The 50968-nt window shown below is 36.0% G+C and overlaps 6 protein-coding genes and 1 long non-coding RNA gene across 10 annotated transcripts; 4 read left to right on the top strand and 3 right to left on the bottom strand.

Moving 5' to 3' along the window:
- The first annotated feature begins 306 nt into the window (after window positions 1-306).
- LOC133878533 (uncharacterized) lies at window positions 307-2944 on the top strand. The gene has a single exon (XM_062317093.1). The coding sequence runs from the start codon at window positions 642-644 to the stop codon at window positions 2322-2324; it is 1683 nt and encodes a 560-aa protein (XP_062173077.1). The 5' UTR covers window positions 307-641; the 3' UTR covers window positions 2325-2944.
- A 596-nt stretch (window positions 2945-3540) lies between these two features.
- Window positions 3541-9162, bottom strand: LOC133878534 (probable cytokinin riboside 5'-monophosphate phosphoribohydrolase LOGL1). The gene is made up of 7 exons (XM_062317094.1): window positions 9008-9162; window positions 8783-8880; window positions 8587-8617; window positions 8388-8487; window positions 8193-8263; window positions 4808-4951; window positions 3541-3870 (listed from the first exon to the last, which is right to left on the bottom strand). The coding sequence occupies exons 1-7, from the start codon at window positions 9101-9103 to the stop codon at window positions 3793-3795; spliced, it is 618 nt and encodes a 205-aa protein (XP_062173078.1). The 5' UTR covers window positions 9104-9162; the 3' UTR covers window positions 3541-3792.
- A 5855-nt stretch (window positions 9163-15017) lies between these two features.
- LOC133878497 (pheophytinase, chloroplastic) lies at window positions 15018-24967 on the bottom strand. The gene is made up of 8 exons (XM_062317054.1): window positions 24458-24967; window positions 22625-22717; window positions 19653-19861; window positions 18202-18346; window positions 18043-18115; window positions 16301-16447; window positions 15956-16081; window positions 15018-15424 (listed from the first exon to the last, which is right to left on the bottom strand). Exons 1-8 carry the CDS (start codon window positions 24730-24732, stop codon window positions 15335-15337), a joined length of 1158 nt encoding a protein of 385 aa, XP_062173038.1. The 5' UTR covers window positions 24733-24967; the 3' UTR covers window positions 15018-15334.
- Window positions 24968-28443: 3476 nt separating this feature from the next.
- Window positions 28444-38258, top strand: LOC133877306 (uncharacterized). 4 transcript variants are annotated; one of them, XR_009901730.1, is made up of 6 exons: window positions 28444-28665; window positions 30654-30784; window positions 31515-31722; window positions 32578-32705; window positions 36374-36914; window positions 37570-38258. It is a non-coding gene; the product is annotated as an uncharacterized LOC133877306 (long non-coding RNA). The 4 variants fall into 4 exon arrangements; XR_009901731.1 differs by having other exon boundaries at window positions 28445-28665; window positions 31527-31722; XR_009901729.1 differs by lacking the exon at window positions 31515-31722 and having other exon boundaries at window positions 28467-28665.
- On the bottom strand, window positions 36039-37925 carry LOC133877305 (transcription repressor MYB5-like). The gene is made up of 2 exons (XM_062315559.1): window positions 37579-37925; window positions 36039-36984 (listed from the first exon to the last, which is right to left on the bottom strand). The coding sequence occupies exons 1-2, from the start codon at window positions 37923-37925 to the stop codon at window positions 36309-36311; spliced, it is 1023 nt and encodes a 340-aa protein (XP_062171543.1). The 3' UTR covers window positions 36039-36308.
- Window positions 38259-41823: 3565 nt separating the features above from the next.
- Window positions 41824-43879, top strand: LOC133877625 (uncharacterized). Its single transcript, XM_062316014.1, has 2 exons — window positions 41824-43434; window positions 43523-43879. The coding sequence occupies exons 1-2, from the start codon at window positions 41824-41826 to the stop codon at window positions 43877-43879; spliced, it is 1968 nt and encodes a 655-aa protein (XP_062171998.1).
- Window positions 43880-43894: 15 nt separating this feature from the next.
- LOC133877623 (uncharacterized) lies at window positions 43895-44997 on the top strand. Its single transcript, XM_062316009.1, has 2 exons — window positions 43895-44323; window positions 44590-44997. The coding sequence occupies exons 1-2, from the start codon at window positions 43895-43897 to the stop codon at window positions 44995-44997; spliced, it is 837 nt and encodes a 278-aa protein (XP_062171993.1).
- The last annotated feature ends 5971 nt before the right edge of the window (window positions 44998-50968 follow it).

Here is a 50968-nt window from a genome sequence, read left to right as displayed (position 1 = left end):
TTTATCAACTTTTAAATTTTTATTTTATTTTTAATAATAACTGATTCAAGAATTGGCGAACATTATCACATCAATATAGCAAAATAATGTGTAATATGTAACATTACTTTATTTATAAAATATGTGAATTTTGTCTTTGCTCTTTTAGCAATTTCATTATGATATTTAATCGGCAGTTTGGGTTTAAAAAAAAAAAAAAAAAAATTTGAAATAAGAAAAGCAATTATATATCACGCTGACATGGCAACTTGCTCATGATAAGAGTAACGGGGTACCCAACTCACTGATGTAGACAATCCAACACCCCCCTTTCATTTGGCTTCTAAACAAAGGAACAAAAGCTTGAAACATGCTCTGAACAAACGGCTCTATGTAATTAGCACCAAGGAAGAAAGATCAGTAAACACAAAGTCATCACAGCTCTGCTGAGACCCACCAGAGATAGATCTCCCATTTTCAACTGTAAGTAAAAGCGCTGTCCCCCATTCTCTCTTTCCACTTCAATTTCATCACTTTCTTTAGTTTCTTTCACAAACCCACTTGTGTTTCTTGCACTGATTTCAAGATCCGATCGGTCACTGTAACAAAAACTAAGGGGGTTTGGGGTTTTCTTGAAAGATCAAGACTTTCAAGACAAACCCATGAAAGAGGCGGATCCAAGCGCTGAGCCCATTGGGCAGAACCTGATAAAACTGATAAGCAATCTGTGTTTCTCAGTGTTTGTGTTCTCAGTTCTCATATTTGCAGTAATTGCCATAACCTACCAACCCCCAGATCCATGGCTGGAGTCTGCTCCAGCCCTGACCAAGCTATTCACCCAGTCTGAAAACGCCACCTTCAAAAATGACAATTCCATCCTCAAAACTGGGGAAGATTTGCTTTCGGCACCTGCTCGGGCGGTGTCGCCCGCAAACAACCCAATCACCGAGGCGGTGATCGAGCAAACCGAAGAGAAAATCGCCAGTTCGACCCCGAAATCGGAATTGGGTTGCGACGAACTGGGGCAGGCGGTGAATTGTTCGGACCCTCGGGTTGTGATTGCGGTTGAGAAGTTCAATTTGAGGGTTTTTAAATCCATTGTGTTCTTGGAATTTCAGACCCCAGTTAAGGGGTCAAAATCAAATGAGTGTGATGTGGCATGGAGGTTTAGGAATAAGAAAGAGAAATCTTGGAGGAAGTATAGGGATTTTAGGAGGTTTAAGATTGGAATTGGGGAGAATTGTACGTATAAAGTGGTGCAGGCGGGTGCGTGGCATTCGGGTATTAATGCACGGCGGCCTAGAAGTAGAATCAGTAATGCCACGAGGAAGGGCAGTGGGAATAATGCTAAGGTTGCCCCACCTGTCCGGGATGAGGAGATCAATGACACAATCCCAAGTTTAGGGTCAGTGATGAATTTCAACAAGGGGAGGTACTTGTACTATTCGCGCGGAGGGGATTATTGTAAGGGAATGAATCATTACCTTTGGAGTTTCTTGTGTGGTTTAGGGGAAGCTATGTTTTTGAATAGGACCTTCGTGATGGATTTGAGTATCTGCTTGGCGGCGCCTTATAATCCGAGTAATAAAGATGAGGAGGGAAAGGATTTTCGGTATTATTTTGACTTTGAGCATCTTAAGGAGGTGGCATCGATTGTGGAGGAAGGTGAGTTTTTGACAGGTTGGAAGAAATGGAATCGGAGCCATAAGAGGAAATTGCCAATTAAGAAGGTTGTGAGCCATAAGGTGACGCCGATTGAACTCAAGAAAGATAAGAACCCAATTATATGGAGGCAGTTTGATGCTCCGGAGCCAGAGAATTACTGGTATAGGGTATGTGAAGGGCAAGCTGCTAAGTACATCCAGAGACCGTGGCACGCTCTTTGGAAATCAAAGAGATTGATGAATATTGTTTCCGAGATCAGCGGGAGAATGGACTGGGATTTTGATACAGTTCATGTGGTTAGAGGGGAGAAAGCACAGAATAATGAGCTTTGGCCTCATTTGGATTCTGATACAACCCCTGATGCGCTCCTTGCAAAGCTGAAAGGGATGATTCAACCTTGGAGGAATCTGTACATAGCCACCAATGAACCGTTTTACAATTACTTTGATAAATTGAGATCTCAGTACAAGGTGCATTTGCTTGATGATTACAAGGAATTATGGGGAAATACAAGTGAGTGGTACAATGAGACGGCGGGTCTAAATAATGGACGACCAGTTGAGTTTGATGGATACATGAGAGTTGCAGTGGATACTGAGGTCCTTTACAGGGGAAAGACACGTGTGGAAACATTCTATAATTTGACCAAAGATTGCAAGGATGGAATTAATACATGTTGAACAGGTCGGCTATCCCTTAATGTTTTTTTACTTGAATTGAAATGTCTTTTACTTTTTAGATTCAGTTTCGGAATGATACTTTCAGGAAAGTCAATTCTGGTTTCTTTTCTGTATTTGAATGTTCTTTTATTGTATTGATGATCTTTAGTTATGACAAGCCAATATCTGTACTATTTTATGAAAAGCCAATATCTGTACTATTTTATGACAAGCCCCCGACCAATGAACACTCCCAGTCCCAAGTTTTGCAAAAGAATTCCCCATTTGGCTCTTTACCACATAGGATGAGAACTAACTTTATTGTGAAAAGGGGGAGAAAAAAAAATCAGGAAATTCAGAGGAAGAGAGAGCTCTATAAATGATATTTCTACCATCAATGAAGCTTATGTTCCTTATAGCATATGCACCGGAATTCACCTCTTAGATGGGATGACAATCGAAGATGAGGTGCTCTTTTTTCGCCTATGTAACGGGAGGAGGTAATTTTTCCCTGTTGGCTTGTGGTTACAGTTCATGTACTCGTGTCTTTCAATTTATTTTTGGTGTCTATGAACCGATGATGCCTGTGTTACCTTGTAATATTTCTTTATGAGAGGTGTTTTGTATCATTTTCTTGTACATTCTCTTTTTCTTTTTTGTAAATTCACCATTAAATCTGTATCGGTAGATTTGTACATTTCTTGTATGGAGATGAACAAGAGATGTGCAAAAAGAATAAAACCAATCATTTCTCTTTCTTTATACTTGTTGACGTGTTGTAATAGGAATTGGATACATAATTAATGAGCAACACAGGGTGCCTTTCCCTCCTCCCCGGAAGGAAAGATCCTTAACATAGTGGTGGCAATGTAGGTACCTTCCAAGCATTTGTACTGTGATTTATATTATGCATGACAATAAAAATATGCAAAAAGTCCATTAGATGGGCTTCAACCATGTTACAGCTTACAAATGGTTTGATTTGTTGGCTAATAAAGTATTGTTCTTCATCTCACTGTTTTCTACGGATAGAGATTTAAGCAATTTTACTAGTCGAATTGCTAGCAATTTGAACAGTAAATATGAGAGAGCTTCTACGGGATTCATTTGTCTGAGTAGATCTCGAACAATCTACCCAACAACTCAGGTAGATGGGCTACATAAGAGATCTCTCACATTAATTTGGGATTCGAATCCGTTTTATGCTGTATCAAGAACACTCCCAGCCCTTATGACATGTTCAATCTATATATTTTTATTCCTTTTCGGGTAAATATCACTATATAAGCATTCAGTTTGTTAACTCAGTCAATCAAGCACAAATCACGAAAGGGTTTCTGCTCACAAGTTGCACACTTTTCCGTTTGGAATATCAATTTTCTTTTATTATGTTATCTGCTTGCACATGCAATTCAAACGGCCACTTGGAAAGATGTTCCTGCAATATGCCCTTCCCTTGTCCTCTTGGAGGGCAAATGAAAGGGATCAGCTACAAACTTTCAGTGTGGTTTTCTTCTATGTTCCAACTTTGTCTTGGTGCTACTTGATCATGAAGAGGTATAAATTCCTGCAGAAACAAATGAATGACTTTGACTCTTGAAGTGATATAAGAGAAATGATATGCTGATCAGATGCCCATATGATAAAATGCTACTGCCGTAGTCGATTCATGTTTTCCTCAAATGTCTTTGCTTGCTTAACACCTTCGTTTCAGTTTGGAATGTAAGAAAAACCCAATTCAAAGTAAACTATTTTGTCGTTGGGCAATCTACTTCGGTCAATCTCAGAACAATCCTCCCGTTGTGGCATCCAAGCTCCCTCACTACCGCAACAGATAATTTTTCAAGTAGCTCATCTTTTGGGTTGTTTCAAAAACTGTTAATCTTACGACTATTTGGTTTTCGGGCCGAGAAAATATTGGACCCGGCCAATTCATCGGCTTATTTCCTTTTTTTTTTTTTTTAATAAAAAAAATGTTTTTATTGAGCCCTATATTCATTTAATTAGGGCGGTTGTAGGGGTTTTGTATCTTTTTTATTTTAACTTTAATGAATTTTATCTTATCCATTAAAAAAAATGGTCTTGGAGTTGTAACATCCCTCAAGCATTAAGGTGACCAAGTTTTCTGTCATAGCCAGTCAGGATAACTATGAACTACCATACCTATGACAGCCTCAATTATATTTTATTTTTATTTTTTTCTATATTTTTTTTCGAAACAGTATAGGAAAGAGAAAAGTTACAAAAGTAAGTCTTTCTCACTATTAATCCAAAAAAAAAAAAAAATTGGAAGTAATTGAGAATACTTTTAAAAATTCTATAGGAAGCGACCCACTTAGTAAGCCGGTGATCGCAATATTTTCACGTAAGAAGGATTCCCGCAATTCTTTCTTCTTTTTTTGGTCAAGTATTTCAGTGATTAAATATCTTTCTTGCAGTTTTATAAGGTAGAAAATTTGGAATAGTTTGTTTGTCATTCATGTAGAAGGAAAGTATTTTAGTACCTCCATCCTCTGTAGCAGCTCTCGAGCAGTCTTTGCAGATATAATAATGTCCCTCGCAGATGGCTTAATAAATCCTTCTTCTACTCCTTTGTCAAACAATCCCAGCAAGCAATCATAATATCCATCAACATTTAAGAGACCCACCTGTTTTTGCAACCAAAATATGAGTGTGATGGGGGGGTTTTAATAGTACATAATTTGTTCCGTCAAACTTTTGAGCTTAATGTATGACAACTGGCGAAAAAGAAGAAATGTCAAAACCTAAGGTAAGAAACTTTTAAAGTCAAGATTTTTCATTTTCGACCTAAATTTTGTGCAATGATGATGCCCATTGCATTTGGCAACCATTCGAACAAGTGGGGCCTAGATGCAATGGACAACCTCATTGCACTGGATTCCAATGCTCTTTTTCTTGCTCGTTAAACCTATTTTTGCTGTCAGAATTTAAGTATGATTTGCTTGTATCAAATTTTTGAGCTTAATGTGTGACAACTGGCTAAAAAAGATGTTAATATTCAGGGTAAGAAACAAGTAAAATCAAGATTCATTTTTTTAAACAGAAATCACTTGCAACGAGATTATCCATTACAATTGAAAACAACTAAAAGTGGTGGAGCCTAGACAACGTATGGCCTACGTGTTGCATATGCAATGGACAACCTCGTTGCGTTATATCTAATCCTCTTTTCCTAGTTACTTAAACCTGTTTAATTATGTTTTTTACTTTAAAAACAAGGTCAAGCTCATTGGAGTTGATGTCTTCCTTTTCCTTGTACTATTGTTTTTTACTGAAAGAACAAAGCTCGCTCTTATTGGATTTGATCTCACCGACCTCATTTTGATGTGTACTTTTGAATCTTTTCTCATTTGAATTTTGATACCATACAATGCATGATATCTAGTGACTGCCGTGACAAGAAAGACACTATAAAGTATAAACTAGTTTGTCAAAGAAAAGATTAGGTTAATTATGGGTCTTAAAATGGGTGTTAAGTCTAATCCGTTGCCATCGATCCCTGTCAAAATTAGGACAGCTGTCGAGTTCAAGGGCCAGATCTTAGCTAATAACCACATACAGCTATCCAACTCGTGCCCAATTTGATTGGCCTGATTAAGAAATTAAACAGTTTGTTTTAGTCAAGAATTGGGATTTGGGAGAAGAATTAGAAACTAATGGTTTCCAGCACTAACATGTCTTACTATAATCTCTCTCTCTCTCTCTCTCTCTCTCTTCTAGAGTCTTCGATCTGTTCAATGGGCCAAGCACTCTATGGCATTTTAATGGGAAAAGTGGAACTTCTACCAATGGTGAGGATCTATAAAGAATCTAATTAAGTAGACTTTTTGTTATAAACAAGAATGAATAGTATGATTTGGATTCCCACCAAACAAATTTCGGGTTGTCCGCCTACTTATTTGGGTAGACGGACTTTATAGGAGATTTCTCACATTTTTTACGTAAATTACTAGCAATCCAAACAACAAATTACTGGATATTTAGATCCTAAATAATATGTTTTGAGAGAAGTGTGGATTTTGAGAAGGATTAAGGATATTAGCTAAATGTTGTGAAAATAACATCTTGGAATTAAAATGTCGAACAAGTATTTACTATATGACAACATTCGTTTTTTATTAGGGTTTTTCTCTTATTTATTGTTAAAAGTGTTAATTAAATGATTAAATTTATTATTTCCTATTAACTTAATTTTTGGGACAATTAGTGGTTTAATATAATATTAAAAATATACTCTATTTCAGCGCCAGAATAAGTGCTTATGTAAATGGTGTTTTCCTGCACTTTTTATGGACGACAATAAATCTCGTAAATCAGTGTTCTTAAAACAAGTGTTGTAAAAATATGAAATATTTATCGACAATTTTTCAAAAGCGCCAATAAATGTCTCGGCGTTTTACTACAAGTGCCGGAATAGGTTTTTTTAAAAAAAAATAAAAATAATAATAAATAAGTGAACCCTTCCTGAATGTTGGTGTAACCCTACGTGCCTGATCTCATGCGTTTTTTGTATTATTTGGCCTAAATTAAAAATGCAGATTACTCTTCCCAAAATCAAGTTTAGCATGTGGATAAATAAAGAAGGGCAAGAAGGTGAAAAAGAATATTTAAAAAATTAATTTTTGGGAGCAAAATTTTGGTCAAAACCTATTTCATGGGTCCGTTTGGCTTTATAATTTATCAGGTAAAAAAATATGGTTTTAAATAAAATTGTACAAAACATTTCTTTTTAGAGTAATTATTTTAAAATTAAATTGTGATTTGAAAACATAAAAAAAAAAAATCCACCCTTCCAAATTATAGTTAAGTTGATGTGTTTCGTTTTTTGAAGACACATTTTAAAACCGACAAAAACAATCAGAAGCAGCCAAGAATGTTGATGTCAAGCACTGTTTTTCTCTAAAGTTGATTAGAAGTAGTATTAAATGCAATTAATTAATTCTACCTTCAAGTTGCATCTAAATAAACAATATATATAATAAATTAAACTTGCAAGGTGAACAACCTTGATTCTTTTAAATCACCAAGTCAAATCTAGTTCAAGTTTTCATTCATACTCAAACAAATTACAAGCAACGTGAATTCATGAGTGTGATTAACTTATCTTTAACTTAAGAAGAAAATAAGTTTTAAAAATAAGTGGACTGGCATTTGGCATTTGGCATGCAGCAGGGAAGATTCCTCAACCTAATTATATATTAATGCCATTTTCGGGGGCTTGAAGGAAATAAATAGTTTAATGCTATTATCAAAGGTCACTACTACTGGTTAACAAAAATAATCATTCATCTAGATCTCCTAGATAGGGTTTGTGCGTCACATGACTTCATGTCTTTACCTTTAAAGGAGATGGCCTAATCCTAGCATGACCTAATTAAGTGTTAAGCTAAGGTTAATAATTGTATACATTTATTTTATACCCGTTAACATGACATGACGCGGCGTGTTTTAAGTTATAATGCCAGTCACTTAATAAAAAAAAAAAAAAAAAATACTTGAAATGTACATGTCACGCCAAATCGTCATTCCGCGTAAAATGGTAGTAAATAGTAGCATTAATCATTGTTATGTATGTAGCCGATATTAAGGAAATTTTTGAAACTCTAAATGCATGCACCAAAGTTTGTACTTTCTAGATGGTAAAATGTTTTTAGTACGGCAATATATTTTTTTGATAAGTAATACTCTTTAGTACGGCAATATATTAAATCAACAGTTATTTCAAAAGGTTAAAGTTAATAGAACAAGGTAATTAATTAAATTTAAATATTTAAATTAATATTTTAACAAAAACCTTTAACTTTACAACTTGTGCATGCATAGTAAGAATATGGTAAAACTTTGGGGAAGAGAAGCAATTAGACTTACTGGTTTGTCATGGATTCCAAGCTGAGACCATGTTATCATCTCAAGCAACTCTTCCATGGTTCCATACCCTCCTTCATATAATTTACATATAAGAGAGAAAAGAAAAACAGGAAAATAAGCATTAATTAATATCTTTGCAAATGAAATTATTTTATTTTGTGTTTTCTTCATTTCTAATCACGTATATCTGCATACCAGGTAGAGCAATAAAAGCATCAGATCGAGAAGCCATTTCAGCCTTCCTTTCGTGCATATCTGATACAATCAACACCTCTCCCACTGCATGGCCAGATATCTGGGAAAAATGTCTCAAGTATTCATAGCCACACAAGAGAGGGAGAGAGAGAGAGAGAGAGAGAGAGAGAGAGAGAGAGAGAGAGAGAGATGTTCATACCTCAAGTGGAACAAGTGCAGTTGGGATAACTCTAACCAAAAAATGGAAAAAGAAAAGTTAGAGTAAAAACAAGATGACAAGAGGAATTCTTCCAAATTTCTTGGTGTATATATATATATATGCACTAGAAAGAGAGTTGGAAAATACATTAAAAAGCAAGTTTAATGTTTATTTGCTCCCCATTGTTATCTCTTACCCTAGAACATGACATCCACCATCAAAAACTGTCTGAGAAACCATCCCCATCAGCCCAACACTCCCTCCTCCATACACCAAATCCATCTTCCTCTCCACCTGCAAATCACCTTTTTAAAACCCTCAAAACAAATCTTTGAAAAACAGCTATTGGGGCTGTGTGTATGTCTGTATATATGTATGTACAAAAGTGAGAGGGTCAGAGAGAGAGAGAGAGAGTACTTACCAATTCTCTTCCAAGATCAAGAGCTGCATCACTGTATATCTTTCTGTTCCCTGAATTACTCCCACAAAAGACACAGACCCTTTTGAACTCGCCCATTTTCTCTTGACCCCAAACAACTACAGAAAATATTCACTATGCAACCAAGTCCTCTCATAAGTCTAGACATTAATATATATTATAAATGACTATAATAATATTAAATGATCAAAGTAGTATATGCGTAGGACGTGCGTGACACGTGAGAGATCATGTTCATGGCCCATATGAATCAAAATAATTCAAGTTTTTGAGTCAAATGGGATTCTCTCTTTCTTTCCATCTTTGTTTTCTTTATCAGATTCGAGTTGGTGGGTGCACCAATAATAACTATTCACCTGCTTGTGATGCAGATTGCAGGGGGAGGTTCATCTCGTACGTCCTTGGATTTGGAGCATCCTACTAGGTGTTTGTGTTTGGTGATTAGTTTGTATCACAAAAAAGGTCACTTCTCCACACACATTTTTTTTTTTTTTGATTTTTTGGTGCTGTCGTATTGTCCCTAGGCCCTCCTATTGAGGTGGCAGAACAACAATATTTCTGTTTTTAATTGACGAATATAATAGCACAGAACTATAATTCAACAAAGAGATAGAGCTAGAAGAAATCAGCTACAAAGAGCTAGTTAATGGAAAACACAAACCCCATTAATTTGTTTGACAAATAATCTGGCCTTGCACTGATTTTTCTTAGTCTCAGAAAACCAGATTTTATCCTTCAAATCATCACAATTTGTATATGAAACAGAGAATAGTCATTTCTACAGTACCCATCATAGATTCTAATGTTCCTTTCAGTCCATTTAAGATATATTATGTGTGGACCAAGTAATTAAGCTCAATGACCTCCAATTTGTTACAGCCCATTGAAACTCTGTATCCCATGATGAACAATCTGCCTGCTTACTGAGATCTGTCAAATTCTCTTAGGAACACTGCGTCTGTACTCCTAAACAGAAAACACATAACCCCACCGCAACTGTACGACTTTGAGACGCACTGACTGTATCCACGCTTGCACAATGCCTTCACAGTCCAATGGCGTAATCACAATCTGTTTCAATCACTCAAAATCCTACGGTCACCATCAAGCCCTCCTTGTGTTGCAGTGTCCCGGACCATAGAGCATTACCAAATTAGCTCCAATTCCATTGATCACGACTGAGAGATAAGTTACGCAATACTCCAAAAGGATTAGTCATAATTGAGGTTCTTCCAAATCTTTTATATAGCTTAGATAATCTTAGGTAGGGCACACCCAAATGGGACTCAACATATATACATCCATATAGATGTGGCAATTCATGGTTCGACACGTGAAGCATGAGTATATATAAGATTATATAAGTCTATTCTAACTCGATCCATTTAATTAAACAAGTCAAACCCCTCAACCTTGACCCGCTAATTTCATATTAGGTTCATGTCAAGTCTACAAGTCATGTAAAAAATAGTCATTTTTAAATGTCACGTGTCAGGCTTAGGTTATGTCGAGGTATGGGTGAAAAATTATATATGTCAATCATAATTCAATTCATTTAATTAAACGGGTCATACTCTTCAAGCCTATCCCGTTAATTTTGTACTGATTTCGTGAGTCGTGTAAAAATTATCAACCCTATATCTACACAACACCTTTACAATCCAATTCCGGGTATAGCAGCAACAACTGTCTTTAATTGACAATTAGCTTTTTATTATAAGCCAGACAATGAACTTATGCTTAGGAATGACTTTGGACTACCACACCAGTTTCCACCAAGCAACAATAGGGAGGATATATAGCTCCTCTTATAGCACTAAACCCATATGGCAGGGCATTGATGTGTCCCTCAAGGGAGATAGACCAGGTAGCACGATCTTCTAGCTAGACCTAAATGACATTGATCTGAGAGCTTATATTTAATTTCCACCACTACATCTGATCTTGTAGCCGGGCCACCTCCAAACACCAGAAGATAGTATATATACACTAGATAGATTAACATAAACTACTCTTAACACCATGCTTTTTAAACAGAGAGGTTCATTGGGGTGCTAATTATCATGACACAAATAGATTGATTCCCCAGTGTCTTTATAAAATTTAAGAAAGGGGTCTTGCAAGTTCTCTGATTTCCAGAATTTTCCTCCAACCTCAAAAGCATTCACTAGGGTTATTGACAAAGTAGATAATTTTTCCTCTTAACAAGTCCTTCCTCTGCAAACAAGGACCAAATGTGCCTCATAACAGAGGTATTTTTCCAATTTAGCAGCCTTCTAAAATCAAGAACCCCTTCATTCTTTGGGAGACAACCTGCAGTCTAGCTAACTTTTGCATCACTTGCCTTCTCATCTGAGCTAGACCACTATATATAAGTACTGAATTTTCGCTCAAGTTGTTTGATGATTTTCTTGAGTAGAATAAAAATAGATAACCAGTATATATACTTGAATCTCATATAGCCTAGATTGAGTCAACTGCATTGTGCCTATAAAGCAAAACCCTTTCGCACTCCAAGCGTTGATCCTAGCAGAGATTTTATCTAATAAATGTGACGTTCTACATCGCCTGAGAATAGGGATGTGCTTATATATATATATATTGACACCCTTCTTGATACAACTTGTTTTAAGGCTGTGATGGCCGTGAACCTATCAGAACTCCCCAATTAAACATGCTTCTGCGAAAGCAGTACCAGGATGGGTGACCTTCTGGGAAGTCTAATTCGGGGGAGCTAAAAGCAGACAATATTGTGTCATTTAAGTGGATCGTTATAAATGGTATCAGAGTAATTGCTCAGTTTGAGATGGGGGGAACATGCACAAGACTATGGGGTCACCGGCGGGCACTCGTTGGGACGCCAAGAATGGGAGAATCCCATGAGGGTCACCAGCAGGGACGCTAGGTCCCAAGAGGGGGTGATTAATGTGACGTCCCACATCGCTTGGGAATTGAGATGTACTTATATGTATATTTGCACCATTCTTAACATAACGCGTTTTAAAGCCGTGATGGCCGATTGGCCGTGAACCTATTAGAACTCTGCAGTTAAGCGTGTTTCTGCAATAGCAGTACCAGGATGGGTGACCTCAAGTCTGATTCAAGAGAACCAAAAGCGGACAATATTGTGTTGTTTGGGGCAAATTGTTACAATAAAGTCTTACAACTATTTTTCAGAAAAATTGCTAGAAATAAGGATGCCAAGATAGTTGATATAAAAGCTTTCTTTCTTTAAACCATATAACTGAGAGGAATTAGTTTCTGTTCGCCACACTTTCTCTCTAAAGAAGGCTTCATTCTTAAGACAGATCAGTGAACTCGTTTAAAACATGCCTGATGGTCAGGATTAGACAAAGTCTTAAAGTCATCCGCAAGCTAATTAAGATGAGATATAGGAGGGCAGACATATCTTTGATGGTGAAATTCTGTCGGGTTGCTTGATGCATGAACGTGACCTAATTCCCATTACAAACAAATAAGGTGATAACAGGTCCTTTGCCTTAATCCCTTCACAGGAGAAAAATACCCCACTTACCTTCCATTTAAAGCAATATAAAACTTAGGGGTTCTAACACAAGTTTTCACCTCCATTTCTGTCTGGTTGGTGCTATTAATTAATTAAGCTTCTAGCCTTAGAAATATTCTCTTTTCAAAACAAAAACATTAACAAACAACCTAAAACAAAAAAACACTCAAAATTGTTTTCACATTTAAGTCATATCAGAACACTTTTTTCAAACAAAAAACACCCTTAAAAAACATTAACAAACAGTGCCATACTTATATATATTGTATTGCAGCAAGAGATTGGCCTGAAGTCTTCCATAAAAGAAAGACTAGGAATCTTTTGGACTTGTGATGATAGTGGTATTAAAGCTCCCTAATTAACTTGCCATTCTAAAAGAAAGACGTACATCACTGCTTCAATCACTTCTTGGCCAACAATACTCTTAAGTCATAAGCTTTCTTAAAGAAATAATTAAAAGGAGTATACCCATCTGGTCGTTGATTTTATATAGTCATGCTTTACTTGTATCTGCGTCACATAGTTCTTTACGGTCCTTCTTTTTCATCATATATATATATAACTCGGCTTTTTTAGGGATGATGACCTAAGGGGATCATAACCCTCCCCATGCACATAAACCCTCTAGGCTCTACCATTAAAAAAATGTAGAATCTCAGCTTGCTTTATACAGTTTCCTCGAAAGTTACTTACTCAATATATTTGATCGTTAATGCTTTCCAATTATTGTTAGGCAAATTGGGTTACGGTTAATTTATGCAGTAATATTTTTATACCCATATTTCGATATAACCTGAACCCGACATATTACATAAGGTTGGACAATTTTTGACACGACCACCCGCAAACCCAACATGAAATTAACATGTTATGATTAAGGGGTCTGACCCATTTAATTAAATGCGGATCAAATTAGTGTTGACCTATATAGTCTTATATCCATGCCTCAACACGATTCAAATCCAATACACGAACACGAATTGTTAACCCTACTCTCTGTGTTGTTCTTGGACTCAATATCTAGACATCTTGCACTATTTTTTCCTTCAATTTGTGAGTAGTATTGGGCATTATGATCATGTACACTCAGTTGATCGTACTAGAGATAAACCCAAACCCATGTTGAGGTTAACAAAATCTCTCTATTTAGCCTTCTTCTTTTTTTCTTTTTTGTTTTTTTGTTTTTTGGGTATTGGTACACTTGTAAATGATGCTTATTTCATCATCCATGATGTAATTATGATAGGCATGGCCATGGTATAAAATTGGGGTTTCAAGCGTGCGTTAAAAGTGATGATGATGTGGGAGCCACGGTGAGCCCACTACCGATTGATTCAAAAGATCCCATGCTTAATTATGTTGCTTCAGTAATCATGTCGATTGCTATTGGTGAGATCCACATTTACAAGTAGGAAGCAGAAAGACACCAAAAGATAATCAGATCAACCATTCTTTTGGTATCTGTTTATGCAAAGTGTACGTGACCAATATGCTTTTCAAAGCTTCTTTCTCACATGAATTGTTGGTGGCTCAACATGGATTTCTGGAAAAACCCATTACTCGGAAAAGAATCTGAAGACAGTAGAAACAAAAAAAAAAACTACTAGCCCTTTTTTGATTTTTTTTCTGCCATTTTCAATGGTAGATTGGTCCATGATTTTGACTGTGAAAGATACTATATTTTGAAGATTTATGTAATCGATCAAGATATTTTCAAGGAATCTTGAAATTTTCCTGCTTCCAATTTTTGAAAACGCCCTTACAGACATGTTTAAACTTTTTTTTGCATGCGTTCACAATGTGTGCAACCGCTGTCACAAAACTCTCCTATATATGCAAATATGTAATGGCAACAAATATGACTAGCGAACCCGATATAAAATTAACGGCTTAGATTTGAGGGGTTTAGTCTATTTAATTAAATGGGTCGCATTATATCCATACCTCGACACGACAAGATCTAAACTCAACGTTCAAACACAAATTGTCATCCCTATTCAAAAGGCACCGCAAGCTTCTTGCTTGCCGGGAAAGAGGTCTTTCATTTCACTGCTTCATAGTTCATTATCACATACTCAAGTCCTTGAGCATATGGTAGCTTTTCCTTCATTCAATTAAAAAAAAAAAAAAAAAAGTCCTTGAGCATACAAACTACATCCATTTTGTTCATATGTTCACCAACATATTCATAACTGTGTAGAGTAGACATCCTTCAAATAGGACTGTAGAGTTGCTTTTAATCAATTAATTATAGAATTGATTCACGTGAAATTGACAAAGTTCAAGTTGCAACACTTAAGCTAAATTTGACAAGACTTCAATAATTGAAGGGTCCCTCCACCATAAGCTTTTTTTAATCACAAGAAGGTGCACCTAGAAAGCACTGTCTTTTATCCTTCTATACAGGGATGACTATAAACCAACCAATGAATTTGGTGCACGAGACTTTAACAAGCAAAAAATTGCTTAGCCAAAACTTCATATATTATATATTAACAGAAAAGAAGATAGTCTTACAAAATGTAATTACAAAATTTGAAGATTTAAAATAGGAGTGGTCCAAGTCTAAGGATTCTAAAGACATGGTAGTCGGGTTGGCTGAAAGGCCACATTTTTCAAGCATACTCCCCCACAAAAAGAAGTGCTTAACCCCACGCTTGAACATATATTGTTTAAAAGGGAACGTGGAATTTGATTAGCAGTGCCTTGAGAAAGGATAACTTGATAAGCCAGAAACACCTTGAACGCACTAAGAAACAGCAACAAACTGAGATGCCACTGGATCAGATAGTTGTGGAGACACTAGCAGACGGTGTAGCATGGCGTGCCACAAATGACTCGACAAGTGGATTCACAAGATGTGGTGCTTCGTCCTTCATTCCAGACAACAAATCATTAAAGTAAAAAAGTTATTATTAACAAAAACATTACAAGGTTCATATACAAATCTGAATCATGAGCGACTATATTTAAGTAGGGGCAGAGAAAAGGGCATTTGTTTCCACAATTGGTTTATAAAGGATTTTTTGCATTGATGGAACACCAGAAACCAGCGATTTAGAGTCAAAATAGTGGCAGGTGCATAGATAGTTCTGTTAAGAAGCCTAACAGCCCCTACACCTCAAAACCTTTGGATTCATATCAATTTTATTGTCCGTCTCCTACTAGACTCAATATGCCGCCGCACTAGTTCGAACGGTAGTACAGGAGAGCCAATTGGTCAGATGATGACTACTCCTAAAAATGGGTTCTATGTTCATAAACACCATGAAATTAAGACCTCCACATGTGCCCGCTTGTATGTGTGGGTCAGCGGGGGTTTGTGTGTGTGTGTGTGTGTGTGTGTGTGTGAGAGAGAGAGAGAGAGAGAGAGAGAGAGAGAGAGAGAGAGAGAGAGAGAGAACCTGGGGGCAGTGCCCAACATTGGGGAGGACAATAAAGTCTTCTACAGAATCAAAATTCCCATAGTTTCTTCCAAGCTCAATGGGTTCCCATGGATCCTTGTCACCCCATGCTACTAAAACAGGACACTGTAAAAAGAAAAAGAAAAATTTAAAATTTAAAAAAGAGGGTCATTTTCCAGTGCTCATCCAAGTTAGATGGGTCCTGGGAGGATGGCTTGGATACAAGTCCTACAATTAAGCATATTTCTTTTGGGCATGAAGTGGCTGCTCTCAAGATTCGAAACCACAACTTGGAACTAGTCGGATAAGTGGTTAAGATATAATAATTCAGTTCAACAATCTGACCTTTATTTGAGGCAGAAGTTCCTCAGGAAGAGGGCCACCTGAGTAGCAAATAAACTCCAGAAACACATCTGCAGCACCAGGTTCCAGTCCTGGATTAAGTATCTTCTGAACTAGTTCCTCTGTCACTTGGGAAGTATCATGGTAACACTGAAATGCAATTCATCAGAAGCAATCACAACCAACAAGGGCATGGCTTGATTCATTATTTTCATTTAAACATGCTAGTTAGAATAGGTCTTGGACAAGATTACATTCCCCAGCGTGTACAGATCCACCGCTGTTTCTACCATCAATCGTCAGTCTATTTTCACTTGTAAATCTTTTCTGTCTCTAGAATATCTCTTTTGACTTGAAACACCACAGCATCTCCTGAATCTCAACTCCAAAAGTGAAATCTCATACAATTTACACAATTTGAGGTTCAGTTTTCAAGGAAGCCTTTTTTTAAGCAAAAAATACGCAGCATGGTAACTCAAAGACAACATACTCAAGCATGTCCCACTTATAGCATGCGTTGTCTTTTCCCATAGATACACTTGGCACATCCATTTATATGCATAGACAAACTTGCCAACTTGTCAAATACTTGCTACACTTTTCCACCTATATGCATAAAATCATTTTACTTGTGAAAAGTCAAGAGCTGTAAACTTCCTGACTTTTTTTAGCAAGGAATCAATGATGAAGCCATAATACTGGAGTGAAGGGAGCATGTATGTCAATCAGATGACTGCAGATTGAGGAATCAAACCCGACAGGTTGTCAAATTAAATCCAAGCTTAAAATGTAAGGACCTGAGATTAGGTTCAGCGTCAACAATGTTTCAAAGTCTAAATTCAGATTGATCTATAATCTAAAAGCCTGATCATTACAGGCCTACATCTCTTCATTGTTCCAAGGGAAACTTATGGTAACAACAAAGTATACCTCGAACTCAACTTGTCCAATGGATTGTCGATTATGTTCCTAGTTTCACTATTTCTATGCTACTATTCCGGCCATTTCAAAACTTGTCTATAGATGATAACTATAGAAGACAAATTATGGTTGAGACAAAATGAGTACCAGCCATGGATTGTCGATTATGTTCCCAGTTTCACTATTTCTATGCTACTATTCCATTTCAAAACAAGTTGATAGATAGTTATAGATGACAAATTACTGTGGGAGACAAAATCTAGAGGTGAAGGAAAAGTGGAAGCAAAAATAAGGCCTCATTTGACAGAGCTTTTTGGAGAAGTTTTTTGCTTTTTAACAAAGAAGCAGAAGCATTAACAAATAATTCCAAAAACAAAACACTACAAACTACTTTCATATTTATGTCACATCATAACACTTTTTCAACTAAAAAGAAAAAAGCACCCTCAAAAAAGTTTTATCAAACCACCATCTGTAGACCCAATCACTTATCCCTCTATAGCCTATTTTTTTTAGATGAAACCATGAGAGGATACAAACAAACAAACAAACAAAGGAGAATAATATTCTGGCCTTCTGGAGGACTTGGAAGCCTTGCCAAATTTGGAAAACATTGACAATACTTGAAAACATTGCATAATCAGTGACATCTTGGAGTACGCAATGAAAATTTCAAGTAAAATTATGAACCGTAACGAAATTTTGGTGAACTTTGGTGTGTTGAACTACCATAAATTGGTTCTAGATAAAATTCAAATCAGCCCTTTATTTCATTAGCACTAATTCCTAAAATTAGAAGTATCATTTTTGATGTAGATGAGTACCTGGCAAAGAATACCCCTCACAGATTCTGGTGTGGCAACAGTTCTGTAGAAATATTTGCCCAAAGCAGTATTCCTGGCACAAAGATGTGACTATCACAAAGTCTACAGATATTAAAACTCTTATAGTTGATACAAAGAAACTATTGGTCAAATTTGTACCTCAGCAAACTCTGGAGTGATCTGATTAAAGGTTTTCCAAACCAAGGCTGCTTCTTAATATGAAGCATACGAAGAGATATATTCAAAAGGATAATGCCTTTGCAGATCTCTGGTGCCATAACTGCTGCCTGAAGACCAACAAGTCCTACATAAACACCAGAAGAAGAAATCTTTGAGGGTGTCATACGATCAACCTTAAAACTTTGAAGTTACAAACGGTGTGAGATCCAAGGCTTCATTAGTTTCCACAGAAAGGGCTTGAATGAGGTGACCAATATTTGATGGGAATATTCATGTCCCATTGTCATTGAAAACCAGCATGACAGAAAATGGTGCAAGGATTACAGGGAAAGTATATTTTACAGCAGTATCTTCCCATCACAAATTATAAAAATATAAATATTAATATTAAAAAATATAAAAAAAAAATATATAAAAAAATAAAAAAATAAAAAAAAAAAGAGTAAAAAGACGAAAACCTAATCACATCCTCCAAAAGCCAAGACAATGGTTCTTCTGGTCGCCTGATATATGTATAAAACATAATAGTGTAGAAATACAATTCCAAGCAACAATTATGAATGAAAGAAGAGAGGAAAGCACAATAATAAGCATGCATGGCACTTTATGGTTAGAAACTATAATATTATAAAGTTAAGCTCGTAAAACAAATGAACATGACAAGAAAGGAAAAGAAAAGATGCACTTATGGAATGCCACAAGAGATGAAACTCTAAGTAGTGTATGAGCAAAGTCTAGCCAGGACAGCCAAGATTGTTTAGCATTCATCTTATGATGCAAGCAATTTCCAATGGCATCAAAGGGGTAGCCTGCCAGCATATTTCACAATTAGCAATACAAAGAAGGATACAAGTTCCTTGTTTGAGACTTTGTAAGCGACTTTGGTTCCAAGTTTGCACATATCAACCGGAAAGTCAGAGATGATCTAGATATTTATGTGTGAAGAATAGGACATATATAGCAGAGCCACGCATAAGAGGGCTTATTTCACATATATATGTTATTTTACTTTGGACGGCGTGAACTTTGATTTGATCCAGGTATTCAATCCCACTACTGACCACTCTATTGACTTGTCTAAGTATGGGCGGAATAGCTCATTGTGGAGGGTGCATAACATTACTTTCAAACCCAAATAGAATCACTATAACGAAATAAAAACCAGCGAACCGTATTAGACTCAACTGAAATATGATTTTAGCTTAATAACTAGCACTTGTAAAATTAAACCAATGCTTGTGGTTCTTATATTTGAAGAAAATGTCATGAAATTTAAATTTAGTTCTATGATTGCATATTGCTCAAAAATGATTTGTAGACATGCTAAGAAATAAAAGGATTTACAAAAAATAAATAAATGCATAATGGTTAAGCTCAAGGCTTATAACCACGGCTTAATTCATAAGCAGAAGCATAAAAAAGGTGGTCACCTCCAATGGAATTGCAAATAAAGAATGCTTCATCCTTAACCACATCAATACAAAACTCATTTAGTTGGGTAGCCCATGTTTCAAATGTATAATAGCTGTCTCCAACTTGGCGAGGATTTGGTTTATCCGAGTATCCGTAACCAATAAGATCAATAGAATATACCCTGTGTGATTTTGCCAGAACTGGAATATTTTTCCGCCAGTGGTCACTGCAACCAGCCAGAATTGAGTCACGAGTACTAACAGTCACATTAAATATAGATTCAAAGAGATTGGATAACAAAAATTTTGAGCAATCAACATTTAATAGATTGAAACATGCATAAACCTTGAGAAGCTAAACATGCAGATATTTGAAGAATGGAAATTATAAGCAATACAATGACCAACACATCAGGTTCAAGCTTTTAGATTGCAACCAAAACCCTGCAGAAAGAATTGGGCCTGTTCTCAGTTCCTTGGACATGCAAATCAGTTTCAGCTGCTAGATATTTACTCTCTACTCTAATGACTGATCACATGATGCATAACTACTTATTTATAATTTTCTTGTTGATTTGGGCCACTCTGCAATATGCTTGTAAAAAAAATGTGTACAAATATTCATACATGGGCAATAGATTTCAATTCAAATTGACTTGGTCTTGTAAATCAAGGATTTTTCCATTATCTCTACACCTTTCTGAATTTGTTTATACTTTTCTTTTCCCCCGTGATTCATCTTTTAACCTAATTTTCCAGAAATAGAGATTGACACAATCTTAATGTAAAGAAGATTTTATAGCATTACCAAAAGCTTGAAATTTTTTTTAAAAAAAAAAAATGTAAATTTGTTTAATAAGTGACTTTAAATGACGATATTTGATATATTATCTCGGTTCTCAGACAGTAACTCTAATTTTCATTACTATATGAGACAATGGCTCAAAAACAAAAACCTTAAAAAAAAAAAATAATAATAATAATAATAATAAAAAAACAGAAACAAGGCCAGCCTCAAAGAATGATGCAAGCGCTTCATTAGTGCATAACACTTTCAGGGAACAAGCTATGGAGGATTCAGACTTTTGAGGAGTGCATTAAGATGATTTCCTCAAAGTGATCTAGAATGCATAAGTTTTCTATTCCTTTCAAAGCAGAAGGTACGAACATGTTCTTCTATATATTATGAGTTATGGGCATTAGTATGCATATTGCCGTAAGCGAGCTCGAGGGAAGGTTCACAGAGACATCATGTCATTCACAGGTTTAGACCTTTCAAAAATCATTACTTTGATTCCTTGCTTGAATATCTAACTGGTTCCACTAGTTGGTTTATTTTCTAATCATAATGATCAAGAATATAGTTCTGCATGAGTTAACTTGTGATGAACTGAACCCATATAACCTTTCAATCTTAAATACGTATCTTATCCTTGAATAATGGTATATTTACCACTTATGACCTCTTAAGTCTAACAATAATGTGACTTTGCATTGTCATTCTTGGTCTTACCACAAGTATAAAGATCAAGTTTAGTAATCTAGTTGGAGAAATATGTGAACGTCACTTTTTTTTTCCTTTGGTAAGTGGTCAATGTGACTATCTCCACAAATATATTGCAGAGTCTTCCTTAACAATACATCAGTGATTCTCCAACCATAATCCTAACACATTACCAAACATATGCATGGATCCAGAATGGTAACCAATTTTTATTCACAATTCCCTATACGGATATGTGCCAACCAATATTTATTGGTACTGCTAGGTACTAATCCAGATTTAAGGTCCATACCCATAACAAATAGAAGGCATTGTCTACAATAGGTAAAGTTCCATGCATACCACTGATATAAACTGTTATCTGTAACCCAAAACAAGCAGACGTGCTGTGCACACATGCAAAGAATATATAGTGATGCCCTCTCTTAAATGTGTCAATGAATAGTGAGTTTTACATCTCTGATAATTGGGTTTCTTTTGTAAATGGCCTTTGGACCAATGGCAGAATCCCTCTCATTGTGGGTGGAAGGACCAGGTTCGACTTCTGGTGATAAGCGTGGGAAGAGGGCTTATCCCGTGGGAATAAACTAAGAAGATTAGGCTTATACCCCCCCAAAAAAATTAGTTTCTTTTAAACTTGAATTCACTTTCTTAATTCTAAATAATGAATACTAATCACACTAGTTAATATTTAAATAACATAAAGAAATTACAAGGGAGAAGTATGATAGACCAACACTGTTGCACCAATCGTAATTCCTTGTCATTTTAGATGTAGCAACTTGAACATTTTATCCATTCTGCTCCTTTGTTTCAGAGCTGCTTAAAAAGCTCTAGTTTATACTAATTTGTTATGGTCTTTCGAACTAGTTGTGAACATCTCATGAAAATTTTGATTACTGCATAGCACGGTGTGAGTCTGTGACACCTAATACCAAGTGGGACCATCAGTATGTGATCAATCTGGATGATTTTAGCTACAATTATAAAACTCCTTTGTTTTGTGATTCTCATAGCCACCTATTTGATGATTGATCTTTTCTTTTGTGTTAAAAAAAAGGAAGATTATGGACCACTTAAATGTAGTTCAGTTTGCACTCGTAATTTTTACACAAATTTTCCCTGTGGTGCTGTTTTGACAGAAACAAGAGTAGACAGAGATTTTCAATGAGGATGAATCAATAGAAATGCAGTTTTACGATTAACTGATCCCCATCCATGGTTCAAACTTGAACAAGCTTCACAATATAATCCACTACCAGAGTAGTTGACACCAAAGGCGAACCATAAAACCATATACAACTATCTCATTTTAACTTTGCACGCATGCATGCATCAAAACTTTACTAATTAGTATGAAAGAAAGCATGCATGCAATTAGTACATTAATTTATAGGAAATATGAATGTACTTAATAATTTTTGCATTTAATACCTATAGCAATTAGGTGTCTGCTAATGAGAAGCAAAATATGATTGATGTAGACCTGTTTGCTCCAAAACCATGAATTAAAACTAATGCAGGGCCACTGTTCCCAGAAAACTGATAGCGAATAGAATAACCCCTCCAGTTCCACATACTGCAAGACAAAAAGATATTCCACTACAAATTAAGATAAACATAATAATTGACTCCCACATAGAAAAATAAAAATAACACAAAAAGGATACAGAATAAGGACCCCCATATTGTGGGTAGCAAATTACATGAAATAGGAGCAAAGCTTTTTCGCAAACAAGTTAATAAAGCAAGTTAGTCATCATCATTTCTAAATTTATGCTCTGCTCTGAGTAAAGATCGGCCATGGTTTTGATTTGTACATATACAGAAACTGCACCAATACCACATCTTTTTGCTATGGCTTTCCTATTTTTCTATCATCAAAATTTAATTTATTTATACTTTGACAAAACTATATATCCTGTTAAGGGCACAATATAAATCCAAAAGAAGCAGAAAATGGAAAATTTTGAACTGGACAACAGAAACTCTACAGTAATTTCTATGGAGTCTAATACTTCATGGGGAAGGGTAAACACAAGGAGGCCCTCACAAAGCATACTAGATCTCCACATTATTTTGATATAGGCGTCAGTATGTTGACTGTAGAGTGATCAACCACAAAATTTTGAAATAGGAAACAACCCAAAACCCTTCACTGTTAGAACCACCTAAATTTTGAACTTAGGTTCATTTCCAGCCCCAAGATTATCACTCTTTATCAAAGAGAAATCTTCCACCAACTAGAATGGACAAGACTATCAACAGACATAATTCTTTCTATGCAGGAGGCACAAACCTAAAGGCAACCAAGTGGTTGGGTCATCTTCAGTACATCCAATACTAAAAGGACAATTTTTGTGGCCCATTGATAATGAAGAAGCCAAGATATATTGTATTACTACTCGATGTTGAGGTCAGATCAAACAATCCAGAATAATAATTCTTTTGCAGTCATAGGATGCAAAAAAACCATGTAGTTGTTCAACAGCATCTTGTTCTCATTACGTAAGTTGGTATTCAGAGCCAAAATTCTTTAAATACCTAATTGATACATAGTTTACAATATGAAGAACAGAAACTTTCCAATCTAGGACTCATTCACAGAAAAATGGTTTTCTCAAGAATGAAACAACATATACAGAGGGAAAAAAAGTCGTATCAACAAGACACAATTATCAGCCTATGACGATTTTATCAAAAAGAAATCTAAACAGAGATTTGAACTTTAAAATGAGCCTAGCTTCTGTGCAAATTTCCAAACACATGCTTCCTCATACACGGATGAGGTCGTGCCATCCCATGTTGGAATCTTTTTATACTCTGTTAAAATATTGATTAAGTAATTCTTCCTATAAGCTTAAGCTTTTGGAACAAGTGGTGATTTAACATGGTATAGAGCTAAAGGTTCTAAATTCGAACTTTAACTCCGTCATTTACCTCTCATTTCAATTAAATATTCTACATGTCTGGTCTCACCTATTAAAATGAAGTTTGAGCCCACACATTAGAGGGATTGTTAAAGTATTGATTAAGTGATTAAATTTACATCCTCCTATTAGCTTAAGCTTTGGGGATAAGTGGTGATTTAACATACTCCCACGTGTATACTCAACAACATTTGAACTTAATTTTCTATAGTTGAACACAATACACATATGCAAATGTCCAATTCATAAAAACAAGTTGATAAATTGATTTTTTTTAAACCCAACAAACATAATACTTTTATAACTTCATTTCCATTAATTTCTTGGAAACCAAACAGAATCTAACAATCCAAGCTTGTTTCAAAAGAACAGAGATTGAAACCCATTACCGGCTTTGAACTTCAATCTTGGGGTCATTACTCCATGCCTTTTCCTGACTAGAAAGACCAATCTCTTCAACCTGATCGTTGGAACGAGAAAGTACAACAAACCCATTTGTACTAATTCGATGAAACTTCGAAAATCGGCCAAGAATTGGATATTCTTGAAGACGGGTTCTGCAAAAAATGGTTGATGACGCTATAATCTTCTTGCTTCTTTGAGAGGACAGGACTGGAAAATCTGGCTTTGATAGGGGCAGTATAGAGGAAGTAGTGCTTGCCATAGCTCTGAATCTCTGATAACAGAAACACAGAATCCTCGGAGCGTACGTGAATTGTGTACGAGAGAGCTCGCATGTATGGTCCTTCAATCGGTAGTTAGAGGTTAGGGGAACCAGGCACTGGTTTCATGTTCGGTATTGGTCCACGTAGCCAACATACAGTTGTCCTATGTGGCATGGCTCCCACTTTTATCCACGTCTGACGTCTGGCTCTGGCTCTGGCTCTTGAAGTTGTTTATGTTTGGCATTGCTACACGTAGCCAACATACACTTCTCTTATTACTTGGAATTGCAAGGGGGCTGCAATTTTTAAGATCTAGCATGGACGGTCTGATTTTGTCACATAAACTTCAAAAAAAAAAAAGAAAAAAAAAAAAAAGTAAATGGATGGCTGAACCAACCCTCGAGAAGGCCAACCACTGTTTCACCCTTAAAAGGACGGCAACCTTAAAGGGATAGCTGGGTGGTCTGACCACCCTTTTACTTACTTTGTAGCTTTAATTTCTAATATCTAACTCTTGTTATATGAGAGTAGTCGCACAATCATCCATTGCCTTGAGAAAGGGGTGGCCACACAACCATTTCTTGTCACGACTTGTCACGATAGAAGGAAATGCCCATTTGGGCTTTGATAGCTCTGCCTACATTTGCATCTGCGTCTGCATATGGAGCCCACCAAAAAAAAAAAATCGATTGTGGTGAAAGATAACGGATGGATGTTGATCCTAATGTGGGGAAAGCATATGCAACTGCTAGAATCATCTAAAATGTTGTACTTTCTGACAGTTTCTGTTATCCGAAAGCAAGGCAATTGTGAAGGCAAGGCTTGTCCGGCAACTATTGGGCACAACCACCCCAAGTAATGCTAGAAGTCTATTTTATGTCACTTTCATGTCTCTCCAAAAATGATGTACCTCTTAAAATTATCATTGAGTTTGTGATTAATCACTATTAAATGTAATCATCACCGGTAGCAAGGAAAGCATCTAATTCTTAAATTAGTAGAATATCCTTAAAATAGAGAGTGAATAATGAGAAAATGTTATTAGACTTAATAAAGAGATAGGGTACCTAATCTTTTCATGAGTTTCACCTTTCTTATGTCCGACTTATTTTGAGGTGGTTTCCAATAAAAATTGTCAGATTTTTAGTCACGCAGTATACTCCTAGACTTTTATGGGCCCTCTATATGGAGTAGACCTATTCGTGGGGTGGTCATTTTACTAATTAGGCCCAAGGTTTGAACCCTAGGCTAATTTATGGTATTATCATTTTGTAAGAATCATATTCTATTACATATTCTTGTAATCTATTTAAAAACATTGAACTTGAATTTTCTTTTAAAAAAAAAAAAAAAAAAACAGAAAAGAAGAAGAAGAAGGAAACGTATTATTGCCAAATTATTATTGTTGTTTACATGGAGGCCTAGGATTCTTAAAATACCCTATCACGAAGGTTTTAGGGTTCCTCAAATGTTTATTATACTTTCAATTACGCATTACTATCTTATAAATCTCTTATTACTTTTCTTTTTTTTCATATGATTTCTCTTTCATTATCCACAGTACGTCAATCATACTTTTAAGAGTAATGTTTGCTACACAACAAATGTACACAGTTCATACAACAAAGCTAACGTGAATTTTTATTTTTATTTTTTCATTTTATTGTAAAGTAATGGCTTTTATTGTAAATTAATGTTTGTTGCACAACAAATTTTTACGTCAGCTTTGTTGTACAAAGTGTGTATATTTATTATGCAGCAAACATTATTCTACTTTTAGTCACACGAACAAGTAACATAATCTTCTGCAAATTATTGCATGCTCATTACAAGTTTTTCAGCAATAATTAACAAGTTTTATTTGGATCATACGTTATAAGTATTATATTTGAAATGAAAATTAAATGAACATATATATATATATATCCCACGATAATGGAATGGGAAGAAAGTCATTACAAGTAGACATCATCTGACTACTTTCTTCAACCCCATGACAAGAAGTCAAGAACCCTCCAACACCCAAGCCAATAATGTTTGCTTCCTGAACTAAAATTATAGCTATTTTCAGGTTTTTTTAAAAAAAATTAATAAAAGATGAATTGAAATTAGGGCCAAGTAAATACAGACTTTTTGAGTTTCAGTAAATCATGTTGTAACAAAATTTCTGGTTTTATTTAGGTTGGCCTGCAGTTGTTGGGACTTTTGGGGGTAGCTTCCCATCATATCATAGAAAATTAGCATCTGTCTTATCAAAAACTTGGGCCCGGAATGTACATTCAACCATTCTTACCCTATGAGACAATTTTGCTATGCCCACTAATTAATTAAGATTATTCAAGTCAAGATTGTTGCTAGGGCACCCGAGACGTATAATCAATTTTATTATGTTTTCCAACAATCAACTACATAGTTATAATTGTCTCTTCCACGTCAGTATCTCAATGCATCCGTCTCTTCCGTTGCTACCTCTGCACTCACACCGACGACGCCAACCACTTCATCTCCTCTTCCTCCTCCTCTAGTAAAAAAGTGACTCACACGGCTACTTATACAAAAACCCACAACCGTAGGTCTCTATAGAAAGAGACCTAAAGCATTCTGTGGAGACATACCTATGATCAACCATTAGGGGGTGGTTGGTGCATCTCAGCGGGTGACACAACTGACATGAATGCCATGTGAATTATCACATCGGCCATCGGACTGATGTGATAAATTCACGCGAACTGACACGTCAATTTATAAAAATACTAAATAATAATGATGCATTTGTTGAATTACTCACAAGTTTTTATTTTTGAAGGGTATTATATACTCAGCGCATCAGGATCCTCTCTAGTTGATTTTTAATCGGGGAAAAGCCGGTCTTTATACATAGGAGTATTTTTGTAATTTTACACAATATAAAATTATAAAAATACCCTTATACATAAAGAAACGATTCCTCTCCCATCCCTCTCGACCGGAGAGAATCCAAGTAGATCCTAAGCATAAGAATGGTAGGTTATATTCTTGAAAGTACTGTGATTGGTACGTACTTTGACTTTTGGGACACCTGGGCTCCCTTGCTTTGCTATTGCCAATTGTGCCCCTGCTCTATCTATGTGGGATATGCGGTCCAGACGGGCTTGTTTGGAACTAATATTGTTTTTGTTTTCATTTTCCGTATAATTTTATATGTAAATTTAGGATTCAGTTGTGTGAAAAAGTAGTTGTGTCTCTATTTTTAAAATGTGTACAAATTTTCAAATAGCTTGAGCTATATATGTATTTTATGCAGAGTACAAAAGCCATATGATCTTTGTCACTACCTGTGACAAACTGATCACATGGATTTTGCAGTTGTTTTCATTGTTTTTGTAGCCTTTTTACTAACACACTGAACTTTCAAAGTAGCAGATCGATCGATCTACCATCGAGCTGATAGGCAGTTGGACAAGGGAAACTTTTTGACAGTGGAAGAGAAAGGTTGGTCTGTCTAACAAATTCTGACCCTTTTTTGGTTAGAACGTTTGGTTGGTCCTCCCCTGCCTCCTACACTCTCAGCCTCTGATCCCTCACATACACAACACAGAATCTACCAGTCAATCCATACAAAATCTCATAACCCCTGTTTCATCTCCTCATCATTGGGCGGTACACATTTTGATCAGCCAAGATATGGACTACACGTGTCCAATTCAGCCTGGGAAAAACATGGGGCATGTATATAAGTCAGGCTGCGGTATATTAATGAAAAAGAATTCTCTACTCTTCTGATACATACATACATGAAGCTTTCTTTATTCAGTCTCTCCTCCCTTCATATATACCTTTTCTTTGTTTACTTTTGAGCTCAACTTGGTTAGATTTCCATGACCCCATTTGATCATTGGGAGTTCATAGAGCACTGCATTATCTGAAAAGAGCTCAAAGAAGGTCTCCTGCAGGTAACTCAATCATACCCTCAAAGCTTTTCCTTCCTATTCCTCTTCTTTTCCATGGTTCTTAACTCTTAAGCATGAAAATAGTTCTTCTTCTTTTTCTCTTTTCTTGCTTGGTTATCCACGTTTGTGGGTGTTAAAATTGCCTTCTTCTCTGAGTAAATTTGTTTCTGTAATGTGTTTCTGCATGTCGTTTCTCTTATATATATATTATACACACAAAAGCAAAACGTTCCCTCAATGTGTTGAAACTTCAGATAAGTTAATGCATCAAATAGAAAGAAGCAAGAACACCCCTCTAAATCTCTTACCTCTAACCAAAGACTGGAATCAAACCCACCAATGTTTTTGGTTGTAGCAGAAGTTTGAGGTTCATACATGCATTGCTGTAGGAAAATACATAGAAACTTAATTTGTGCATGAAGACTTATTCTCTGCCTCTCTTTTTGTTTTTGTTAGCTTTTTGTAAAGCCCATGTTGTTTTAGCTTTTGGAATACTGAGAAGACCTGGAAGGGTAGTTTTAGGTGCATTTTCCAACATTTTCCTACTGGGTGAGTACAAAATTCTAGAAAATCATATTAAATCCAGCACCAAAAAAAAAATAATATCCATACTATTATTGTACTCTACTATTGTATTGTTGGGTATTGTTCCATATGCCTTTTCTTAACTGTTCCATATGACTCGGTTAGGATTTGGTTTACGTGCTGTAAAAAAAAACTATAGTATATATGCAACGATCCATATTTAATTCTAAGTTTTTTTTTTTTTTATGAGAAAGCAAGAGAGTAAAATTAAATCCAAATCGTTAAAACACTTAACCAAAATTTTCACTAAAAACATTACTTTAATGTATTAGCACCGCTAATCACAAGAGAGCACCCCATCAATTACAAATTGAGTTACAAAAAATTCTTCTTACTTCATATATTAAATTGGAATTCGTCTTTAAAACATGTGATTTGCACATTCATTTTTCATATGATTAACTAAGCAAGTCAGATAACAGTTTAATAGATTAAGAAGAAAATTGTGTCCCTTAAAAATGATGTTTACAAAAAAAAAAAAAAAAAAAAAAAAAAAAAAAATTGTTTGTTGGAACCCCTGAAAGAACTTGGTAACATGGTTTTGAGTAAAATATGTACGGAAAAAAAATTAAATAACAAAAAAGTCAAACAAGTTGTTACACAACCTACTTAGTTTGTCTGCAACAAGTCAACCATCTACCAATCAGATGGTTTATGCAAGACTGGTAGTTTGAGTTGAGGGTCAGATATGAGTCCAAGGATGTTTGGTCAAATATATGACTGTTCTCAACCGTTAGATTACAAAACCACAAAAACTTTTGTCCCTTGATGAAAAGCAACAAAAACTTTTTTTGTCATATATATTTTAATTTTGGTAAGGTTGTCAGACAAATTATGAGAGAGGCCTGCGCGTAAGCATTCATGGCTGATCATTAAATATTAACTTATTTTAGGGCTTAATTCTTGCAGCTATACTCTATAACTTTACTGGTCATTAAATATTAACTTATTTTAGGGTTTAATTCTTCTGGTTATACTTTGAGTCATTCGGATGAAGATCTCCGATAATTGGTCGTTTGAATTGCGTATAATTCAAACAGAAAATTTGTAAGGTTCATCTACCCTAACAAGTTAGCCCTAGACCCCCTTAATTGTTTGGGTCAAGTGGGTTTTGCAACCTTTTTTTTTTCTATGAAATTGCTTGAATTGCATGCTATTCAGACAGCCTCGTGAGAAACTTAATTGGATTCGTCAAGTCTCAAGGACTGTTTTTCTATGGAGCAACTAATCAAAGGTTGAATTCAAATAAAAATATGGGAGCTTAATAGTTCTTGACTGTTAGTTTTGTGGCTTAGTTGGGAAAAAAAAAAAATTAGTTGTATATATAGAGAGATGTGAAGTTGCGAGGCTAATTAATTCTGTTTCTCTCTTTTTCCCAATTCCCTTAAATAATTGCTTGCTTTTAGGGAAAAGTAAGGAAAGTGGGTGTTCATCAAGAATGAAACTTTACCATGGCTTGGTTGCTGGAAGAAATATAGGAACTGGATTGAAACAAATAATTTTCAATCTTCTCTTCTTCAATATTCTTCTAAAAAGGGTGAGTAAAACTTGTTTCACTGTCTTTTTCTTTTTTATTTTCCGCTTAAGTAAAGCTCTTCACACTTATTTTACTCCGGCGAATGTCGTTTGTTTTCTTTTATTTTTTTGTTGGAAGAACTTCACTTAACAGTCATTGGTTAGAATTTTTCGTTAAATCCTATCAAAATTTCTAAAATACCCTAGTGTTTATATGTTTAAAAAATAAAATAATTTTTTTTTCAAAGATTAAGGCATGGGTATTTTTGCAAATTCCGTTCAATTATAACCAACACTTTAAATTTGTCAAAAATGGTGTTTTAAAATTTTTGATAGGATTTAACGAAAAGTTCTAATGAAATACTGAGATTGAAATTTTCTGAAAAATAGATACCCTAAATTGAGATATTTTGGAGTTCAAGTAGCTTCTTTAAATAAGGATGAAAGTTCAATACCCTTAAATGAAGTTATCCCTTTTTTATTTTAAATGGCTAACTTGAAAAAATTACCTAAAATATAACACGTCAATCGATAAAAAAAATAGTGTAAAAAATAATATTACTCATCTTCCTTTCTTTTTAACTCTTGTCTCACTTTTTAAACTAGTTTAACCTATAATTGTAGGCTTTCACATAGGTACATATAAATTGTTACGTACAATAAACTAAAATTCATCAAAATTACTGATTTTTTCAATTTATTTTACTGGTTGGGCCTGATTTTGCAATTAAATTATGAATTTTGGAGTTGAGGCCTAGTTGAAGTGTTGTTGAAATAGGGCCGTGACTGGGCCCATGCTTGCCGAGGATGATGTGGATTGAGACAGAGGAGTTTTCCTCTTACTGTCGTTGGTGGGTGTGGGCCAGAAAAAGCCCACCCATAGGCTCGCAATCTAAATTGGACTTTCAAGGAGGTTTGGAGTTTTGGGTTTTCGCTTTCTGCCCCAATCCCATCCCAAATGTATGAACCTCAGGCATGTCTTTTTTTTTTTTTCTGTGATTTAACAGTAATTTAATAATTATTTATAACACACAAATTATAGGTACATGTGAAGGGATGCTATGTTTATTTGGAATTGCAACTGAGCTACAAAATTGTAGTTAATAATTAGAGACGAAGCCGGGGGGTCCGGGGCCATGGCTCCTCGGTTTTGTCAATAAATACGCTTGATGCCTATTAAAATTAGGTTTGGTTCTTCATTCATGCTTCGGTCGTTCCCTCTAACAGTTTCATTCTTGTCAATAATAGTTTTATATATGTGCCATGTTTATTTGAAATTGCAACTAAAACACAGCTAGTTTCAAGAGATTGTGTGAATGATAAGGCAATTGGAGGCAAATTCTAGTTGTTTCCAAGAGTGTTGCATGAACACTTGTACCATAATATACCCTAGTACTTTAGATTATTGTACGTACAAACTCTCGTCTAAACTACAGCTAGCTGCTTGTTAGATGATGATAGATAGCTCAATTATTAGCTATTTAGATCAAATAAATCAGCTCATTTTTCAAGCAAATTCTAATAATTTAAATTTTAGTTTAAACCCCTTTGGTCTAGAGACTAATTAGCTTAATTAATTATTAGTAATTGGTTGTATGAATCTTGAGTTTATTTATCGAACTCACAACATCTACTCTAATACCATGCATGTCAAATCATTTAAACTAATAAAAATTGTATATAATTAATATGATAACACTTCGTATATATTCCAATTTTTACTCCCTCTTCATTCATTTTTGGGTTCTATGTATACTTAAAATGCTATGAGCTTTAATTAATTTGTTTAACATTTTACAATTTACTGCTGATTAGGCGTTTCACCATTGTATCACCAAGATGGTTCACCACGTACAACTTATGCACCAATGGAGTTTGGTTCCCAGTAATTTCAATGAAGGATGTAGTCGAGTACTGCACAACTTGGTCATCTGCAGCAAACAGTGAGTGGTTTCCTCCCTGTAGATCTGTTTCAAACTATTTAGTTTAATGTGTGCTTGCATGCATGGCTCAATATTAAAACCCTAAATTACAATTATTTACTTCATATATATATGGTGCATGCAATTAAAATACCAGATCTATGACATAAAAATGCAATATAGAATAATCAAATAGCCTATCTAAAACTCAAAATACTTGAATAAATTGGCAAATTAACCAATTATCATGTTTTGTGGAGATGCTCGATATATATATATGCTTCATAATTTTGTTCCATTCCCTAGTTTGTGTAGATTGCTTGGTAATGGGGATATTGAGTGGATTATATATGTCCTCTCATGCATGCAAGGAGAGCTAGGATCGATATATGTTGTGCCTTTTCAGATTATATATATATATATATATATATCGAAAAGTAGAATCGTGTTAGGATTGTTGAGCCTATGCGATTTAGTGAAAAGTAAAGAGAAAATCGAGAGTAAACAATACATGCACAGAGAATTTATGTGGTTTCACTTACGCTCAACTCACTCCACCTATATAGCCTTTAGAGTAATGCTACACATCATCCCTTTGTCCTCCTTTTGTCACCCCAAAATTGATGTGGCTCTTAAAATCACCATTCGATCAAAATCCAAGAGTGATATATCAAAAATTCAATGGTGATTTTAAGAGCCACATCAATTTTAGGTTGACAAAAGGAGGACAAGAGGGTGATGTGTAGTATTACTCTAGCCTTTATACTAGAGACCAATGTCACTACCTCATTTAGAATACGAACCACCATCTCTAGTACAAGATCATAACTTATACATGCAAGCGCTCTAACGTACTGAAGCCATAAACCTCAACATTCTTCTTTGATTCTAAGTAATTTTAAAGTACTGTGTCGATCTGAACCAATTCTAGTCATACAAAACTGAACAAAGCATTAACCTCAAGTACCACACCTCATGTACATGAAACTATATATATACATATCTCCGAGTCACCTTTAAATATATGCCAGCAATCATGCATGTGTACGTATATATTCTCACTTCAATGCACATTTTCACCTTATTCTTTGCCTTGTAGCGACATGAATTATACCCATGGCCTCCCTATATTCATTACAAATTAAACAAAACATCAAAGATAATTCCCCATGCAATAACATCCATATATATATATACGCCAAGAATCTGAAGATCGAATATAATCTGAATTCTGACACATCGATCTTACATGCATGAAAAGGCAAAAAAGTATATATCTAAAGAACAAAGAAATGTCAAAATTGCCATCCATACCCTAGCTAGTTTCTTATTTTTACACACAAGATCAATAACCACAAGTGAGCAGTCATGCACGCGCGTGAAATGAGTTGGAAGATGAAAAAATTTTAGCCCTTATAGATATACGTACCCTGATTCCTACAACTAACATATACTTCGAGAATGAATTCAGATGAATTGATAATTCGAGTCCTCAATAGGTTGATCATGTGCCTCATTGTGTCAGCAACGTACAGTAGGTTATATATCTAGCTATATATGTCTTTAATTAACACCCTAAAAATTAAATGAATTCTATAAAAAGGAAGCATCAATATTGGCAAAAAAAAATCAGGGACTGGATTCAATGAGAATATAATTAACTAGCTAGAAGAGAGAAATGAAAATTAGACTTGTACTATACTTGGATAAAAGTTTCGTATATATGAAATCTATGGGAAATATATAGCTAGCTAAAGCCCGGCCTCATGTGAACTTTATCGATGGAAACTTAATTCATATAACTTAAAGCTAATTAAGCTCTTAAACTCACTTCTATATATATATATATGTGTGTGTGTCTGTATATATATAATGGAAGTAATATTGATCTTAATTACAGCTTGAGCATATATATGAGGTAGGTATAGTGGTCAAACAGTTTTGAGCCTTTCATTACATGTACTGCACATACATGATACATGCATGTTGCAACCATCCCAACCAACATGAATGTATCCAATTTCATCAAAGACACAAACACCATCTCCTTGATTTTAATTGTATTCTATATATATATATATATATATATATATATAGAACAAACATAAGTTACATCATTCCATAGGGAACTAGTTACACCTCAATACATTTTATATTCTTAGATAGGAATCGTTTTCGCTTTCAAAATAGAGTAATACTAACACTCATTTATCATACTCATTTTACATCAATTAACGTGAAAAATCACTTAAAACACATCACGTCACTAGTCAATGTAAAATATATGTAAAAAGTAGTATTACTCTTCAAAATAATGCATCACATGCAACATTTTGACCATCAAAATTTGCTGAGAACGTCAAATATAACATACAAAATCAATTAGTCAATAAGAATTGCCTTCAAAATCCATATAAGCCTAGTTAACAACTTCTCGAAGAGTATGGGATCGATCAGAGGATCGGATCATTACTAGTTGCATGTCATGAAATATAATGGAAGTTTCTGCAACACTTGCTTAATTGTCAACCTCTAGCTAGCTACTTGCTAGTCACTAAATTTTCAATCCACAGTCACCTAATTGCCCTTCTCATTATATTTTTTTTCATTGCTTTGATAGGTTATCATTTATTTACCCAACCAATTTCTAGACCTAGAATCATAGAGTACGTACAGTTGGGAATTTATGCATTTAAATGAAACAAAAGCTTGATTTATAAGTGATCTGTGGAACTTGCATCCTCCTATATATCTATTTGCTGTGATGTAGGCTTTTCAAGTTAATTTTCATCTATCTCTTTAGCAGATACATGAGTATTTAAGATAATATGGAGAAGAAGAATAGAGAGAAAAAAGAAAGCAAGTAACAAAAATAGAAAGATATGAAGAAGATCGAAATAAATATGGATCACTTTTGTGTGTACTATGATAATCAAACTTGAAGGTATACGTAGCCTTAGATAACAACAGTTGTTAGAAGCATATAACCACCTTCATGGTATATACTACTTGTCAGAGAATATTGCATTAATTGCATGTCAATAATATATTACATCTGATCAGTTTCAAGTGAAATGAAAATTACTCATTTTATAATTCATATTTGATTTTTCAAATCAAATGTTACATATGTTTTATTATACTGTTAGATGCAACAAAATAAAATCTAAACTATGAAATAGATTGATCAATTACATTTCAAATATGAACTACGGAGAGAATCCTGATTGGATCGAAAAGTCTTTGGTATTCTCTTCGATGATTGATGAAGATATTTGATATATGTGGGAGAATTAAAATTTGATACTTCCAATTCCTTGAAATAGAAACATAACAAAATGTAATTCTTTGAGCTTGTGAAATGAAAATATATATACTAACAAACTGAAAACTCATTCAGATGCAATCTATAACATTATTACAAGTACTGTACTCAGTCTGTGCTTTGCCTACAATAACAACAGTACATCACCACACACGTACAACAGCCACGAAAATAAGCTGTGGAATAAGAATAGACAAACATACATAAAATGAAAATAGGACAAACCCTAGACTTTTCATTAACTATATATCCAACTGCATGCATATATTTTCATATCCAATGCAAGCAACATGGAAATTCTATTCAACTCGATTATTAGCCCTCTTAGGGTCATTTTGGTTGAAAGTGGAAGACATGATTGCAGATTCCCAGCCTGCCCCGAGGCCGCCAAAACTCGAAGTAGCGATGGAAATCAAAGGGTCAGACGACACCGGTGCAATCCCAGTACTAGGATGTTGTTGCAGTTGGTGGTGTTGGGCAGCGAAGGCATCATCATTGATCAATGAGTTGAGGAACGAAGAGAAAACATCATCGGAGCAGTAATTCATGTCATCTTCTTCTTCAGTGCTGCTGGGGCCATTATTGTAATTGCCTCTCAAACCCATCCCAGAATTACCATCAGAGTTTGGCAAAGCCGTATAGCCATGGAGTAACTGATGATCATCCAAATTAGAACTTTGGAAGTATCCAATATTTTCCTTGATGGGGATTATTCCACTGTCACTATCAGGAGTCAGCTCTTCTGTAACAACTGGAGAAGCGGGAATATTAGGGTTAGGGTTTGGGATATTGCGATTGGTTTTTGATGAAGAAGCTTTATTGGCATTGGCGGCGCCGGAGGAGTCGGGGTTCAAAGGCTTGTGGGTTCTTGGATCTATGCCTTGGCTGATCAACTTCTTGCTGAGGTGAGTGTTCCAGTAATTCTTTATCTCATTGTCTGTACGTCCAGGAATTCTCCCAGCTATCAACGACCACCTAATTACCCAAAATAGTGCGATTTAGATGCGAAAGAAAGCTGTACGTGTTTGATGTATAGATGTACATGATGACAATGATGATGAATATGATGATATATATATGGTATATATGGTGATGATGATGATGATGATGATGATGATGAAGATGGGGTTTTGAGCTAAATTGATTGTAAGACCTAAAGCAAAAGATGTATACATGGAGAAAACCCAGATGAGAGGGAGAGAAAGAGATTGAAGGCAATTTATAAACCTAATTAAATTGCCAGAAGATTGAGAGAGCTTACAGAGAAAACAGTTAAAAAAAAAAAAAAAAAAAACCAGTGTTAGGTTTTTGAGCTGAAATACAGAAACAGATTCAAATATAGGGAATGAGGGAGAATATATGTATACTGTACAAAACTTACACGAAACCCTAACCCTAGCTAGGTGAAAGAAGAAAAAGAAATGCACAGTGAACCCTAGCTAGCTGAAGTGATCAGTGATCGATACCTTTAGAAGATTTAATGAAAACCCCTAAAGCCAAGTTTTGGGAAAGAGAGGGACAGAGAAGGGAAATGTAAGGAGATATTTATTATTATTGCAGATATATTACCGGTTGCCGAGGAGACGGTGAAGGCGAAGAATGAGATCTTCTTCGTCGGGGGCGATCTGGCCGCGCTTGACGGATGGTCGAAGATAGTTCATCCAGCGGAGGCGGCAGCTCTTGCCGCAGCGTAGCAGCCCGGCTCGCTTGGGAAGGGTCCGCCACCGGCCCTCACCTTCCTTCTTGATGTAATTGGCCAGAAGCTCATCCTCCTCCGGCGTCCACGGCCCTCTCTTCAGCCCCACCTTGCTGCAGCACGGAGTCGTGGTCGTCGACTTGCCTGCAGTGACCGTCGCCGACCCAGACCCACCTCCTGCCTTTGCTGTTGGCGATGACGACGACGATGGGTTCCTCATGTCCTTTGCTTCTCTCTCGCTCTCTATCTCCCTCAAATCTCTTTCTCCGGACAAAATGTCGCGCTTGTCTGTCTATATGATGATGATGATGAGGGTGCCTCTATGTATGTGTTTTAATTTGGTTGCTATATATGATTGGCTTTTTTAGATGGGATATGGGACTAAAAAGACATGGGTGAAGTGTCGTCACTGTAAGAAAATTGCTATCCTCACTCGCCTTGGAAGAGCGTCATCATCACGCATTGTGCCTATTGTCTAGGAGTTTTTGTACGTTAATTGGGAACCTCCTTTGTCTTTTTATGACCATTAAATAAATATTTTAATGATTTTAAATGTTTAAACTTTTTATGTACATAAAAAAAAAAAATATACAATAAAATGCACAATACAAAATATATGGATGAAATTCATATGAGTAGGACTCACCATATGGGTCTCACTCTATATGTCTTCTGTTGTGCAATTTTATTGTACACTAATCACAACTCTAAATTATATTATTTTGCAATAAAGAATAGAGTGGACACTATTTTCTTTTTTTCTTTTTCTTTTTTGAAATATGAAATTATTATTTTAAGAAATATTAAATACATAACAAATAAAAGTTCATTGATGATGTTAGTCTTGAATTAAATTAAATTGTACAAATTAAATGACATTGTATTATATACACAATTAAATATAATAAACTAAAATCTCGCTTAAATTGCACTTACACTATTCAAAGAGTGTGATCCAGCGTATGAAAATTTTGAGCGAGTGAGTGTAGCTTCGTTACGTGCGCGTCGACAGTCATTCTGAAAAAGCAGGTCGAGACAGCATGGATGACGGGAAAATGGTACCCACGTGCCCGGTAAGTTACTCGCGCAGTCGCGCTTTCGAATATTCTTACTAATACAGTGGAAACAGTGCACTGCAATGGCACCCGATCAAAACCCAATCCAAAACTATGGATCAGACTTCAGAGTCACGATCTAGTGCCTTCACAGGCATCCGGCTTACCGTGAGGGTGTCGATATTTGCGGTCTCAGTTAAACGACGTGTTATTACGTGAAGCAGAAAATGTTTTAACTTTCAGTTCCTTTTCACAATAGAGCAGTGATCCTGGCACGATGTGTACAACTGTAGACACGTGGTAGGACTTATATCGTAGGACTAATTTTATGGATCTCATCTCACGTGGCCATTTGTCTACGGAAAATGATAGAAATATTCACAGTATACAACAGCAAGATACAATGAAGTGGAGCCTACACATTAGGCCCCACTCCATTGTGTCTTGGTGTTGTACACCTGTTGTGCACTGTGAGTGCAAGAATCACTCCCCTTTGTCTACATTCATGTATAATATATGTACAAATGTTGTGCAAAAGTCATTTCTCTCTCACAATGAGTTTTTTTTAAGAGTAATGTTTTTTGCACAACTCGAAATTTTTTTTTTAAAATCAACCATTGAATATTTAGGGCTCGCACGTAGAAAAACAAATCCAATAGTTGATCATAAAATAAAATAAAAAATTTTTTTAAAAAAAAATAGTTAAAGTTGTGCAAAAGTTGTATATGAGTTGTGCAGTAATCATTACTCCTCTTTAAATTACATCAAATTGTTATTTTTTGTCGAAAAGTGAATAAAAATGTAGTAAATAGGGAATACAGTCCGTTTGAATTTGAGATTTCAAAAAGTGTGATTTTAAATAACTATTTTAAAAAGTGATTTAAAAAAAAAAAACAATTAAGCATTTGGCAAAATTCTTCGCTTTCAAAAAAACACTCTCTTACCTGCAGTTTGAAAATGCAAATTTTTTGCATTTTCAAATCGCAATTTTTAAAAACGCAGTTCTCAAACGATTTATGTTCTGCGATTTGGTCTAAAATCGCATTTATTGTCTACAAAATCGCAATCTCAAACGCACAATTGAATTGGTTTTTTTTTCTATTAAAAAAAATATTTTCTTTTTTAATTTTTAAAATTTTTGTTTTTTTAATTTGTTTTTTAAAAAATATTTTTTACTTTTTAGTTTTTAGTTTTAGTTTTTTTTCGAACTTATAAGGTCATTTTGTTTTGTTAAAAAAAATATGGTCATTTTTCACATTTTGTTTGTCTTACAGAGGCATTGAATTTTTTGGTATTGAGGGATAAAATCAACATAATTGATAGTTTGAAAGGGACATTGACACTAAAGATGTAGTTTGAGGTGAATATGTGTTATTTTCTTTTCTTTTCTTTTTACCATTTTTTTTTTTTGGCAAAAACAATATTTCTTGATGAAAAATAGTTATTCCTTTTCTTTTTTTTTTCTTTGAGAGAAATAACTATTCCTCGTTTTAAACGAATTATAGGAATGATGCGTAGAAATTGAGGGAGTGGATAGCCGGTATTGGCCCCGGCCCTCCCTCCTCTTTTGATTTTTTTTTTCTTTTGTATTATTATTATAATATATAAATAGCTAATTTCATATATTTGGGCCAAAATAATTAAGCTTCACCCCTGCCTAGGAAAAAAAAAGGCTAGGCCCCTGGCCTTATTATAACAAAAATTATTTTATATCTAAAATTTAAGAGCTCGCTTGAGAGTGAGATTTTTTGAAAACCTACGAATACTAAGAGTATTTGGTTTTTGAAATTATGTTTGTATGATTTAGAAAATTTCAGACAAAATTCTAAAATGTTAAATAAAATCTTAGTAGAATTTGATATTTGAAAAACAACATTTGAAAAAAAAAAAAAATCTCACCCAAATTAAACATGCCATTAAATATTCCAAATCTATCGCGAGGAACAAGGGAAAACTGCAATTTACCCCCCTGATGTTTACACGAATTTTCAATTTTGGCATCAATGTTTAGATTGCTTCAATTGCACCCAAGAAAGTTGAAAAAAATTTCAATCCACCCCCTTCCGTCCAATTGCTCCGTCTGATGAGACAGAAATGGACCCACGTGAGCGGCATGTGACTTATATGCAGATAACCGGACGAAAATACCCTCAAAAAATTGAGCCGTTGTTTTCTAAATTAAAAAAGACCGGTCTTGTGTCCGCTTATGCATTTAAAAATTCAGAAACCACTTTCAAAGGCAAAGTAAAAACCCGAAAAACATCTCCGGAATCAACAACAAATTTTTGATTTAGGATTCCTTTGCGGATTATCATCACCAACGAATTTCAGCCGAAATCGACTTTGGGCTAAGGGTTGTCGTGATTAAACCGACCGAAGTGGGTGTTCGATCAAGGTATGTTCAAATAAAAAGACCCCTCTTTTAAATTTAGGGTTTTGTGCAAAAGTAGGTTACGTCGTTTTTGTGTTATGATATCTTTTAAATTCATTCGATAATTCCTTTATTTTGTCTTGAATGAAGCGAAAGAACCGAACTAAAATGTGCTTAGGGTTCCGTCGTTTTTGGGTTATGAAATCTTTGTTTTATTCAGAAGATGCTTTCAATGATTGGCTTTGTATATTTTTTATTGAGAAGTTGCTTTCTTACTGGGTCCGTGTGTTTTGTTGAATTTCAATTACCTTTGTGGCTTTGTATGATGATGGGACCATGTGCTTTGCTTTTACATGTGCATGATGTGCTGCTTTGTGTTGATTTGGTGTTTAAAAAACTGCAATTTACCCCATGAGGAGAAAATGGTACATGATTATGTCTGTGTGTGTAGTTAGTTGGTGTATTGTCTATTTAAAAAACAACAGTGGTCAGATGAGAAAAATGGTGCCAGTGTGTGAAGTTAGTTGCTGTATTGTGTGTTCAAAAAAGAGTAGTGGTCCCCAAATGAGAAGTTGTGGTTGTGTATATTGGTTGCTGTGTTGTGGTCCCCATATGTCACTTAATGTGTTGTTGGCCTTTATTTAATTTTACAACATGTCACTTACTATGTTTTATTAAATTTACCTCGTAGGATGGCACACAATAAACTAGTGGTTGAGGTCCATTTTGGGGGTAGGTTTGACCGGAGTTTTGGGTGTGAGTATACGGGTGGTGAAGTTGAACTGCACAAAGATAGTGTTGACCTTGATGAACTATCTTTCTTTGAAATTGAAGATATATGTAAGGAATATGGATATAAGTTGGGGGATTTAATGTATTTTAAAGACCCCGTGAAGAGTCTTGCTGATGGGTTGCATTTAATTACTTCAGACCATGATGTGCTGAACCTGTCTGCTTGCCATGATGGGCATGCCATTTTGCAATTATATATTGTGTCTTTTGGGGAAGGAGGAGGTGATGAAGAGGATAGTCAAGATGATAATGAATATGGAGGTAGGGCTGATTTGGATGATCCTTGGTGGAATGATAAGCTTAGTGATACTGAAGACGTATTTGATGTTGGTGTTGATGTTGATAGTTCTGGACCCTCTAATGTACAACATGATAATCCTAGGGTTGAACAAGGTAATGTAGAGGATAATGAAGAGGGTGGTAATGATGAGAATAGTGAAGAGGGTGGTAATGATGAGAATAGTGAAGAGGGTGAAGAGGGTGAAGAGGGTGATGAGAAGTGTGATGAGGGTGGTGATGATGAGAATAGTGAAGAGGGTGGTAATGGTGATAATGAAGATGAAGTTGGTCATGATGACGATGACAATAACTCTGATATGGCTAGAAGTGACATACTTGTCTCACCAGTAGCTAGTGATGAAGAAGTTGAAAATTCTGAGTCAAGAAGGTCTGAGTTCCATGCAGTTGACCGAGAGGATCCAAGTTTGGAAGTTAAGATGAGATTCCCAGATATACAGATATTTAGGGAGGCTGTTAGGGTGTTCAATCTGAAGAGGGGCAAGGACATTACCTTTAAAAAAAATGAGAGAAAAAAGTGTATTGTTGTATGTAAAGAACCAAAGTGTAATTATAGAGTGTATGCTAGACAGGTGGATGATGAAGCTACATTCCAGATAATCAGCCTTCAAGGTAGACATGTGTGTGGCAGGCAATTTAGGAACTCAATTGTAAACTCTACATGGATAGCCGATAAACTGATTGATAAGTTTAGAGTTCAGCCCGACATGCCATTACATGTGATACAGAATGAAGTGAAAGAAAGATGGAAGATAGATGTGAATCCGAGCATGATGTATAGGGTAGGAATCAAGGCTAATAAAAAAATATATGGCAACCATGGGGGTCAATATGCGGCCTTGTGGGACTATTGTGAGACCTTGAAAGCAACCAACCCAGGAAGTTGTGTTGTGATGAAAGTGGATAGGACAGTACCCGAGGCGAATCCAAGGTTTCAAAGACTGTATTGTTCTTTGGCAGCCATGAAGAAGGGCTTTTTGGAAGATTGCAGGCCTGTGATAGGGGTGGATGGGTGTTTCCTTAAAGGGCCATTTAAGGGGCAACTTCTAGCTGCAGTTGGACGCGATGGCAATGATAACATGTATCCGATTGCATATGCCGTAGTTGAAGCTGAGACTAAGGACAGCTGGATCTGGTTTTTGGAAACCCTAGTGTCTGATCTTGGGAACCATGAGCGGCATGGCAGGCCAACATTTATTTCGGATCGACAGAAGGTAAGTCATGGTTAGTGCCCCGTGTGATCTCATTTTATTTTAAAATGTCTAACATTCTTAATCTAATGTTGTGGTTTTTTGATCGTAGGGTCTAATGCCAGCCTTTGATTATGTCATGCCAACCGTCGATCACAGGATTTGTGTAAGGCATCTTTATGCGAACTATAGGGACATTGGGGGGTATAGAGGAATTGCCCTAAAGGAGAAGTTATGGGCTGCAGCTTCTGCATACACTGAAGGGGATTTTCTAAGGGTAATGGGTGAGCTGAAGAGAATGAAGAGTGATGCCCATGAGTACTTGGCCAAAATTGATCCTAGTACATGGTCAAGAGCATGGTTTGCTACGGATTCAAAGTGTGACCTTCTGCAGAATAATATATGTGAGTGTTTTAACTCATACATTCTAAAGGCTCGCAATAAGCCTATCTTGACCATGCTGGAGTAGATACGAAAAAAGTTGATGAGGAGATACCAGGCTAAGAGGGATGGCATTCAAACTTTGACAGGGAAGTTAACTCCTAAAATCCAAAATAAGTTGGATGCAATACGGAATGAATCAATGGACTGTGTTGCCCTATATGTTGGTGATGACATGTTTGAAGTGACTGGTCCAGATGGTAGACAATTTGTAGTCAACATGAGGAGAAAAAGTTGTGGTTGTAGAGTGTGGGAAATGTCTGGAATCCTCTGTGTGCATGCATGTGCTGCTATTCGACATAGTTGTAAGAATGCAGAGGATTATGTTGATGAGTACTTCACTGTGGAGATGTACAAGAAAGCATATGAGCCAGTTATATACCCAATGCCTAGTCAAGAGCAGTGGATACCAACCCAACATGACAAGTTGGAACCCCCAGTATCAAGAGTGGCCCCGGGTAGACCAAAGAAGGTAAGAAAAAGGCAAGTTGATGAACGTAGAGATCCGAAAAATCCAAACAGAATGAGAAAATTTGGTGCTAGGATGAAATGCTCCATGTGTAAGGGCAGAGGGCACAATAAAAGGGCATGTCCAATGAGAAGTACCCAAGCAAGTGTTGTGCTGCCTACCCCACCTCCAGACAGTGTGCGTTTATTAATCTTTATTATCCTTTATTTTTTATTATGTACTATATGCATACTGATAGTCCCACACCTTATTTGACTCATTTGGAACAGACACAAAGTACCACCTCAAGAACTCCTACACAGGCTACAAGAACAAATCTGGTCTCACCGCCTCCACCAGCAAGAACAAATCCAGTCCCACCACCTCCACTAGCAACAACAAATCCGGTCCCACCTCCTCCAAGGAGACGGAAGACACAAAGGGTCGCGGCTATTTTTGGGAAGTCCAAACCGGGTCCCACCACACCTATTGATCTAACTGAGGGTGATAGTGATGAACGAGGTGGCCCTGCAATCCGAGGGGGCCATGCAATTCGAGGTGGCAGTGCGGGAACCAGTGGGACAGCAACTAATCCGGCATCCAAAAGCAAGGGCAAACGTGTGGTGGCCACTGTTGAAAAGGCAATTGAGATTGCTGAAGCGAAGAGGAAGAGAATGAGGCCAGAATGGAAGCGTTAATTAAATATGTGCTTGTATTTAATGCACATGTGCATAATCTGTGTTTGACAATTGGTAGTTATGTGTTTGACAATTGGTAGTTGTGCGTTTGACAGTTGGTAGTTGTGTGTTTGACAGTTGGTGGTTGTGTGTTTGATACAGTACTAAAAATGCAAGATTGGTGGTTGTGTTTGATAGACAGTACTAGCAATGCAGAATTGCTTATTTTTGTGTAATGATTACAATGTGTTTTATGATGTTGGAATGCATTGCAGGTTTTGACATTTGTGTAGTTTTGGAATGCATTGCAGGTTTTGATATTTGTGTGGTTTTGGAATGCATTAACAATATGAACAGGTCAACACTGATTTTGGAGAAATAAATTTTGGGTGTGTCATGCGGTTGATATGGGACAGGGAGAATTATGTAATTACGCTACTTTGAAGAGAATGCTTTAAATTTATCTTTTGGACCCAATTGACAATTATGTGCTTATATACTTCTGATTATTATATCTAATGTTAATTATGTGTATTGGGATCGGCTTAATTTGCTGACCAAATTGTAGCCAATTTATGAAACTAATGAGAAAGGGTTTCGAATGGGCTGTTTGGACAATGAGACTCCATTGAAATTAATCCTTCTTCATTAGCTGCCCAAATCGATTGCAATTCGGTTAGCTAAATTGCAATCATTAGCATTGAATATAATTTTACCTTTTGGGTCCAAATTGTGTGCTTATATACTTGTATTGTTATATCTAATCTGAATTATACGTATCCGGATTGATTACAATTAGTTAAAAATTAAAGACAGTTTAGGCAACTAACAAGAAAGGGACTCGGGGTTCATCGGCCCAAACAAATCGACCCCGTATTTTAAGATGCTCAAGCACATGAACTCCATCAATGATAGTGTGAAAAAGATAATGGGATAAAATTCTGTTACTTTATAAATACAAGCAGCTCCAACTACAAACAATCCCACTTAAATACATGCAATAAGGCAACCAAAATACCACAACACAACTTAGTGCACAAAAAATGGTTCACTTCTAGCTTCTATGGCCCCATAGAAGTGCACAAAAAATGTCTAACAATACAACTCAAGGCAACCTCAAATAACCAACCCTATTGTCCTCCTGGTTTTTGGCTGCATGTCCGAAGAAGAAACACAATGCAAATAAAATCCACGAACACACAAGCATTGTGTGGTAATTCTTCTTCACTGCTTCAAATTTGATCCCCCAAATCTCAATTTCTTTACGGTATTGTGCAATTTCTGCGTTCCTCTCATTGTCAACTTCGGCCTTCACCTTCTCAATCTCTTTCTCCATTTCGGCCTTCACTTTCCCAACTTCTACTTCAACCATGGTTTCACATCGTTTAGTTTCTGCCACCAAACTTTCGTGCCACTCAACCAATCGACCAACAACCCTCTGACCATGTGCACACATTTTGGGATCAACCCACTCAAAGAAACCACAATCTCTGTGGATCTGCAAAACACAACAAATAATGAAAAAATTGCAACTTGTCCAACTTGTCTGGAATGCATTCCAGATTTTGCCACTTTTTAGCACCAACAATCCAACATCGAATGGTATATATGCAAAAAAGCCAGATTTCAAAAGCCGACTATAAAATTGCAAATTTGAACTCCCAAATACAAAATGAAACCCTAAAATCGATCAGAATAAGTACTACTTGCCTTCCAATTTTCACACCCCATAAACCTCCTTCCGAAATTTTTGCTCGTGTGCGCCGTTTTCACATTCATCGGCCGCTCGCAGTAGCATACTCATTGCCGTGAAAAAGTGGCAACACTCTGTGGGGACTCCGACCTTGCTTCCATCCTCTCCTTCGAGTGCCCAATCGATTGCCCAGAACAGACGGGTATCTGGCCAGGGGTCGAGTCCTGTGTCGAGGCGTCCATCGTCTCCGTCAGCCTTCAAATTCGAAACCCTTGTTTTTCCTGAAACAATATTTGAACCAAATATACATGAAACAATACGGGTGACTTAGAAAACAACGGCTCAATTTTTTGAGGGTATTTTCGTTCGGTTATCTGCATATAAGTCACATGCCGCGCACGTGGGTCCATTTCCGTCTCATCAGACGGAGCAATTGGACGGAAGGGGGTGGATTGAAATTTTTTTCAACTTTCTTGGGTGCAATTGAAGCAATCTAAACATTGGTGCCAAAATTGAAAATTCGTGTAAACATCAGGGGGTAAATTGCAGTTTTCCCCCGAGGAACAACCTAAATTTTTCATTAAAAAAATTAAGCATGAGTAATAGCGTCTAAGAGTAATGTACTAATGTAATAAAGTTTCTAACGCATTAAGCGAACCAAATGTAGGGGTGAAGCTACATAAACGAGACTGGCTAGATGTCAAGCAGCTCTTTTAGATTGGAGCTCGGTTAAATATGGGCAGACAGACATGACCATCAAGCTTTTAACTAAGAGGCTTGAGACACTGCAGAAGCAAGAACTGCCAGAAAATCTCAGGAACATTAAGCAGCTACAAAGGGAGATTAGCCTTCTGTTGGAGATGGAAGACCTGAAGTGGAAGCAAAGAGCAAAGAGGAACTGGTACAAGCAAGGAGATAGTAATACAAATAAAAATCATGCATGGGCCACACAAAGAAGGAGAACCAACTTTATAAGCAAGATCAAAGATGAACATAGCCACAGCTGGACTAAGGCAGAGGATATTGGAACGACTTTTACCAACTACTTCCAAAGTCTTTTCACCTCAGTAGGACTAGAGGAGTGGATAATTGTCTTTCTGCTGTTTCAAACCGAGTTACTCCAGCTATGAACCAACTTCTTCTCAAGACTTTTACCACAGAAGAAGTGGACCTTGCTCTCTCTCAGATGTAGCCTTGAAAGGCCCCAGGCCCTGACGTGTATGGGGTGTGCTTCTACAAAAATCATTGAAGTACTGTTGGCAATCAAGTTCGGTCTACTGTACTGAATTTTCTAAACCTTTGCATTTTTTACCCTGCTATAACCTATACTTTTATAACTTTAATTCCAAATTTTGTCTCTCCTTCTAATGTTCGGGATTACCGTCCCATAAGCTTATGCAAATTCCTTTACAAAAATCATAACCAAGGTGTTAGCCAATCAGCTAAAGCAGGTGCTGCCTTCGATAATTTCCCAAAATCAGAGTGCATTCCTCCCTGGTAGACTCATTTTAGACAATATCCTGGTGGCATATGAGGCTCTTCACACCATGGCTACTCATCTGACAAGGAAGAAAAGCTATATGGCCATAAAGCTTGACATAAGCAAGGCCTATGACCGAGTAGATGGTCATTTCTTGAATAAATTATAAGGAAGCTAGGCTTTGCAGATGATTGGATCTCCTTATTAATGACTTGTGTTAGTTCAGCTTCCTACTCAGTTCTTCTTAATGGAAATCTAGTAGGACATATCTCTCCCACCCGAGGGCTAAGGCAATGAGATCCCTTATCCCCGTAGCTGTTTCTTTTGTGTGATGAGGGTTTAAGCTCTCTTATGCAGAAGGTCGAAAGTGATGGCAGCATTTTAGGTGTCCCCATTTCAGCAAAAGGCTTTAAATCAAGCCACTTATTTTTTGCTGACGATAGTCTTCTCTTTTGTCGGGCCAATTTCATGGAGTGGGGGAGGATTCAACACTTGTTGCACTTATATGAATTAGACTTGGGCCAAAATCTGAATTCGAATAAAACCTCCATCTTTTTCAGTAAAAACACACGAAGAGAATTTAAGAAGCACATCATTTCCCTTGTGGGCATTTCAGCAACAACTGGTTATGAAATGTATCTGGAACTTCCTGCCCCAGTGGGTTATTCCAATAACAAAACCTTTGCTAGAATTCAGGGTTGTGTTAGCAAGAGATTGGAAGGTTGGAAGGAGAAGTTTCTCTACCAAGTAAGCAAGGAGATTCTTATCAAGACTGTCATCCAAGCCATCCCTACATATGATATGAGTGTGTTTCCTCTACCAAAGACACTTTGCAATGCGCTAAACTCTTTGATGAGTAGATTATGGTGGGGATCGGAGCATAATGGGAATAGGGTATATTGGATGAGTTGGGAAAAGATGGGGGTTTCCAAGCAAATGGGAGGAATGGGGTTCCGAGATCTATAAGTTTTTAACCTCACTTTACTTGCCAAACAGGGTTGGAGGCTAATCCAGTCCCCCGACTCCCTGGTGGCATGTATCATGAAGAAGAAATACTATTCAAATGGCTATTTCATGCAGGCAAAGCTAGGGAGCAGGCTTTCTTACGCTTAAAGAAGTATATTCAAAGCTCGGGAGTTCCTAGAGAGGGGCTTAGTTTGGAGGGTGAGCAATGGTGAAGATATTAGAATTTGGGGTGACAAATGGCTCATGTCACCCACCACGTTCAAGGTTCAAACTCCAGTCCGGGTACTCAATTCTGCAGCTTGTGTTTCTACTATCATTGATCCGAATACAAGGTGATGAAACTTTCATCTTATAAGGTCCATTTTCAATCTCGAGGAAGCTGCAAGTATTTGTAGTATGGCCCTTAGCTTGCTACAAAACCGTGACAAACAAGTGTGGATTGGCTCAAATAATGACATCTTCTTGGTTAAGAGTGCCTATTACATGGAGAAGAATAGAAGGGAACTAAAGCATTGAGTGTTCTATAGATTTGGATCATCGAGAGGTTTGGAAAATTATCTGGAATTTGCCAGTCCCAACAGCTCTAAAGAACTTCATTTGGAAGGTGTGTAATAATCTGGTTCCTACCAAGGACAACCTTTTCATCCGGATAATTGCACCAGATCCCTTGTGTCCTTTATGTAAAGGAGCCTTTGAATCAATTTTCCATATCCCGTGGAGATATGCATCATCGATAGCAGCATGGCAGGAGAGCAGCTGATGTGCAAATTTTAATACTCGCAAGCGTACGAATCGTTTGCAATATAGTGTATGTGCAAGTGCGAGATCATATCCAAAAGGAATTGTGTTTTTGCAAACAAAATTTAAATCCAAATTAATATAATCCTAACCTAGTTCCAAAAATTAAGAGATTGTTTTTGTGAATAAAAATTAAAAGCATAAACAAAATTAACTAGAGTGAATGTAATCAAATAAAAAAGGCATTAAGGTATCGGAATCCGCACTCACAAACTCACAGCAACATATTCTCATGATCAATAATATTTTCCAAAGTTTTCACAATAAAATCTTAAGTATGTTTTACTTTTGCTTCAAATAATTAATCAAAACCATCCCATGTATCAATTCTTTACACAAATCACAAAAGAAATCCAATTTAAATTAAGTCATCAAGTGTATCCGTAAATCACAGCAAGATATCCAATTTAAATCAAAACATCAATTGTATCCATAGAATAAATCACAAGGGATATCCAATTTTTTTAAACAAAAAAAACCAAGCACAATCAATTCTATGGAACTGTCCTAAATCATCAAATGTATCATTGAATTACAAAAGATATCCAAGAATCATTCCACAAAATTGAATTGAAGTAGAACAATTGAAAATTAAACTCATTAAAATTGAAAAATATTACATCACATGAAAATATTGTTGCTAATCATAAGTGAGGCTTCATCCTCAACCTTAGTTAAGGATTTAGCCTCTCATGGCTAAAAATAACATGCTAACTTGAATTGAAAATATTAAAAATTAAAAGAACTTACAAGAAAAATTGTTGCTATAACACACCAAAATTTTGCTCTCTAGTTTCACACATTTTTTTTTTTTTAAGCTTAGAGGTATATTTATAGGGAGAAAACAAACCCTAGAAGCCCTAGAATTTCTAATAAAATCGGAGGTTAGTCTTCTAGTTTGAGTAAGAAACTCAAAACTCAATCCAATAAGGAAAAGGATTCCAAATTCGTTCAGATTTGTAGTCTTTTATTACGGGGTGATTTTGGCATAGCAGATATTAGAATTATGGAAACTTTATTTCACAATTATTTGTAGCACTTTGAGTTAGCTTTCC

Source organism: Alnus glutinosa, chromosome 9 (assembly GCF_958979055.1).
Source record: "Alnus glutinosa chromosome 9, dhAlnGlut1.1, whole genome shotgun sequence".
Classification (NCBI taxonomy): domain Eukaryota; kingdom Viridiplantae; phylum Streptophyta; class Magnoliopsida; order Fagales; family Betulaceae; genus Alnus; species Alnus glutinosa.
This window is presented reverse-complemented; position numbering and strand designations above follow the sequence as displayed.

Bases quoted from the DNA above. Each gene is read 5' to 3' on its own strand.
- LOC133877305 (XM_062315559.1), bottom strand. From the start codon at position 37,925: ATGAGGAACCCATCGTCGTCGTCATCGCCAACAGCAAAGGCAGGAGGT. The intron at 36,985-37,578 runs GTAATATATCTG...TTGGGTAATTAG, and splicing joins CACCGTCTCCTCGGCAACCG to GTGGTCGTTGATAGCTGGGA.
- LOC133877623 (XM_062316009.1), top strand. From the start codon at position 43,895: ATGAGGAGATACCAGGCTAAGAGGGATGGCATTCAAACTTTGACAGGG. The intron at 44,324-44,589 runs GTAAGAAAAAGG...CATTTGGAACAG, and splicing joins CCCCGGGTAGACCAAAGAAG to ACACAAAGTACCACCTCAAG.
- LOC133877625 (XM_062316014.1), top strand. From the start codon at position 41,824: ATGGCACACAATAAACTAGTGGTTGAGGTCCATTTTGGGGGTAGGTTT. The intron at 43,435-43,522 runs GTAAGTCATGGT...TTTTGATCGTAG, and splicing joins TTATTTCGGATCGACAGAAG to GGTCTAATGCCAGCCTTTGA.
- LOC133878497 (XM_062317054.1), bottom strand. From the start codon at position 24,732: ATGGCAAGCACTACTTCCTCTATACTGCCCCTATCAAAGCCAGATTTT. The intron at 22,718-24,457 runs GTAATGGGTTTC...TTTGTCTTGCAG, and splicing joins AAGATTGAAGTTCAAAGCCG to TATGTGGAACTGGAGGGGTT. The intron at 16,448-18,042 runs GTACTCATCTAC...ATTGCATTTCAG, and splicing joins TGAGGGGTATTCTTTGCCAG to TGTTACCATGATACTTCCCA.
- LOC133878533 (XM_062317093.1), top strand. From the start codon at position 642: ATGAAAGAGGCGGATCCAAGCGCTGAGCCCATTGGGCAGAACCTGATA.
- LOC133878534 (XM_062317094.1), bottom strand. From the start codon at position 9,103: ATGGGCGAGTTCAAAAGGGTCTGTGTCTTTTGTGGGAGTAATTCAGGG. The intron at 8,881-9,007 runs GTAAGTACTCTC...GGTGATTTGCAG, and splicing joins TTGATCTTGGAAGAGAATTG to GTGGAGAGGAAGATGGATTT. The intron at 3,871-4,807 runs GTACTAAAATAC...TTGTTTCTGCAG, and splicing joins AGCTGCTACAGAGGATGGAG to GAATTTATACCTCTTCATGA.